This window comes from Ambystoma mexicanum, chromosome 1q (genome assembly GCF_040938575.1).
Source record: "Ambystoma mexicanum isolate Mex_15411 chromosome 1q, UKY_AmexF1_1, whole genome shotgun sequence".
NCBI classification, from domain to species: Eukaryota; Metazoa; Chordata; class Amphibia; order Caudata; family Ambystomatidae; genus Ambystoma; species Ambystoma mexicanum.
In genome coordinates this window covers 8,403,106-8,475,194 of record NC_090922.1, presented here as the reverse complement: position 1 = coordinate 8,475,194, position 72,089 = coordinate 8,403,106, and positions in this window count along the sequence as shown.

Sequence of the window (72,089 nt, the reverse complement as noted above, 5' to 3'; positions counted from 1 at the left end):
CCTTCCCATTCCAATCCTTAGACCCTTCCTACAGCATGCAATATGATATCTCAATGATTCTAATAACAAACCTGAGACCCGTCCTATAGCATGAGATATGATATCCAAGTCCTTCCCATTCCAATCCTGAGACCCTTCCTATAACATGAAATGTGATATCCAACTCCTTCCCATTCCAACCTGAGACCCTTCCTATAGCATGAGATGGGATATCCAACTTCTTCCAAATCCAATACTGATACCCTTCCGATAGCATGAGATGTGATATCCCAATGCGTCTACCAAACCTGAGACCCATACTATGGCATGAGATGTGATATCAAACTCCTTCCCATTCCAATCCTGAGACCCTTCCTAAAGCTTGTGGTGTGATATCCAACTCCTTCCCATTCCAATTCTGAGACCCTTCGTATACCATGAGACTTGATATCTCAATGCTTCTAATACCAAACCTGAGACCCGTCCTATAACATGAGATGTGATATCCAAATCCTTCCCCTTCCAAACCTTAGACCCTTCCTTTATCATGAGATGTGATATCCAACTCCTTCCCATTCCAATCCTGAGACCCTTCCGATATCATGAGATTTGTTATCTCAATGCTTCTAATATCAAACTTGAGACCCTCCCTATAGCATGAGATGTGACATCCAAGTCCTTCCCATTCCAATCCTGAGACCCTTCCTATAGCATGAGATGTGATATCTCTATGCTTCTAATACCAAACCTGAGACCCTTCCTATAACATGAGATGGGATATCCAACTCCTTCCCATTCCAATCCTGAGACCTTTCCGATAGCAGAGATGTGATATCTCAATGCTTATACCAAACCTGAGAACCTTCCTATGGCCTGAGATGTCATATACAACTCCTTCCCATTCCAATCCTGAGACCCTTCCTTTAGCATGAGATGTGATATCTCAATGCTTATACCAAATCTGAGACCCTTCCTATAGCATGAGATGTGATATCCAATTCCTTCCCATTCCAATCCTGAGACCCTTCCTATAGCATGAGATGTGATATCTCAATGCTTATACCAAACCTGAGACCCTTCCTATAACATGAGATGTGATATCCAAATCCTTCCCGTTCCAAACCTGAGACCCTTCCTTTAGCATGAGATGTGATATCCAGAACCTTCCCATTCCAATCCTGAGACACTTCCTATAGCATGAGATGTGATATCTCAATGCTTCTAATATCAAAACTGAGACCCTCCCTATAGCATGATATGTGATATCTAAGTCCTTCCCATTCCAATCCTGAGACCCTCCCTATAGCATGAGATGTGATATCCAACTCCTTCCCATTCCAATCCTGAGACCCTTCCTATAGCATGAGATATGATATCTCAATACTTCTAATACCAAACGTGAGATCCTTCCGATAACATGAGATGTGATATCCAAATCCTTCCCCTTCCAATCCTGAGACCCTCCCTTTAGCATGAGATGTGATATCCAACTCCTTCCTATTCCAATCCTGAGACTCTTCTGATAGCATGAGATGTGATATCTCAATGCTTCTAATACCAAACCTGAGATCCTTCCGATAGCATGAGATGTGATATCTCAATGCTTCTAATACCAAACCTGAGATCCTTCCTATAACATGAGATTATTTATTTATTTATTTATTCATATTTTTAAGGCGCACGCTCAGCCCGTGGGCATCGTGGCGCTGTTACATATAAGCAATTGGCTGGTTACAGAAGGAAGGTTGTTAAAGTTTACAGGCATTTTGAGTTACGGTATATGTATTAGAAATATACGTTTACAAGGCATTAGATTTACAGTAACATGTTTTAGTTACAAACTTAGCAGTGCAGACATCATGGCGTTTAAAAATATGTCAATCATGTCGGAGAGGAGGGTAGGAGGTGATTATGTGAAGAGCAGGGTTTTGAGGGATTTCCGAAAGGAAAGCAGTGAAGGTTCGGCTCTAAGAGAGTTAGGGAGGTTGTTCCAGAGCTTAGGTGCTATGTGTGGGAAGCCAATGCCTCCAGCTTTAGCTCTTCTTATGGTGGGGACTCGGAGTTGGTTGTCATGGGGGGTTCTTATAGGACGAAGGAGGATTTCCTGGTGATGGTTTCTGCTAGGTAGGAGGGAGCGGTATGATTGATACATTTGTGTGTGAGGGAGAGTGCTTTGAAGTTAATTCTTTCTTTAACTGGGAGCCAGTGAGCATTTCTTCTGGCCTGCGACACATGGTCGAATTTGGGGATGTGCAGGGCAGCGCGGAGAGCATTGTTTTGCACTGTTTGGAGTTTATTCAGGTTTGTGGTTGAAGTGCCAGCTAGGAGGGCGTTGCAATAGTCTAGCCTGGCTCCTATGGTGGCTCTAGCAATGGAGAGGCAGTTGGGAGTGGTAAGATAGGGTTTTATTGCGAGGATGAGTTTGGTGGTCAGTGCGGAGGAGGAGGAGATGGCGTTGACCTGTCTTGTCATGGAGAGAGTAGCGTCTAGATATACTCCTAGGGTCTTCACAGCAGTGGAGACGGGTATGTTGGTGTTGTCGATGGTTATGTGTGAATAGTCTTGGCTGAGCTTGGAGAGGATTTCGCTGGGGGCCAGGATGATGATCTCTGTTTTGTCTCCGTTAAGACAGAGGCCATTGATCGCCATCCATGCCTGTATCGTGGAGTAAATGGTAAGGAGGGCTTCTGTGTCTTGGGCATAGTCTCCAGTGAGGGGGAGGAGGACTTGTGTGTCATCGGCATAGTTGGTATAAGCTATGTCGAGAGAGTCCAGTAGGTCGAAGAGGGGTTTAGTGAAGAGGTTGTATAGGGTCGGTGCGGTGCATGACCCTTGTGGGACTCCACAATTTATGGTAGTCGGAGGAGCATTGGCCTGATCAGAGTACACCTTCATGGCTCGGCCTTCTAGAAAGGAGGTGATCCAAGAGGTTGCTTTAAGGGAGAAGTGGGCTGCATTAAATAGGTGAGATGTGAGGATGTCATGGTCCACTAAGTCAAATGCCGCAGAGAGGTCGAGTAGCAGGAGGAGAGCAGGTTTGCCTGTGTCCATTATTTTGGTGATTTGATTTTTTAAATCTAGTAGGGCAGTTTCGGTCCCATGGCCTTTGCAAAAGCCCGATTGTCTTCTGCCTAGGATAGAGTGGGTCTCTATGTATTGCTGAATTTGGTTGAGATGTGATATCCAAATCCTTCCCCTTCCAAACCTGAGACCCTCCCTTTAGCATGAGATGTGATATCCAACTCCTTCCCATTCCATTCCTGAGACCCTTCTGATAGCATGAGATGTGATATCTCAATGCCTCTAATACAAAACCTGAGATCCTACCTCTAACATGAAATGTGATATCCAACTCTTTCCCCTTCCAAACCTGAGAGCCTTCCTATAGCATGAGATGTGATATCCAAGTCCTTCCCATTCCAATCCTGAGACCCTTCCTATAGCTTGAGATGTGATATCCAACTCCTTCCCATTCCAATTCTGAGACCCTTCCTATACTATGAGACTTGATATCTCAATGCTTCTAATACAAACGTGAGACCCGTAATATAACATGAGATGTGATATCCAAATCCTTCCCCTTCCAAACCTTAGACCCTTCCTTTATCATGAGATGGGATATCCAACTCCTTCCCATTCCAATCCTGAGACCCTTCCGATATCATGAGATGTGATATCTCAAAGCTTCTAATATCAAACTTGAGACCCTCCCTATAGCATGAGATGTGATATCCAAGTCCTTCCCATTCCAATCCTGAGACCCTTCCTATAGCATGAGATGTGATATCTCAATGCTTCTAATACCAAACCTGAGACCCTTCCTATAACATGAGATGGGAATATCCAACTCCTTCCCATTCCAATCCTGAGACCCTTCCGGTAGCAGAGATGTGATATCTCAATGCTTATACCAAACCTGAGATCCTTCCTATAACATGAGATGTGATATCCAACTCCTTCCCATTCCAATCCTGAGACACTTCCTATAGCATGAGATGTGATATCTCACTGCTTATACCAAACCTGAGACCCTTCCCATAGCATGAGATGTGATATCCAACTCCTTCCCATTCCAATCCTCAGACCCTTCCTATAGCATGAGATGTGATATCTCAATGCTTCTAATATCAAACTTGAGACCCTACCTATAGCATGAGATGTGATATCCAAGTCCTTCCCATTACAATCCTGAGACACTTCCTATAACATGAGATGTGATATCATACTCCTTCCCATTCCAATCCTGAGACCCTTCCTATAGCATGAGATATGATATCTCAATACTTCTAATACCAAACGTGAGATCCTTCCGATAACATGAGATGTGATATCCAAATCCTTCCCCTTCCAAACCTGATACCCTCCCTTTAGCATGAGATGTGATATCCAACTCCTTCCCATTCCAATCCTGAGACCCTTCTGATAGCATGAGATGTGATATCTCAATGCTTCTAATACCAAACCTGAGATCCTTCCTATAACATGAGATGTGATATCCAAATCCTTTCCCTTCCAAACCTGAGACCGTCCCTTTAGCATGAGATGTGATATCCAACTCCTTCCCATTCCATTCCCGAGACCCTTCTGATAGCATGAGATGTGATATCTCAATGCCTCTAATACCAAACCTGAGATCCTACCTCTAACATGAAATGTGATATCCAACTCTTTCCCCTTCCAAACCTGAGAGCCTTCCTATAGCATGAGATGTGATATCCAAGTCCTTCCCATTCCAATCCTGAGACCCTTCCTATAGCTTGAGATGTGATATCCAACTCCTTCCCATTCCAATTCTGAGACCCTTCCTATACTCTGAGACTTGATATCTCAATGCTTCTAATACCAAACCTGAGACCCGTAATATAACATGAGATGTGATATCCAAATCCTTCCCCTTCCAAACCTTAGACCCTTCCTTTATCATGAGATGTGATATCCAACTCCTTCCCATTCCAATCCTGAGACCCTTCCGATATCATGAGATGTGATATCTCAAAGCTTCTAATATCAAACTTGAGACCCTCCCTATAGCATGAGATGTGATATCCAACTCCTTCCCATTCCAATCCTGAGACCCTTCCGATATCATGAGATGTGATATCTCAAAGCTTCTAATATCAAACTTGAGACCCTTCCTATAGCATGAGATGTGATATCTCAATGCTTCTAATACCAAACCTGAGACCCTTCCTATTACATGAGATGGGAATATCCAACTCCTTCCCATTCCAATCCTGAGACCCTTCCGATAGCAGAGATGTGATATCTCAATGCTTATACCAAACCTGAGACCCTTCGTATGGCATGAGATGTGAAATCCAACTCCTTGCCATTCAAATCCTGAGACCCTTCCTATAGCATGAGAAGGGATATCCAACTCCTTCCCAATCCAATCCTGAGACCCTTCCGATAGCAGAGACGTGATATCTCAATGCTTCTACCAAACCTGAGACCCTTCCTTTAGCATGAGATGTGATATCCAAATCCTTCACATTCCAATCCTGAGACCCTTCCTATAGCATGAGATGTGATATCTCAATGCTTCTAATACCACACCTGAGATCCTTCCTATAACATGAGATGTGATATCCAATTCCTTCCCATTCCAAACCTGAGACCCTTCCTATTGGATGAGTTGTGATATCCAACTCCTTCCCATTCCAACCCTGAGACCCTTCCTATAGCATGAGATGTGATGTCTCAATGATTCTAATACCAAACCTGAGATCCTTCCTATAACATGATATGTGATATCCAACTCCTTCCATTCCAATCCTGAGACCCGTCCTATAGCATGAGATGTGATATCTCAATGCTTATACCAAACCTGAGACCCTTCCTATAGCATGAGATGTGATATCCAACTACTTCCCATTCCAATCCTGAGACCCTTCCTATAGCATGAGATGTGATATCTCAGTGCTTCTAATACCAAACCTGAGATCCTTCCTCTAACATGAAATGTGATATCCAACTCCTTCCCTTTCCAAACCTAAGAGCCTATCTATAGCATGAGATGTGATATCCAGGTACTTCCTATTCCAATCCTTAGACCCTTCCTACAGCATGCAATATGATATCTCAATGATTCTAATAACAAACCTGAGACCCGTCCTATAGCATGAGATATGATATCCAAGTCCTTCACATTCCAATCCTGAGACCCTTCCTATAACATGAAATGTGATATCCAACTCCTTCCCATTCCAACCTGAGACCCTTCCTATAGCATGAGATGGGATATCCAACTTCTTCGAAATCCAATACTGATACCCTTCCGATAGCATGAGATGTGATATCCCAATGCTTCTACCAAACCTGAGACCCATACTATGGCATGAGATGTGATATCAAACTCCTTCCCATTCCAATCCTGAGACCCTTCCTATAGCTTGAGGTGTGATATCCAACTCCTTCCCATTCCAATTCTGAGACCCTTCTTATACCATGAGACTTGATATCTCAATGCTTCTAATACCAAACCTGAGACCCGTCCTATAACATGAGATGTGATATCCAAATCCTTCCCCTTCCAAACCTTAGACCCTTCCTTTATCATGAGATGTGATATCCAACTCCTTCCCATTCCAATCCTGAGACCCTTCCGATATCATGAGATTTGTTATCTCAATGCTTCTAATATCAAACTTGAGACCCTCCCTATAGCATGAGATGTGACATCCAAGTCCTTCCCATTCCAATCCTGAGACCCTTCCTATAGCATGAGATGTGATATCTCTATGCTTCTAATACCAAACCTGAGATCCTTCCAATAACATGAGATGGGATATCCAACTCCTTCCCATTCCAATCCTGAGACCTTTCCGATAGCAGAGATGTGATATCTCAATGCTTATACCAAACCTGAGAACCTTCCTATGGCCTGAGATGTCATATACAACTCCTTCCCATTCCAATCCTGAGACCCTTCCTTTAGCATGATATGTGATATCTCAATGCTTATACCAAATCTGAGACCCTTCCTATAGCATGAGATGTGATATCCAATTCCTTCCCATTCCAATCCTGAGACCCTTCCTATAGCATGAGATGTGATATCTCAATGCTTATACCAAACCTGAGAGCCTACCTATAGCATGAGATGTGATATCCAAGTCCATCCCATTCCAATCCTTAGACCCTTCCTACAACATGCAATGTGATATCTCAATTATTCTAATACCAAACCAGAGACTCTTCCTATAACATGAGATGGGATATCCAACTCCTTCCCATTCCAATCCTGAGCCGCTTCCGATAGCAGAGATGTGATATCTCAATGCTTATACCAAACCTGAGACCCTTCCTATAACATGAGATGTGATATCCAACTCCTTCCCGTTCCAAACCTGAGACACTAACTATAGCATATGTGATATCCAACTCCTTCCCATTCCAAACATGAGACCCTTCCTATAGCAAGAAAGTAATATCCAACTCCTACCCATTCCAATCCTGAGACCCTTCCTATAGCAAGAGATGTGATATCCAAATCCTTCCCATTCCAATCCTGAGACCCTTCCTATAACATGAGATGTGATATCCAACTCCTTCCCATTCCAACCTGAGACACTTCCTATAGCATGAGAAGGGATATCCAACTCCTTCCCAATCCAATCCTGAGACCCTTCCGATAGCAGAGATGTGATATCTCAATGCTTATACCAAACCTGAGACCCTTCCTATAGCATGAAAAGGGATATCCAACTCCTTCCAAATCCAATCCTGAGACCCTTCCGATAGCAGAGACGTGATATCTCAATGCTTCTACCAAACCTGAGACCCTTCCTTTAGCATGAGATGTGATATCCAAATCCTTCACATTCCAATCCTGAGACCCTTCCTATAGCATGAGATTTGATATCTCAATGCTTCTAACACCAAACCTGAGATCCTTCCTATAACATGAGATGTGATATCCAATTACTTCCCATTCCAAACCTGAGACCCTTCCTATTGGATGAGATGTGATATCCAACTCCTTCCCATTCCAACCCTGAGACCCTTCCTATAGCATGAGATGTGATGTCTCAATGCTTCTAATACCAAACCTGAGATCCTTCCTATAACATGAGATGTGATATCCAACTCCTTCCATTCCAATCCTGAGACCCGTCCTATAGCATGAGATGTGATATCTCAATGCTTATACCAAACCTGAGACCCTTCCTATAGCATGAGATGTGATATCCAACTCCTTCCCATTCCAATCCTGAGACCCTTCCTATAGCATGAGATGTGATATCTCAATGCTTCTAATACCAAACCTGAGATCCTTCCTCTAACATGAAATGTGATATCCAACTCCTTCCCTTTCCAAACCTAAGAGCCTATCTATAGCATGAGATGTGATATCCAAGTCCTTCACATTCCAACCCTTAGACCCTTCCTACAGCATGCAATATGATATCTCAATGATTCTAATAACAAACCTGAGACCCGTCCTATAACATGAGATGGGATATCCAACTCCTTCCCATGCCAATCCTGAGACACTTCCGATAGCAGAGATGTGATATCTCAATGTTTATACCAAACCTGAGACCCTTCCTATAACATGAGATGTGAAATTTAACTCCTTCCCGTTCCAAACCTGAGACCCTTCCTTTAGCATGAGATGTGATATCCTTCCCATTCCAATCCTGAGACACTTCCGATAGCATGAGATGTGATATCTCAATGCTTCTAATATCAAAACTGAGACCCTCCCTATAGCATGATATGTGATATCTAAGTCCTTCCCATTCCAATCCTGAGACCCTTCCTATAGCATGAGATGTGATATCTCAATGCTTCTACCAAACCTGAGACCCTTCCTTTAGCATGAGATGTGCTATCCAACTCCTTCCCATTCCAATCCTGAGACCCTTCCTATAGCATGAGATGTGATATCTCAATACTTCTAATACCAAACCTGAGATCCTTCCGATAACATGAGATGTGATATCTCAATACTTCTAATACCAAACCTGAGATCCATCCTATAACATGAGATGTGATATCCAACTCCTTCCCTTTCCAAACCTAAGAGCCTATCTATAGCATGAGATGTGATATCCAGGTCCTTCCCATTCCAATCCTTAGACCCTTCCTACAGCATGCAATATGATATCTCAATGATTCTAATAACAAACCTGAGACCCGTCCTATAGCATGAGATATGAAATCCAAGTCCTTCCCATTCCAATCCTGAGACCCTTCCTATAACATGAAATGTGATATCCAACTCCTTCCCATTCCAACCTGAGACCCTTCCTATAGCATGAGATGGGATATCCAACTTCTTCCAAATCCAATACTGATACCCTTCCGATAGCATGAGATGTGATATCCCAATGCTTCTACCAAACCTGAGACCCATACTATGGCATGAGATGTGATATCAAACTCCTTCCCATTCCAATCCTGAGACCCTTCCTATAGCTTGAGGTGTGATATCCAACTCCTTCCCATTCCAATTCTGAGACCCTTCGTATACCATGAGACTTGATATCTCAATGCTTCTAATACCAAACCTGAGACCCGTCCTATAACATGAGATGTGATATCCAAATCCTTCCCCTTCCAAACCTTAGACCCTTCCTTTATCATGAGATGTGATATCCAACTCCTTCCCATTCCAATCCTGAGACCCTTCCGATATCATGAGATTTGTTATCTCAATGCTTCTAATATCAAACTTGAGACCCTCCCTATAGCATGAGATGTGACATCCAAGTCCTTCCCATTCCAATCCTGAGACCCTTCCTATAGCATGAGATGTGATATCTCTATGCTTCTAATACCAAACCTGAGACCCTTCCTATAACATGAGATGGGATATCCAACTCCTTCCCATTCCAATCCTGAGACCTTTCCGATAGCAGAGATGTGATATCTCAATGCTTATACCAAACCTGAGAACCTTCCTATGGCCTGAGATGTCATATACAACTCCTTCCCATTCCAATCCTGAGACCCTTCCTTTAGCATGAGATGTGATATCTCAATGCTTATACCAAATCTGAGACCCTTCCTATAGCATGAGATGTGATATCCAATTCCTTCCCATTCCAATCCTGAGACCCTTCCTATAGCATGAGATGTGATATCTCAATGCTTATACCAAAACTGAGAGCCTACCTATAGCATGAGATGTGATATCCAAGTCCACCCCATTCCAATCCTTAGACCCTTCCTACAGCATGCGATGTGATATCTCAATGATTCTAATACCAAACCAGAGACTCTTCCTATAACATGAGATGGGATATCCAACTCCTTCCCATTCAAATCCTGAGCCGCTTCCGATAGCAGAGATGTGATATCTCAATGCTTATACCAAACCTGAGACCCTTCCTATAACATGAGATGTGATATCCAACTCCTTCCCGTTCCGAACCTGAGACACTAACTATAGCATATGTGATATCCAACTCCTTCCCATTCCAAACATGAGACCCTTCCTATAGCAAGAAAGTAATATCCAACTCCTACCCATTCCAATCCTGAGACCCTTCCTATAGCAAGAGATGTGATATCCAAATCCTTCCCATTCCAATCCTGAGACCCTTCCTATAACATGAGATGTGATATCCAACTCCTTCCCATTCCAACCTGAGACACTTCCTATAGCATGAGAAGGGATATCCAACTCCTTCCCAATCCAATCCTGAGACCCTTCCGATAGCAGAGATATGATATCTCAATGCTTAAACAAAACCTGAGACCCTTCCTGTGGCATGAGATGTGATATCCAACTCCTTGCCATTCAAATCCTGAGACCCTTCCTATAGCATGAAAAGGGATATCCAACTCCTTCCCAATCCAATCCTGAGACCCTTCCGATAGCAGAGACGTGATATCTCAATGCTTCTACCAAACCTGAGACCCTTCCTTTAGCATGAGATGTGATATCCAAATCCTTCACATTCCAATCCTGAGACCCTTCCTATAGCATGAGATGTGATATCTCAATGCTTCTAATACCAAACCTGAGATCCTTCCTATAACATGAGATGTGATATCCAATTCCTTCCCATTCCAAACCTGAGACCCTTCCTATTGGATGAGTTGTGATATCCAACTCCTTCCCATTCCAACCCTGAGACCCTTCCTATAGCATGAGATGTGATGTCTCAATGATTCTAATACCAAACCTGAGATCCTTCCTATAACATGAGATGTGATATCCAACTCCTTCCATTACAATCCTGAGACCCGTCCTATAGCATGAGATGTGATATCTCAATGCTTATACCAAACCTGAGACCCTTCCTATAGCATGAGATGTGATATCCAACTCCTTCCCATTCCAACCTGAGACACTTCCTATAGCATGAGAAGGGATATCCAACTCCTTCCCAATCCAATCCTGAGACCCTTCCGATAGCAGAGATGTGATATCTCAATGCTTATACCAAACCTGAGACCCTTCCTATGGCATGAGATGTGATATCCAACTCCTTGCCATTCAAATCGTGAGACCCTTCCTATAGCATGAGAAGGGATATCCAACTCCTTCCCAATCCAATCCTGAGACCCTTCCGATAGCAGCGACGTGATATCTCAATGCTTCTACCAAACCTGAGACCCTTCCTTTAGCATGAGATGTGATATCCAAATCCTTCACATTCCAATCCTGAGACTCTTCCTTTAGCATGAGATGTGATATCTCAATGCTTATACCAAATCTGAGACCCTTCCTATAGCATGAGATGTGATATCCAATTCCTTCCCATTCCAATCCTGAGACCCTTCCTATAGCATGAGATGTGATATCTCAATGCTTATACCAAACCTGAGGACCTACCTATAGCATGAGATGTGATATCCAAGTCCATCCCATTCCAATCCTTTGACCCTTCCTACAGCATGCGATGTGATATCTCAATGATTCTACCAAACCAGAGACTCTTCCTATAACATGAGATGGGATATCCAACTCCTTCCCATTCCAATCCTGAGCCGCTTCCGATAGCAGAGATGTGATATCTCAATGCTTATACCAAGCCTGAGACCCTTCCTATAACATGAGATGTGATATCCAACTCCTTCCCGTTCCAAACCTGAGACACCAACTATAGCATATGTGATATCCAACTCCTTCCCATTCCAAACATGAGACCCTTCCTATAGCAAGAAAGTAATATCCAACTCCTACCCATTCCAATCCTGAGACCCTTCCTATAGCAAGAGATGTGATATCCAAATCCTTCCCATTCCAATCCTGAGACCCTTCCTATAACATGAGATGTGATATCCAACTCCTTCCCATTCCAACCTGAGACACTTCCTATAGCATGAGAAGGGATATCCAACTCCTTCCCAATCCAATCCTGAGACCCTTCCGATAGCAGAGATGTGATATCTCAATGCTTATACCAAACCTGAGACCCTTCCTATGGCATGAGATGTGATATCCAACTCCTTCCCAATCCTGAGACCCTTCCGATAGCAGAGACGTGATATCTCAATGCTTCTACCAAACCTGAGACCCTTCCTTTAGCATGAGATGTGATATCCAAATCCTTCACATTCCAATCCTGAGACCCTTCCTATAGCATGAGATGTGATATCTCAATGCTTCTAATACCAAACCTGAGATCCTTCCTATAACATGAGATGTGATATCCAATTCCTTCCCATTCCAAACCTGAGACCCTTCCTATTGGATGAGATGTGATATCCAACTCCTTCCCATTCCAACCCTGAGACCCTTCCTATAGCATGAGATGTGATGTCTCAATGCTTCTAATACCAAACCTGAGATCCTTCCTATAACATGAGATGTGATATCCAACTCCTTCCATTCCAATCCTGAGACCCGTCCTATAGCATGAGATGTGATATCTCAATGCTTATACCAAACCTGAGACCCTTCCTATAGCATGAGATGTGATATCCAACTGCTTCCCATTCCAATCCTGAGACCCTTCCTATAGCATGAGATGTGATATCTCAATGCTTCTAATACCAAACCTGAGATCCTTCCTCTAACATGAAATGTGATATCCAACTCCTTCCCTTTCCAAACCTAAGAGCCTATCTATAGCATGAGATGTGATATCCAAGTCCTTCCCATTCCAACCCTTAGACCCTTCCTACAACATGCAATATGATATCTCAATGATTCTAATAACAAACCTGAGACCCGTCCTATAACATGAGATGGGATATCCAACTCCTTCCCATTCCAATCCTGAGACACTTCCGATAGCAGAGATGTGATATCTCAATGCTTATACCAAACCTGAGACCCTTCCTATAACATGAGATGTGATATCCAAATCCTTCCCGTTCCAAACCTGAGACCCTTCCTTTAGCATGAGATGTGATATCCAGCACCTTCCCATTCCAATCCTGAGACACTTCCTATAGCATGAGATGTGATATCTCAATGCTTCTAATATCAAAACTGAGACCCTCCCTATAGCATGATATGTGATATCTAAGTCCTTCCCATTCCAATCCTGAGACCCTCCCTATAGCATGAGATGTGATATCCAACTCCTTCCCATTCCAATCCTGAGACCCTTCCTATAGCATGAGATATGATATCTCAATACTTCTAATACCAAACGTGAGATCCTTCCGATAACATGAGATGTGATATCCAAATCCTTCCCCTTCCAATCCTGAGACCCTCCCTTTAGCATGAGATGTGATATCCAACTCCTTCCTATTCCAATCCTGAGTCTCTTCTGATAGCATGAGATGTGATATCTCAATGCTTCTAATACCAAACCTGAGATCCTTCCGATAGCATGAGATGTGATATCCAAATCCTTCCCCTTCCAAACCTGAGACCCTCCCTTTAGCATGAGATGTGATATCCAACTCCTTCCCATTCCATTCCTAAGACCCTTCTGATAGCATGAGATGTGATATCTCAATGCCTCTAATACCAAACCTGAGATCCTACCTCTAACATGAAATGTGATATCCAACTATTTCCCCTTCCAAACCTGAGAGCCTTCCTATAGCATGATATGTGATATCCAAGTCCTTCCCATTCCAATCCTGAGACCCTTCCTATAGCTTGAGATGTGATATCCAACTCCTTCCCATTCCAATTCTGAGACCCTTCCTATACTATGAGACTTGATATCTCAATGCTTCTAATACAAACGTGAGACCCGTAATATAACATGAGATGTGATATCCAAATCCTTCCCCTTCCAAACCTTAGACCCTTCCTTTATCATGAGATGTGATATCCAACTCCTTCCCATTCCAATCCTGAGACCCTTCCGATATCATGAGATGTGATATCTCAAAGCTTCTAATATCAAACTTGAGACCCTCCCTATAGCATGAGATGTGATATCCAAGTCCTTCCCATTCCAATCCTGAGACCCTTCCTATAGCTTGAGGTGTGATATCCAACTCCTTCCCATTCCAATTCTGAGACCCTTCTTATACCATGAGACTTGATATCTCAATGCTTCTAATACCAAACCTGAGACCCGTCCTATAACATGAGATGTGATATCCAAATCCTTCCCCTTCCAAACCTTAGACCCTTCCTTTATCATGAGATGTGATATCCAACTCCTTCCCATTCCAATCCTGAGACCCTTCCGATATCATGAGATTTGTTATCTCAATGCTTCTAATATCAAACTTGAGACCCTCCCTAAAGCATGAGATGTGACATCCAAGTCCTTCCCATTCCAATCCCGAGACCCTTCCTATAACATGAGATGTGATATCCAACTCCTTCCCATTCCAACCTGAGACACTTCCTATAGCATGAGAAGGGATATCTAACTCCTTCCCAATCCAATCCTGAGACCCTTCCGATAGCAGAGATGTGATATCTGAATGCTTATACCAAACCTGAGACCCTTCCTATGGCATGAGATGTGATATCCAACTCCTTGCCATTCAAATCCTGAGACCCTTCCTATAGCATGAGATGTGATATCTCTATGCTTCTAATACCAAACCTGAGACCCTTCCTATAACATGAGATGGGATATCCAACTCCTTCCCATTCCAATCCTGAGACCCTTCCGATAGCAGAGATGTGATATCTCAATGCTTATACCAAACCTGAGAACCTTCCTATGGCCTGAGATGTCATATACAACTCCTTCCCATTCCAATCCTGAGACCCTTCCTTTAGCATGAGATGTGATATCTCAATGCTTATACCAAATCTGAGACCCTTCCTATAGCATGAGATGTGATATCCAATTCCTTCCCATTCCAATCCTGAGACCCTTCCTATAGCATGAGATGTGATATCTCAATGCTTATACCAAACCTGAGAGCCTACCTATAGCATGAGATGTGATATCCAAGTCCATCCCATTCCAATCCTTAGACCCTTCCTACAGCATGCAATGTGATATCTCAATGATTCTAATACCAAACCAGAGACTCTTCCTATAACATGAGATGGGATATCCAACTCCTTCCCATTCCAATCCTGAGCCGCTTCCGATAGCAGAGATGTGATATCTCAATGCTTATACCAAACCTGAGACCCTTCCTATAACATGAGATGTGATATCCAACTCCTTCCGTTCCAAACCTGAGACACTAACTATAGCATATGTGATATCCAACTCCTTCCCATTCCAAACATGAGACCCTTCCTATAGCAAGAAAGTAATATCCAACTCCTACCCATTCCAATCCTGAGACCCTTCCTATAGCAAGAGATGTGATATCCAAATCCTTCCCATTCCAATCCTGAGACCCTTCCTATAACATGAGATGTGATATCCAACTCCTTCCCATTCCAACCTGAGACACTTCCTATAGCATGAGAAGGGATATCCAACTCCTTCCCAATCCAATCCTGAGACCCTCCCGATAGCAGAGATGTGATATCTCAATGCTTATACCAAACCTGAGACCCTTCCTATGGCATGAGATGTGATATCCAACTCCTTCCCAATCCAATCCTGAGACCCTTCCGATAGCAGAGACGTGATATCTCAATGCTTCTACCAAACCTGAGACCCTTCCTTTAGCATGAGATGTGATATCCAAATCCTTCACATTCCAATCCTGAGACCCTTCCTATAGCATGAGATGTGATATCTCAATGCTTCTAATACCAAACCTGAGATCCTTCCTATAACATGAGATGTGATATCCAATTCCTTCCCATTCCAAACCTGAGACCCTTCCTATTGGATGCGATGTGATATCCAACTCCTTCCCATTCCAACCCTGAGACCCTTCCTATAGCATGAGATGTGATGTCTCAATGCTTCTAATACCAAACCTGAGATCCTTCCTATAACATGAGATGTGATATCCAACTCCTTCCATTCAAATCCTGAGACCCGTCCTATAGCATGAGATGTGATATCTCAATGCTTATACCAAACCTGAGACCCTTCCTATAGCATGAGATGTGATATCCAACTGCTTCCCATTCCAATCCTGAGACCCTTCCTATAGCATGAGATGTGATATCTCAATGCTTCTAATACCAAACCTGAGATCCTTCCTCTAACATGAAATGTGATATCCAACTCCTTCCCTTTCCAAACCTAAGAGCCTATCTATAGCATGAGATGTGATATCCAAGTCCTTCCCATTCCAACCCTTAGACCCTTCCTACAGCATGCAATATGATATCTCAATGATTCTAATAACAAACCTGAGACCCGTCCTATAACATGAGATGGGATATCCAACTCCTTCCCATTCCAATCCTGAGACACTTCCGATAGCAGAGATGTGATATCTCAATGCTTATACCAAACCTGAGACCCTTCCTATAACATGAGATGTGATATCCAAATCCTTCCCGTTCCAAACCTGAGACCCTTCCTTTAGCATGAGATGTGATATCCAGCACCTTCCCATTCCAATCCTGAGACACTTCCTATAGCATGAGATGTGATATCTCAATGCTTCTAATATCAAAACTGAGACCCTCCCTATAGCATGATATGTGATATCTAAGTCCTTCCCATTCCAATCCTGAGACCCTCCCTATAGCATGAGATGTGATATCCAACTCCTTCCCATTCCAATCCTGAGACCCTTCCTATAGCATGAGATATGATATCTCAATACTTCTAATACCAAACGTGAGATCCTTCCGATAACATGAGATGTGATATCCAAATCCTTCCCCTTCCAATCCTGAGACCCTCCCTTTAGCATGAGATGTGATATCGAACTCCTTCCTATTCCAATCCTGAGACTCTTCTGATAGCATGAGATGTGATATCTCAATGCTTCTAATACCAAACCTGAGATCCTTCCGATAGCATGAGATGTGATATCTCAATGCTTCTAATACCAAACCTGAGATCCTTCCTATAACATGAGATGTGATATCCAAATCCTTCCCCTTCCAAACCTGAGACCCTCCCTTTAGCATGAGATGTGATATCCAACTCCTTCCCATTCCAATCCTGAGACCCTTCTGATAGCATGAGATGTGATATCTCAATGCTTCTAATACCAAACCTGAGATCCTTCCGATAGCATGAGATGTGATATCTCAATGCTTCTAATACCAAACCTGAGATCCTTCCTATAACATGAGATGTGATATCCAAATCCTTCCCCTTCCAAACCTGAGACCCTCCCTTTAGCATGAGATGTGATATCCAACTCCTTCCCATTCCAATCCTGAGACCCTTCTGATAGCATGAGATGTGATATCTCAATGCTTCTAATACCAAACCTGAGATCCTTCCGATAGCATGAGATGTGATATCTCAATGCTTCTAATACCAAACCTGAGATCCTTCCTATAACATGAGATGTGATATCCAAATCCTTCCCCTTCCAAACCTGAGACCCTCCCTTTAGCATGAGATCTGATATCCAACTCCTTCCCATTCCATTCCCGAGACCCTTCTGATAGCATGAGATGTGATATCTCAATGCCTCTAATACCAAACCTGAGATGCTACCTCTAACATGAAATGTGATATCCAACTCTTTCCCCTTCCAAACCTGAGAGCCTTCCTATAGCATGAGATGTGATATCCAAGTCCTTCCCATTCCAATCCTGAGACCCTTCCTATAGCTTGAGATGTGATATCCAACTCCTTCCCATTCCAATTCTGAGACCCTTCCTATACTCTGAGACTTGATATCTCAATGCTTCTAATACCAAACCTGAGACCCGTAATATAACATGAGATGTGATATCCAAATCCTTCCCCTTCCAAACCTTAGACCCTTCCTTTATCATGAGATGTGATATCCAACTCCTTCCCATTCCAATCCTGAGACCCTTCCGATATCATGAGATGTGATATCTCAAAGCTTCTAATATCAAACTTGAGACCCTCCCTATAGCATGAGATGTGATATCCAAGTCCTTCCCATTCCAATCCTGAGACCCTTCCGATAGCAGAGATGTGATATCTCAATGCTTATACCAAACCTGAGACCCTTCGTATGGCATGAGATATGATATCCAACTTCTTGCCATTCAAATCCTGAGACCCTTCCTATAGCATGAGAAGGGATATCCAACTCCTTCCCAATCCAATCCTGAGACCCTTCCGATAGTAGAGACGTGATATCTCAATGCTTCTACCAAACCTGAGACCCTTCCTTTAGCATGAGATGTGATATCCAAATCCTTCACATTCCAATCCTGAGACCCTTCCTATAGCATGAGATGTGATATCTCAATGCTTCTAATACCAAACCTGAGATCCTTCCTATAACATGAGATGTGATATCCAATTCCTTCCCATTCCAAACCTGAGACCCTTCCTATTGGATGAGTTGTGATATCCAACTCCTTCCCATTCCAACCCTGAGACCCTTCCTATAGCATGAGATGTGATGTCTCAATGATTCCAATACCAAACCTGAGATCCTTCCTATAACATGAGATGTGATATCCAACTCCTTCCATTCCAATCCTGAGACCCGTCCTATAGCATGAGATGTGATATCGCAATGCTTATACCAAACCTGAGACCCTTCCTATAGCATGAGATGTGATATCCAACTACTTCCCATTCCAATCCTGAGACCCTTCCTATAGCATGAGATGTGATATCTCAATGCTTCTAATACCAAACCTGAGATCCTTCCTCTAACATGAAATGTGATATCCAACTCCTTCCCTTTCCAAACCTAAGAGCCTATCTATAGCATGAGATGTGATATCCAGGTCCTTCCTATTCCAATCCTTAGACCCTTCCTACAGCATGCAATATGATATCTCAATGATTCTAATAACAAACCTGAGACCCGTCCTATAGCATGAGATATGATATCCAAGTCCTTCCCATTCCAATCCTGAGACCCTTCCTATAACATGAAATGTGATATCCAACTCCTTCCCATTCCAACCTGAGACCCTTCCTATAGCATGAGATGGGATATCCAACTTCTTCAAAATCCAATACTGATACCCTTCCGATAGCATGAGATGTGATATCCCAATGCTTCTACCAAACCTGAGACCCATACTATGGCATGAGATGTGATATCAAACTCCTTCCCATTCCAATTCTGAGACCCTTCTTATACCATGAGACTTGATATCTCAATGCTTCTAATACCAAACCTGAGACCCGTCCTATAACATGAGATGTGATATCCAAATCCTTCCCCTTCCAAACCTTAGACCCTTCCTTTATCATGAGATGTGGTATCCAACTCCTTCCCATTCCAATCCTGAGACCCTTCCGATATCATGAGATTTGTTATCTCAATGCTTCTAATATCAAACTTGAGATCCTCCCTATAGCATGAGATGTGACATCCAAGTCCTTCCCATTCCAATCCTGAGACCCTTCCTATAGCATGAGATGTGATATCTCTATGCTTCTAATACCAAACCTGAGACCCTTCCTATAACATGAGATGGGATATCCAACTCCTTCCCATTCCAATCCTGAGACCCTTCCGATAGCAGAGATGTGATATCTCAATGCTTATACCAAACCTGAGACCCTTCCTATGGCCTGAGATGTCATATACAACTCCTTCCCATTCCAATCCTGAGACCCTTCCTTTAGCATGAGATGTGATATCTCAATGCTTATACCAAATCTGAGACCCTTCCTATAGCATGAGATGTGATATCCAAATCCTTCCCATTCCAATCCTGAGACCCTTCCTATAGCATGAGATGTGATATCTCAATGCTTATACCAAACCTGAGAGCCTACCTATAGCATGAGATGTGATATCCAAGTCCATCCCATTCCAATCCTTAGACCCTTCCTACAGCATGCGATGTGATATCTCAATGATTCTAATACCAAACCAGAGACTCTTACTATAACATGAGATGTGATATCCAACTCCTTCCCATTCCAATCCTGAGCCGCTTCCGATAGCAGAGATGTGATATCTCAATGCTTATACCAAACCTGAGACCCTTCCTATAACATGAGATGTGATATCCAACTCCTTCCCGTTCCAAACCTGAGACACTAACTATAGCATATGTGATATCCAACTCCTTCCCATTCCAAACATGAGACCCTTCCTATAGCAAGAAAGTAATATCTAACTCCTACCCATTCCAATCCTGAGACCCTTCCTATAGCAAGAGATGTGATATCCAAATCCTTCCCATTCCAATCCTGAGACCCTTCCTATAACATGATATGTGATATCCAACTCCTTCCCATTCCAACCTGAGACACTTCCTATAGCATGAGAAGGGATATCCAACTCCTTCCCAATCCAATCCTGAGACCCTTCCGATAGCAGAGATGTGATATCTCAATGTTTATACCAAACCTGAGACCCTTCCTATGGCATGAGATGTGATATCCAACTCCTTGCCATTCAAATCCTGAGACCCTTCCTATAGCATGAGAAGGGATATCCAACTCCTTCCCAATCCAATCCTGCGACCCTTCCGATAGCAGAGACGTGATATCTCAATGCTTCTACCAAACCTGAGACCCTTCCTTTAGCATGAGATGTGATATCCAAATCCTTCACATTCCAATCCTGAGACCCTTCCTATAGCATGAGATGTGATATCTCAATGCTTCTAATACCAAACCTGAGATCCTTCCTATAACATGAGATGTGATATCCAATTCCTTCCCATTCCAAACCTAAGACCCTTCCTATTGGATGAGATGTGATATCCAACTCCTTCCCATTCCAACCCTGAGACCCTTCCTATAGCATGAGATGTGATGTCTCAATGCTTCTAATACCAAACCTGAGATCCTTCCTATAACATGAGATGTGATATCCAACTCCTTCCATTCCAATCCTGAGACCCGTCCTATAGCATGAGATGTGATATCTCAATGCTTATACTAAACCTGAGACCCTTCCTATAGCATGAGATGTGATATCCAACTACTTCCCATTCCAATCCTGAGACCCTTCCTATAGCATGAGATGTGATATCTCAATGCTTCTAATACCAAACCTGAGATCCTTCCTCTAACATGAAATGTGATATTCAACTCCTTCCCTTTCCAAACCTAAGAGCCTATCTATAGCATGAGATGTGATATCCAAGTCCTTCCCATTCCAACCCTTAGACCCTTCCTACAGCATGCAATATGATATCTCAATGATTCTAATAACAAACCTGAGACCCGTCCTATAACATGAGATGTGATATCCAACTCCTTCCCATTCCAATCCTGAGACACTTCCGATAGCAGAGATGTGATATCTCAATGCTTATACCAAACCTGAGACCTTTCCTATAACATGAGATGTGATATCCAAATCCTTCCCGTTCCAAACCTGAGACTCTTCCTTTAGCATGAGATGTGATATCCAGCTCCTTCCCATTCCAATCCTGAGACACTTCCGATAGCATGAGATGTGATATCTCAATGCTTCTAATATCAAAACTGAGACCCTCCCTATAGCATGATATGTGATATCTAAGTCCTTCCCATTCCAATCCTGAGACACTCCCTATAGCATGAGATGTGATATCCAACTCTTTCCCATTCCAATCCTGAGACCCTTCCTATAGCATGAGATAGGATATCTCAATACTTCTAATACCAAACGTGAGATCCTTCCGATAACATGAGATGTGATATCCAAATCCTTCCCCTTCCAAACCTGAGACCCTCCCTTTAGCGTGAGATGTGATATCCAACTCCTTCCCATTCCAATCCTTAGACCCTTCTGATAGCATGAGATGTGATATCTCAATGCTTCTAATACCAAACCTGAGATCCTTCCGATAGCATGAGATGTGATATCTCAATGCTTCTAATACCAAACCTGAGATCCTTCCTATAACATGAGATGTGATATCCAAATCCTTCCCCTTCCAAACCTGAGACCCTCCCTTTAGCATGAGATGTGATATCCAACTCCTTCCCATTCCATTCCTGAGACCCTTCTGATAGCATGAGATGTGATATCTCAATGCCTCTAATACCAAACCTGAGATCCTACCTCTAACATGAAATGTGATATCCAACTCTTTCCCCTTCCAAACCTGAGAGCCTTCCTATAGCATGAGATGTGATATCCAAGTCCTTCCCATTCCAATCCTGAGACCCTTCCTATAGCTTGAGATGTGATATCCAACTCCTTCCCATTCCAATTCTGAGACCCTTCCTATACTCTGAGACTTGATATCTCAATGCTTCTAATACCAAACCTGAGACCCGTAATATAACATGAGATGTGATATCCAAATCCTTCCCCTTCCAAACCTTAGACCCTTCCTTTATCATGAGATGTGATATCCAACTCCTTCCCATTCCAATCCTGAGACCCTTCCGATATCATGAGATGTGATATCTCAAAGCTTCTAATATCAAACTTGAGACCCTCCCTATAGCAGGGGATGTGATATCCAAGTCCTTCCCATTCCAATCCTGAGACCCTTCCTATAGCATGAGATGTGATATCTCAATGCTTCTAATACCAAACCAATGACCCTTCCTATAACATGAGATGGGAATATCCAACTCCTTCCCATTCCAATCCTGAGACCCTTCCGATAGCAGAGATGTGATATCTCAATGCTTATACCAAACCTGAGACCCTTCCTATGGCATGAGATGTGATATCCAACTCCTTGCCATTCTAATCCTGAGACCCTTCCTATAGCATGAGAAGGGATATCCAACTCCTTCCCAATCCAATCCTGAGACCCTTCCGATAGCAGAGACGTGATATCTCAATGCTTCTACCAAACCTGAGACCCTTCCTTTAGCATGAGATGTGATATCCAAATCCTTCACATTCCAATCCTGAGACCCTTCCTATAGCATGAGATGTGATATCTCAATGCTTCTAATACCAAACCTGAGATCCTTCCTATAACATGAGATGTGATATCCAATTCCTTCCCATTCCAAACCTGAGACCCTTCCTATTGGATGAGATGTGATATCCAACTCCTTCCCATTCCAACCCTGAGACCCTTCCTATAGCATGAGATGTGATGTCTCAATGCTTCTAATACCAAACCTGAGATCCCTCCTATAACATGATATGTGATATCCAACTCCTTCCATTCCAATCCTGAGACCTGTCCTATAGCATGAGATGTGATATCTCAATGCTTATACCAAACCTGAGACCCTTCCTATAGCATGAGATGTGATATCCAACTACTTCCCATTCCAATCCTGAGACCCTTCATATAGCATGAGATGCGATATCTCAATGCTTCTAATACCAAACCTGAGATCCTTCCTCTAACATGAAATGTGATATCCAACTCCTTCCCTTTCCAAACCTAAGAGCCTATCTATAGCACGAGATGTGATATCCAAGTCCTTCCCATTCCAATCCTTAGACCCTTCCTACAGCATGCAATATGATATCTCAATGATTCTAATAACAAACCTGAGACCCGTCCTATAGCATGAGATATGATATCCAAGTCCTTCCCATTCCAATCCTGAGACCCTTCCTATAACATGAAATGTGATATCCAACTCCTTCCCATTCCAACCTGAGACCCTTCCTATAGCATGAGATGGGATATCCAACTTCTTCCAAATCCAATACTGATACCCTTCCGATAGCATGAGATGTGATATCCCAATGCTTCTACCAAACCTGAGACCCATACTATGGCATGAGATGTGATATCAAACTCCTTCCCATTCCAATCCTGAGACCCTTCCTATAGCTTGAGGTGTGATATCCAACTCCTTCCCATTCCAATTCTGAGACCCTTCTTATACCATGAGACTTGATATCTCAATGCATCTAATACCAAACCTGAGACCCGTCCTATAACATGAGATGTGATATCCAAATCCTTCCCCTTCCAAACCTTAGACCCTTCCTTTATCATGAGATGTGATATCCAACTCCTTCCCATTCCAATCCTGAGACCCTTCCGATATCATGAGATTTGTTATCTCAATGCTTCTAATATCAAACCTGAGACCCTCCCTATAGCATGAGATGTGACATCCAAGTCCTTCCCATTCCAATCCTGAGACCCTTCCTATAACATGAGATGTGATATCCAACTCCTTCCCATTCCAACCTGAGACACTTCCTATAGCATGAGAAGGGATATCTAACTCCTTCCCAATCCAATCCTGAGACCCTTCCGATAGCAGAGATGTGATATCTCAATGCTTATACCAAACCTGAGACCCTTCCTATGGCATGAGATGTGATATCCAACTCCTTGCCATTCAAATCCTGAGATCCTTCCTATAGCATGAGATGTGATATCTCTATGCTTCTAATACCAAACCTGAGACCCTTCCTATAACATGAGATGGGATATCCAACTCCTTCCCATTCCAATCCTGAGACCCTTCCGATAGCAGAGATGTGATATCTCAATGCTTATACCAAACCTGAGAACCTTCCTATGGCCTGAGATGTCATATACAACTCCTTCCCATTCCAATCCTGAGACCCTTCCTTTAGCATGAGATTTGATATCTCAATGCTTATACCAAATCTGAGACCCTTCCTATAGCATGAAATGTGATATCCTCCTGAGACCCTTCCTATAGCATGAGATGTGATATCTCAATGCTTCTACCAAACCTGAGACCCTTCCTTTAGCATGAGATGTGATATCCAACTACTTCCCATATTCCAATCCTGAGACCCTTCCTATAGCATGAGATGTGATATCTCAATACTTCTAATACCAAACCTGAGATCCTTCCGATAACATGAGATGTGATATCCAAATCCTTCCCCTTCCAAACCTGAGACCCTCCCTTTAGCATGAGATGGGATATCCAACTCCTTCCCATTCCAATCCTTAGAACCTTCTGATAGCATGAGATGTGATATCTCAATGCTTCTAATACCAAACCTGAGATCCTTCCGATAGCATGAGATGTGATATCTCAATGCTTCTAATACCAAACCTGAGATCCTTCCTATAACATGAGATGTGATATCCAAATCCTTCCCCTTCCAAACCTGAGACCCTCCCTTTAGCATGAGATGTGATATCCAACTCCTTCCCATTCTAAATCTGAGACCCTTCTGATAGCATGACATGTGATATCTCATTGCCTCTAATACCAAACCTGAGATCCTACCTCTAACATGAAATGTGATATCCAACTCTTTCCCCTTCCAAACCTGAGAGCCTTCCTATAGCATGAGATGTGATATCCAAGTCCTTCCCATTCCAATCCTGAGACCCTTCCTATAACATGAGATGTGATATCCAACTCCTTCCAATTCCAACCTGAGACCCTTCCTATAGCATGAGATGTGATATCTCAATGCCTCTAATACCAAACCTGAGATCCTTCCTCTAACATGAAATGTGATATCCAACTCCTTCCCTTTCCAAACCTGAGAGCCTATCTATAGCATGAGATGTGATATCCAAGTCCTTCCCATTCCAATCCTTAGACCCTTCCTACAGCATGCAATATGATATCTCAATGATTCTAATAACAAACCTGAGACCCGTCCTATAACATGAGATGGGATATCCAACTCCTTCCCATTCCAATCCTGAGACACTTCCGATAGCAGAGATGTGATATATCAATGCTTATACCAACCTGAGACCCTTCCTATAACATGAGATGTGATATCCAACTCCTTCCCGTTCCAAACCTGAGACCCTTCCTTTAGCATGAGATGTGATATCCAGCTCCTTCCCATTCCAATCCTGAGACACTTCCGATAGCATGAGATGTGATATCTCAATGCTTCTAATATCAAAGCTGAGACCCTCCCTATAGCATGATATGTGATATCTAAGTCCTTCCCATTCCAATCCTGAGACCCTTCCTATAGCATAAGATGTGATATCTCAATGCTTCTACCAAACCTGAGACCCTTCCTTTAGCATGAGATGTGATATCCAACTCGTTCCCATTCCAATCCTGAGACCCTTCCTATAGCATGAGATGTGATATCTCAATACTTCTAATACCAAACCTGAGATCCTTCCGATAACATGAGATGTGATATCCAAATCCTTCCCCTTCCAAACCTGAGACCCTCCCTTTAGCATGAGATGTGATATCCAAATCCTTCCCATTCCTATCCTGAGACCCTTCTGATAGCATGAGATGTGATATCTCAATGCTTCTAATACCAAACTTGAGATCCTTCCTATAACATGAGATGTGATATCCAAATCCTTCCCCTTCCAAACCTGAGACCCTCCCTTTAGCATTAGATGTGATATCCAACTCCTTCCCATTCCAATCCTGAGACGCTTCTGATAGCATGAGATGTGATATCTCAATGCCTCTAATACCAAACCTGAGATCCTACCTCTAACATGAAATGTGATATCCAACTCTTTCCCCTTCCAAACCTAAGAGCCTTCCTATAGCATGAGATGTGATATCCAAGTCCTTCCCATTCCAATCATGAGACCCTTCCTATAACATGAGATGGGATATCCAACTCCTTCCCATTCCAATCCTGAGACCCTTCCGATAGCAGAGATGTGATATCTCAATGCTTATACCAAACCTGAGACCCTTCCTACGGCATGCGATGTCATATACAACTCCTTCCCATTCCAATCCTGAGACCCTTCCTATAGCATGATATGTGATATCTCAATGCTTCTACCAAACCTGAGACCCTTCCTTTAGCATGAGATGTGATATCCAACTCGTTCCCATTCCAATCCTGAGACCCTTCCTATAGCATGAGATGTGATATCTCAATACTTCTAATACCAAACCTGAGATCCTTCCAATAACATGAGATGTGATATCCAAATCCTTCCCCTTTCAAACCTAAGACCCTCCCTTTAGCATGAGATGTGATATCCAACTCCTTCCCATTCCTATCCTGAGACCCTTCTGATAGCATGAGATGTGATATCTCAATGCTTCTAATACCAAACTTGAGATCCTTCCTATAACATGAGATGTGATATCCAAATCCTTCCCCTTCCAAACCTGAGACCCTCCCTTTAGCATGAGATGTGATATCCAACTCCTTCCCATTCCAATCCTGAGACGCTTCTGATAGCATGAGATGTGATATCTCAATGCCTCTAATACCAAACCTGAGATCCTACCTCTAACATGAAATGTGATATCCAACTCTTTCCCCTTCCAAACCTAAGAGCCTTCCTATAGCATGAGATGTGATATCCAAGTCCTTCCCATTCCAATCATGAGACCCTTCCTATAACATGAGATGGGATATCCAACTCCTTCCCATTCCAATCCTGAGACCCTTCCGATAGCAGAGATGTGATATCTCAATGCTTATACCAAACCTGAGACCCTTCCTACGGCATGAGATGTCATATACAACTCCTTCCCATTCCAATCCTGAGACCCTTCCTATAGCATGAGATGTGATATCTCAATGCTTCTACCAAACCTGAGACCCTTCCTTTAGCATGAGATGTGATATCCAACTCGTTCCCATTCCAATCCTGAGACCCTTCCTATAGCATGAGATGTGATATCTCAATACTTCTAATACCAAACCTGAGATCCTTCCGATAACATGAGATGTGATATCCAAATCCTTCCCCTTCCAAACCTGAGACCCTCCCTTTAGCATGAGATGTGATATCCAACTCCTTCCCATTCCTATCCTGAGACCCTTCTGATAGCATGAGATGTGATATCTCAATGCTTCTAATACCAAACTTGAGATCCTTCCTATAACATGAGATGTGATATCCAAATCCTTCCCCTTCCAAACCTGAGACCCTCCCTTTAGCATGAGATGTGATATCCAACTCCTTCCCATTCCAATCCTGAGACCCTTCTGATAGCATGAGATGTGATATCTCAATGCCTCTAATACCAAACCTGAGATCCTACCTCTAACATGAAATGTGATATCCAACTCTTTCCCCTTCCAAATCTAAGAGCCTTCCTATAGCATGAGATGCGATATCCAAGTCCTTCCCATTCCAATCATGAGACCCCTCCTATAACATGAGATGGGATATCCAACTCCTTCCCATTCCAATCCTGAGACCCTTCCGATAGCAGAGATGTGATATCTCAATGCTTATACCAAACCTGAGACCCTTCCTACGGCATGAGATGTCATATACAACTCCTTCCCATTCCAATCCTGAGACCCTTCCTATAGCATGAGATGTGATGTCTCAATGCTTCTAATACCAAACCTGAGATCCTTCCTATAACATGAGATGTGATATCCAACTCCTTCCCATTCCAATCCTGAGACCCTTCCTATAGCTTGAGATGTGATATCTCAATGCTTATACCAAACCTGAGACCCTTCCTATAGCATGAGATGTGATATCCAACAGCTTCCCATTCCAATCCTGAGACCCTTCCTATAGCATGAGATGTGATATCTCAATGCTTCTAATACCAAACCTGAGACTCTTCCTATAACATGAGATGGGATATCCAACTCCTTCCCATTCCAATCCTGAGACCCTTACGATAGCAGAGATGTGATATCTCAATGCTTATACCAAACCTGAGTCCCTTCCTACGGCATGAGATGTCATATACAACTCCTTCCCATTCCAATCCTGAGACCCTTCCTATAGCATGAGATGTGATATCTCAATGCTTATACCAAACCTGAGACCCTTCATATAGCATGAGATGTGATATCCAACTCCTTCCCATTCCAATCCTGAGACCCTTCCTATAGCATGAGATGTGATGTCTCAATGCTTCTAATACCAAACCTGAGATCCTTCCTAAAACATGAGATGTGGTATCCAACTCCTTCCATTCCAATCCTGAGACCCTTCCTATAGCATGAGATGTGATATCTCAATGCTTCTAATATCAAACTTGAGACCCTCCCTATAGCATGAGATGTGATATCCAAGTCCTTCCCATTCCAATCCTGAGACACTTCCTATAGCATGAGATGTGATATCTCAATGCTTCTAATACCAAACCTGAGACTCTTCCTATAACATGAGATGGGATATCCAACTCCTTCCCATTCCAATCCTGAGACCCTTCCAAAAGCATAGATGTGATATCTCAATGCTTATACCAAACCTGAGACCCTTCCTATGGCATGAAATGTCATATACATATCCTTCCCATTCCAATCCTGAGACCCTTCCTATAGCATGAGATGTGATATCTCAATGCTTATACCAAACCTGAGACCCTTCCTATAGCATGAGATGTGATATCTAACTCCTTCCCATTCCAATCCTGAGACCCTTCCTATAGCATGAGATGTGATATCTCAATGCCTCTAATACCAAACCTGAGATCCTTCCTCTAACATGAAATGTGATATCCAACTCCTTCCCTTTCCAAACCTGAGAGCCTACCTATAGCATGAGATGTGATATCCAAGTCCTTCCAATTCCAATCCTTAGACCCTTCCTATAGCATGCAATATGATATCTCAATGATTCTAATAATAAACCTGAGACCCGTCCTATAACATGAGATGGGATATCCAACTCCTTCCCATTCCAATCCTGAGACCCTTCCGATAGCAGAGATGTGATATCTCAATGCTTATACCAAACCTGAGACCCTTCCTACGGCATGAGATGTCATATACAACTCCTTCCCATTCCAATCCTGAGACCCTTCCTATAGCATGAGATGTGATATCTGAATGCTTATACCAAACCTGAGACCCTTCATATAGCATGAGATGTGATATCCAACTCCTTCCCATTACAATCCTGAGACCCTTCCTATAGCATGAGATGTGATGTCTCAATGCTTCTAATACCAAACCTGAGATCCTTCCTATAACATGAGATGTGATATCCAACTCCTTCCATTCCAATCCTGAGACCCTTCCTATAGCATGAGATGTGATATCTCAATGCTTCTAATATCAAACTTGGGACCCTCCCTATAGCATGAGATGTGATATCCAATTCCTTCCCATTCCAATCCTGAGACCCTTCCGATAGCAGAGATGTGATATCTCAATGCTTATACCAAACCTGAGACCCTTCCTATGGCATGAGATGTCATATACATATCCTTCCCATTCCAATCCTGAGACCCTTCCTATAGCATGAGATGTGATATCTCAATGCTTATACCAAACCTGAGACCCTTCCTATAGCATGAGATGTGATATCCAAGTCCTTCCCATTTTAATCCTGAGACCCTTCCTATAGCATGAGATGTGATATCTCAATGCTTCTAATACCAAACCTGAGACCCTTCCTATAACATGAATTCTGATATCCAAGTCCTTCCCATTCCAATCCTGAGACCCTTCCAATAGCAGAGATGTGATATCTAATGCTTCTAATATCAAACCTGAGACCTGTCCTATAACATGAGATGGGATATCCAACTCCTTCCCGTTCCAAACCTGATACCCTTCCTATAGCATGAGATGTGATATCCAATTCCTTCCCATCCCAATCCTGAGACACCTCCGATAGCAGAGATGTGATATCTCAATGCTTATAACAAACCTGAGACTCTTCCTATAACATGAGATGTGATATCTAACTCCTTCCCGTTCCAAACCTGAGACCCTTCCTATAGCATGAGATGTGATATCCAACTCCTTCCCATTCCAATCCTGAGACCCTTCCTATAGCATGAGATGTGATATCTCAATGCTTATACCAAATCTGAGACCCTTCCTATAGCATGAGATGTGATATCCAACTCCTTCCCATTCCAATCCTGAGACCCTTCCTATAGCATGAGATGTGATATCTCAATGCTTCTAATACCAAACCTGAGATCCTTCCTATAACAAGAGATGTGATATCCAACTCCTTCCCATTCCAATCCTGAGACCCTTATGATAGCATGAGATGTGATATCTCAATGCCTCTAATACCAAACCTGAGATACTTCCGATAGCATGAGATGTGATATCTCAATGCTTCTAATACCAAACCTGAGATCCTTCCTATAACATGAGATGTGATTTCCAAATCCTTCTCCTTCCAAACCTGAGACCCTCCCTTTAGCATGAGATGTCATATACAACTCCTTCCCATTCCAATCCTGAGACCCTTCCTATTGCATGAGATGTGATATCTCAATGCTTATACCAAATCTGAGACCCTTCCTATAGCATGAGATGTGATATCCAACTCCTTCCCATTCCAATCCTGAGACCCTTCCTATAGCATGAGATGTGATGTCTCAATGCTTCTAATACCAAACCTGAGATCCTTCCTATAACATGAGATGTGATATCCAACTCCTTCCCATTCCAATCCTGAGACCCTTATGATAGCATGAGATGTGATATCTCAATGCTTCTAATACCAAACCTGAGATCCTTCCTATAATATGAGATGTGATTTCCAAATCCTTCCCCTTCCAAACCTGAGACCCTCCCTTTAGCATGAGATGTGATATCCAACTCCTTCCCATTCCAATCCTGAGACCCTTCTGATAGCATGAGATGTGATATCTCAATGCCTCTAATGCCAAACCTGAGATCCTACCTCTAACATGAAATGTGATATCCATCTCCTTCCCTTTCCAAACCTGAGACCCTGCCTATAGCATGAGATGTGATATCTAAGTCCTTCCCATTCCAATCCTGAGACCCTTCCTATACCATGTGATGTGATATCTCAATGCTTATACCAAACCTGAGACCCTTCCTATGGCATGAGATGTCATATACAACTCCTTCCCATTCCAATCCTGAGACCCTTCCTATAGCATGAGATGTGATATCTCAATGCTTATACCAAACCTGAGACCCTTCCTATAGCATGAGATGTGATATCCAACTTCTTCCCATTCCAATCCAGAGAACCTTCCTATAGCCTGAGATGTGATATCTCAATGCTTATACCAAACCTGAGACCCTTCCTATAGCTTGAGATGTGATATCCAACTCCTTCCCATTCCAATCCTGAGACCCTTCCGATAGCATGAGATGTGATATCTCAAGGCCTCTAATACCAAACCTGAGATCCTTCCTCTAACATGAAATGTGATATCCAACTCCTTCCCCTTCCAAACCTGAGAACCTTCCTATAGCATGAGATATGATATCCAACTCCTTCCCATTCCAACCTGAGACCCTTCCTATAGCATGAGATGGGATATCCAACTCCTTCCAAATCCAATACTGATACCCTTCCAATAGCATGGGATGTGATATCCCAATGCTTCTACCAAACCTGAGAACCATACTATGGCATGAGATGTGATATCAAACTCCTTCCCATTCCAATCCTGAGACGCTTCCTATAGCTTGAGGTGTGATATCCAACTCCTTCCCATTCCAATTCTGAGACCCTTCTTATACCATGAGACTTGATATCTCAATGCTTCTAATACCAAACCTGAGACCCGTCCTATAACATGAGATGTGATATCCAAATCCTTCCCCTTCCAAACCTTAGACCTTTCCTTTATCATGAGATGTGATATCCAACTCCTTCCCATTCCAATCCTGAGACCCTTCCGATATCATGAGATTTGTTATCTCAATGATTCTAATATCAAACTTGAGACCCTCCCTATAGCATGAGATGTGACATCCAAGTCCTTCCCATTCCAATCCTGAGACCCTTCCTATAGCATGAGATGTGATATCTCAATGCTTCTAATACCAAACCTGAGGCCTCATGCTAAAGGGAGGGTCTCAGGTTTGGAAGGGGAAGGATTTGGATATCACATCTCATGTTATAGGAAGGATCTCAGGATTGGTATTAGAAGCATTGAGATATCACATCTCATGCTATCGGAAGGATCTCAAGTTTGGTATTAGAAGCATTGAGATATCACATCTCATGCTATCGGAAGGATCTCAGGTTTGGCATTAGAAGCATTGAGATATCACATCTCATGCTATAGGAAGGGTCTCAGGTTTGGAACGGGAAGGAGTTGGATATCCCATCTCATGTTATAGGACTGGTCTCAGGTTTGGTATTAGAGGCATTGAGATATCACATTGCATGTTGTAGGAAGGGTCTCAGGTTTGGAATGGGAAGGAATTGGATATCACATCTCATGTCATAGGAAACATGAGATGTGACATCCAAGTCCTTCCCATTCCAATCCTGAGACCCTTCCTATAGCATGAGATGTGATATCTCTATGCTTCTAATACCAAACCTGAGACCCTTCCTATAACATGAGATGGGATATCCAACTCCTTCCCATTCCAATCCTGAGACCCTTCCGATAGCAGAGATGTGATATCTCAATGCTTATACCAAACCTGAGACCCTTCCTATGGCCTGAGATGTCATATACAACTCCTTCCCATTCCAATCCTGAGACCCTTCCTTTAGCAGGAGATGTGATATCTCAATGCTTATACCAAATCTGAGACCCGTCCTATAGCATGAGATGTGATATCCAAATCCTTCCCATTCCAATCCTGAGACCCTTCCTATAGCATGAGATGTGATATCTCAATGCTTATACCAAACCTGAGAGCCTACCTATAGCATGAGATGTGATATCCAAGTCCATCCCATTCCAATTCTTAGACCCTTCCTACAGCATGCGATGTGATATCTCAATGATTCTAATACCAAACCAGAGACTCTTACTATAACATGAGATGGGATATCCAACTCCTTCCCATTCCAATCCTGAGCCGCTTCCGATAGCAGAGATGTGATATCTCAATGCTTATACCAAACCTGAGACCCTTCCTATAACATGAGATGTGATATCCAACTCCTTCCCGTTCCAAACCTGAGACACTAACTATAGCATATGTGATATCCAACTCCTTCCCATTCCAAACATGAGACCCTTCCTATCGCAAGTAAGTAATATCCAACTCCTACCCATTCCAATCCTGAGACCCTTCCTATAGCAAGAGATGTGATATCCAAATCCTTCCCATTCCAATCCTGAGACCCTTCCTATAACATGAGATGTGATATCCAACTCCTTCCCATTCCAACCTGAGACACTTCCTATAGCATGAGAAGGGATATCCAACTCCTTCCCAATCCAATCCTGAGACCCTTCCGATAGCAGAGATGTGATATCTCAATGCTTATACCAAACCTGAGACCCTTCCTATGGCATGAGATGTGATATCCAACTCCTTGCCATTCAAATCCTGAGACCCTTCCTATAGCATGAGAAGGGATATCCAACTCCTTCCCAATCCAATCCTGCGACCCTTCCGATAGCAGAGACGTGATATCTCAATGCTTCTACCAAACCTGAGACCCTTCCTTTAGCATGAGATGTGATATCCAAATCCTTCACATTCCAATCCTGAGACCCTTCCTATAGCATGAGATGTGATATCTCAATGCTTCTAATACCAAACCTGAGATCCTTCCTATAACATGAGATGTGATATCCAATTCCTTCCCATTCCAAACCTGAGACCCTTCCTATTGGATGAGATGTGATATCCAACTCCTTCCCATTCCAACCCTGAGACCCTTCCTATAGCATGAGATGTGATGTCTCAATGCTTCTAATACCAAACCTGAGATCCTTCCTATAACATGAGATGTGATATCCAACTCCTTCCATTCCAATCCTGAGACCCGTCCTATAGCATGAGATGTGATATCTCAATGCTTATACTAAACCTGAGACCCTTCCTATAGCATGAGATGTGATATCCAACTACTTCCCATTCCAATCCTGAGACCCTTCCTATAGCATGAGATGTGATATCTCAATGCTTCTAATACCAAACCTGAGATCCTTCCTCTAACATGAAATGTGATATCCAACTCCTTCCCTTTCCAAACCTAAGAGCCTATCTATAGCATGAGATGTGATATCCAAGTCCTTCCCATTCCAACCCTTAGACCCTTCCTACAGCATGCAATATGATATCTCAATGATTCTAATAACAAACCTGAGACCCATCCTATAACATGAGATGTGATATCCAACTCCTTCCCATTCCAATCCTGAGACACTTCCGATAGCAGAGATGTGATATCTCAATGCTTATACCAAACCTGAGACCCTTCCTATAACATGAGATGTGATATCCAAATCCTTCCCGTTCCAAACCTGAGACCCTTCCTTTAGCATGAGATGTGATATCCAGCTCCTTCCCATTCCAATCCTGAGACACTTCCGATAGCATGAGATGTGATATCTCAATGCTTCTATCAAAACTGAGACCCTCCCTATAGCATGATATGTGATATCTAAGTCCTTCCCATTCCAATCCTGAGACACTCCCTATAGCATGAGATGTGATATCCAACTCTTTCCCATTCCAATCCTGAGACCCTTCCTATAGCATGAGATATGATATCTCAATACTTCTAATACCAAACGTGAGATCCTTCCGATAACATGAGATGTGATATCCAAATCCTTCCCCTTCCAAACCTGAGACCCTCCCTTTAGCATGAGATGTGATATCCAACTCCTTCCCATTCCAATCCTGAGACCCTTCTGATAGCATGAGATGTGATATCTCAATGCTTCTAATACCAAACCTGAGATCCTTCCGATAGCATGAGATGTGATATCTCAATGCTTCTAATACCAAACCTGATATCCTTCCTATAACATGAGATGTGATATCCAAATCCTTCCCCTTCCAAACCTGAGACCCTCCCTTTAGCATGAGATGTGATATCCAACTCCTTCCCATTCCATTCCTGAGACCCTTCTGATAGCATGAGATGTGATATCTCAATGCCTCTAATACCAAACCTGAGATCCTACCTCTAACATGAAATGTGATATCCAACTCTTTCCCCTTCCAAACCTGAGAGCCTTCCTATAGCATGAGATGTGATATCCAAGTCCTTCCCATTCCAATCCTGAGACCCTTCCTATAGCTTGAGATGTGATATCCAACTCCTTCCCATTCCAATTCTGAGACCCTTCCTATACTCTGAGACTTGATATCTCAATGCTTCTAATACCAAACCTGAGACCCGTAATATAACATGATATGTGATATCCAAATCCTTCCCCTTCCAAACCTTAGACCCGTCCTTTATCATGAGATGTGATATCCAACTCCTTCCCATTCCAATCCTGAGACCCTTCCGATATCATGAGATGTGATATCTCAAAGCTTCTAATATCAAACTTGAGACCCTCCCTATAGCATGAGATGTGATATCCAAGTCCTTCCCATTCCAATCCTGAGACCCTTCCTATAGCATGAGATGTGATATCTCAATGCTTCTAATACCAAACCTGAGACCCTTCCTATAACATGAGATGGGAATATCCAACTCCTTCCCATTCCAATCCTGAGACCCTTCCGAAAGCAGAGATGTGATATCTCAATGCTTATACCAAACCTGAGACCCTTCCTATGGCATGAGATGTGATATCCAACTCCTTGCCATTCAAATCCTGAGACCCTTCCTATAGCATGAGAAGGGATATCCAACTCCTTCCCAATCCAATCCTGAGACCCTTCCGATAGCAGAGACGTGATATCTCAATGCTTCTACCAAACCTGAGACCCTTCCTTTAGCATGAGATGTGATATCCAAATCCTTCACATTCCAATCCTTAGACCCTTCCTATAGCATAAGATGTGATATCTCAATGCTTCTAATACCAAACCTGAGATCCTTCCTATAACATGAGATGTGATATCCAATTCCTTCCCATTCCAAACCTGAGACCCTTCCTATTGGATGAGATGTGATATCCAACTCCTTCCCATTCCAACCCTGAGACCCTTCCTATAGCATGAGATGTGATGTCTCAATGCTTCTAATACCAAACCTGAGATCCTTCCTATAACATGAGATGTGATATCCAACTCCTTCCATTCCAATCCTGAGACCTGTCCTATAGCATGAGATGTGATATCTCAATGCTTATACCAAACCTGAGACCCTTCCTATAGCATGAGATGTGATATCCAACTCCTTCCCATTCCAATCCTGAGACCCTTCATATAGCATGAGATGTGATATCTCAATGCTTCTAATACCAAACCTGAGATCCTTCCTCTACCATGAAATGTGATATCCAACTCCTTCCCTTTCCAAACCTAAGAGCCTATCTATAGCATGAGATTTGATATCCAAGTCCTTCCCATTCCAATCCTTAGACCCTTCCTACAGCATGCAAAATGATATCTCAATGATTCTAATAACAAACCTGAGACCCGTCCTATAGCATGAGATATGATATCCAAGTCCTTCCCATTCCAATCCTGAGACCCTTCCTATAACATGAAATATGATATCCAACTCCTTCCCATTCCAACCTGAGACCCTTCCTATAGCATGAGATGGGATATCCAACTTCTTCCAAATCCAATACTGATACCCTTCCGATAGCATGAGATGTGATATCCCAATGCTTCTACCAAACCTGAGACCCATACTATGGCATGAGATGTGATATCAAACTACTTCCCATTCCAATCCTGAGACCCTTCCTATAGCTTGAGGTGTGATATCCAACTCCTTCCCATTCCAATTCTGAGACCCTTCTTATACCATGAGACTTGATATCTCAATGCTTCTAATACCAAACCTGAGACCCGTCCTATAACATGAGATGTGATATCCAAATCCTTCCCCTTCCAAACCTTAGACCCTTCCTTTATCATGAGATGTGATATCCAACTCCTTCCCATTCCAATCCTGAGACCCTTCCGATATCATGAGATTTGTTATCTCAATGCTTCTAATATCAAACTTGAGACCCTCCCTATAGCATGAGATGTGACATCCAAGTCCTTCCCATTCCAATCCTGAGACCCTTCCTATAACATGAGATGTGATATCCAACTCCTTCCCATTCCAACCTGAGACACTTCCTATAGCATGAGAAGGGATATCTAACTCCTTCCCAATCCAATCCTGAGACCCTTCCGATAGCAGAGATGTGATATCTCAATGCTTATACCAAACCTGAGACCCTTCCTATGGCATGAGATGTGATATCCAACTCCTTGCCATTCAAATCCTGAGACCCTTCCTATAGCATGAGATGTGATATCTCTATGCTTCTAATACCAAACCTGAGACCCTTCCTATAACATGAGATGGGATATCCAACTCCTTCCTATTCCAATCCTGAGACCCTTCCGATAGCAGAGATGTGATATCTCAATGTTTATACTAAACCTGAGAACCTTCCTATGGCCTGAGATGTCATATACAACTCCTTCCCATTCCAAACCTGAGACCCTTCCTTTAGCATGAGATGTGATATCTCAATGCTTATACCAAATCTGAGACCCTTCCTATAGCATGAGATGTGATATCCAATTCCTTCCCATTCCAATCCTGAGACCCTTCCTATAGCATGAGATGTGATATCTCAATGCTTATACCAAACCTGAGAGCCTACCTATAGCATGAGATGTGATATCCAAGTCCATCCCATTCCAATCCTTAGACCCTTCCTACAGCATGCGATGTGATATCTCAATGATTCTAATACCAAACCAGAGACTCTTCCTATAACATGAGATGGGATATCCAACTCCTTCCCATTCCAATCCTGAGCGCTTCCGATAGCAGAGATGTGATATCTCAATGCTTATACCAAACCTGAGACCCTTCCTATAACATGAAATGTGATATCCAATTCCTTCCCGTTCCAAACCTGAGACACTAACTATAGCATATGTGATATCCAACTCCTTCCCATTCCAAACATGAGACCCTTCCTATAGCAAGAAAGTAATATCCAACTCCTACCCATTCCAATCCTGAGACCCTTCCTATAGCAAGAGATGTGGTATCCAAATCCTTCCCATTCCAATCCTGAGACCCTTCCTATAACATGAGATGTGATATCCAACTCCTTCCCATTCCAACCTGAGACACTTCCTATAGCATGAGAAGGGATATCCAACTCCTTCCCAATCCAATCCTGAGACCCTTCCGATAGCAGAGATGTGATATCTCAATGCTTATACCAATCCTGAGACCCTTCCTATGGCATGAGATGTGATATCCAACTCCTTCCCAATCCAATCCTGAGACCCTTCCGATAGCAGAGACGTGATATCTCAATGCTTCTACCAAACCTGAGACCCTTCCTTTACCATGAGATGTGATATCCAAATCCTTCACATTCCAATCCTGAGACCCTTCCTATAGCATGAGATGTGATATCTCAATGCTTCTAATACCAAACCTGAGATCCTTCCTATAACATGAGATGTGATATCCAATTCCTTCCCATTTCAAACCTGAGACCCTTCCTATTGGATGAGATGTGATATCCAACTCCTTCCCATTCCAACCCTGAGACCCTTCCTATAGCATGAGATGTGATGTCTCAATGCTTCTAATACCAAACCTGAGATCCTTCCTATAACATGAGATGTGATATCCAACTCCTTCCATTCCAATCCTGAGACCCGTCCTATAGCATGAGATGTGATATCTCAATGCTTATACCAAACCTGAGACCCTTCCTATAGCATGAGATGTGATATCCAACTGCTTCCCATTCCAATCCTGAGACCCTTCCTATAGCATGAGATGTGATATCTCAATGTTTCTAATACCAAACCTGAGATCCTTCCTCTAACATGAAATGTGATATCCAACTCCTTCCCTTTCCAAACCTAAGAGCCTATCTATAGCATGAGATGTGATATCCAAGTCCTTCCCATCCCAACCCTTAGACCCTTCCTACAGCATGCAATATGATATCTCAATGATTCTAATAACAAACCTGAGACCCGTCCTATAACATGAGATGGGATATCCAACTCCTTCCCATTCCAATCCTGAGACACTTCCGATAGCAGAGATGTGATATCTCAATGCTTATACCAAACCTGAGACCCTTCCTATAACATGAGATGTGATATCCAAATCCTTCCCCTTCCAATCCTGAGACCCTCCCTTTAGCATGAGATGTGATATCCAACTCCTTCCTATTCCAATCCTGAGACTCTTCTGATAGCATGAGATGTGATATCTCAATGCTTCTAATACCAAACCTGAGATCCTTCCGATAGCATGAGATGTGATATCTCAATGCTTCTAATACCAAACCTGAGATCCTTCCTATAACATGAGATGTGATATCCAAATCCTTCCCCTTCCAAACCTGAGACCCTCCCTATAGCATGATATGTGATATCTAAGTCCTTCCCATTCCAATCCTGAGACCCTCCCTATAGCATGAGATGTGATATCCAACTCCTTCCCATTCCAATCCTGAGACCCTTCCTATAGCATGAGATATGATATCTCAATACTTCTAATACCAAACGTGAGATCCTTCCGATAACATGAGATGTGATATCCAAATCCTTCCCCTTCCAATCCTGAGACCCTCCCTTTAGCATGAGATGTGATATCCAACTCCTTCCTATTCCAATCCTGAGACTCTTCTGATAGCATGAGATGTGATATCTCAATGCTTCTAATACCAAACCTGAGATCCTTCCGATAGCATGAGATGTGATATCTCAATGCTTCTAATACCAAACCTGAGATCCTTCCTATAACATGAGATGTGATATCCAAATCCTTCCCCTTCCAAACCTGAGACCCTCCCTTTAGCATGAGATGTGATATCCAACTCCTTCCCATTCCATTCCTGAGACCCTTCTGATAGCATGAGATGTGATATCTCAATGCCTCTAATACCAAACCTGAGATCCTACCTCTAACATGAAATGTGATATCCAACTCTTTCCCCTTCCAAACCTGAGAGCCTTCCTATAGCATGAGATGTGATATCCAAGTCCTTCCCATTCCAATCCTGAGACCCTTCCTATAGCTTGAGATGTGATATCCAACTCCTTCCCATTCCAATTCTGAGACCCTTCCTATACTATGAGACTTGATATCTCAATGCTTCTAATACAAACGTGAGACCCGTAATATAACATGAGATGTGATATCCAAATCCTTCCCCTTCCAAACCTTAGACCCTTCCTATAACATGAAATATGATATCCAACTCCTTCCCATTCCAACCTGAGACCCTTCCTATAGCATGAGATGGGATATCCAACTTCTTCCAAATCCAATACTGATACCCTTCCGATAGCATGAGATGTGATATCCCAATGCTTCTACCAAACCTGAGACCCATACTATGGCATGAGATGTGATATCAAACTACTTCCCATTCCAATCCTGAGACCCTTCCTATAGCTTGAGGTGTGATATCCAACTCCTTCCCATTCCAATTCTGAGACCCTTCTTATACCATGAGACTTGATATCTCAATGCTTCTAATACCAAACCTGAGACCCGTCCTATAACATGAGATGTGATATCCAAATCCTTCCCCTTCCAAACCTTAGACCCTTCCTTTATCATGAGATGTGATATCCAACTCCTTCCCATTCCAATCCTGAGACCCTTCCGATATCATGAGATTTGTTATCTCAATGCTTCTAATATCAAACTTGAGACCCTCCCTATAGCATGAGATGTGACATCCAAGTCCTTCCCATTCCAATCCTGAGACCCTTCCTATAACATGAGATGTGATATCCAACTCCTTCCCATTCCAACCTGAGACACTTCCTATAGCATGAGAAGGGATATCTAACTCCTTCCCAATCCAATCCTGAGACCCTTCCGATAGCAGAGATGTGATATCTCAATGCTTATACCAAACCTGAGACCCTTCCTATGGCATGAGATGTGATATCCAACTCCTTGCCATTCAAATCCTGAGACCCTTCCTATAGCATGAGATGTGATATCTCTATGCTTCTAATACCAAACCTGAGACCCTTCCTATAACATGAGATGGGATATCCAACTTCTTCCCATTCCAATCCTGAGACCCTTCCGATAGCAGAGATGTGATATCTCAATGTTTATACTAAACCTGAGAACCTTCCTATGGCCTGAGATGTCATATACAACTCCTTCCCATTCCAAACCTGAGACCCTTCCTTTAGCATGAGATGTGATATCTCAATGCTTATACCAAATCTGAGACCCTTCCTATAGCATGAGATGTGATATCCAATTCCTTCCCATTCCAATCCTGAGACCCTTCCTATAGCATGAGATGTGATATCTCAATGCTTATACCAAACCTGAGAGCCTACCTATAGCATGAGATGTGATATCCAAGTCCATCCCATTCCAATCCTTAGACCCTTCCTACAGCATGCGATGTGATATCTCAATGATTCTAATACCAAACCAGAGACTCTTCCTATAACATGAGATGGGATATCCAACTCCTTCCCATTCCAATCCTGAGCGCTTCCGATAGCAGAGATGTGATATCTCAATGCTTATACCAAACCTGAGACCCTTCCTATAACATGAGATGTGATATCCAACTCCTTCCCGTTCCAAACCTGAGACACTAACTATAGCATATGTGATATCCAACTCCTTCCCATTCCAAACATGAGACCCTTCCTATAGCAAGAAAGTAATATCCAACTCCTACCCATTCCAATCCTGAGACCCTTCCTATAGCAAGAGATGTGGTATCCAAATCCTTCCCATTCCAATCCTGAGACCCTTCCTATAACATGAGATGTGATATCCAACTCCTTCCCATTCCAACCTGAGACACTTCCTATAGCATGAGAAGGGATATCCAACTCCTTCCCAATCCAATCCTGAGACCCTTCCGATAGCAGAGATGTGATATCTCAATGCTTATACCAATCCTGAGACCCTTCCTATGGCATGAGATGTGATATCCAACTCCTTCCCAATCCAATCCTGAGACCCTTCCGATAGCAGAGACGTGATATCTCAATGCTTCTACCAAACCTGAGACCCTTCCTTTACCATGAGATGTGATATCCAAATCCTTCACATTCCAATCCTGAGACCCTTCCTATAGCATGAGATGTGATATCTCAATGCTTCTAATACCAAACCTGAGATCCTTCCTATAACATGAGATGTGATATCCAATTCCTTCCCATTTCAAACCTGAGACCCTTCCTATTGGATGAGATGTGATATCCAACTCCTTCCCATTCCAACCCTGAGACCCTTCCTATAGCATGAGATGTGATGTCTCAATGCTTCTAATACCAAACCTGAGATCCTTCCTATAACATGAGATGTGATATCCAACTCCTTCCATTCCAATCCTGAGACCCGTCCTATAGCATGAGATGTGATATCTCAATGCTTATACCAAACCTGAGACCCTTCCTATAGCATGAGATGTGATATCCAACTGCTTCCCATTCCAATCCTGAGACCCTTCCTATAGCATGAGATGTGATATCTCAATGTTTCTAATACCAAACCTGAGATCCTTCCTCTAACATGAAATGTGATATCCAACTCCTTCCCTTTCCAAACCTAAGAGCCTATCTATAGCATGAGATGTGATATCCAAGTCCTTCCCATCCCAACCCTTAGACCCTTCCTACAGCATGCAATATGATATCTCAATGATTCTAATAACAAACCTGAGACCCGTCCTATAACATGAGATGGGATATCCAACTCCTTCCCATTCCAATCCTGAGACACTTCCGATAGCATGAGATGTGATATCTCAATGCTTCTAATACCAAACCTGAGATCCTTCCTATAACATGAGATGTGATATCCAAATCCTTCCCCTTCCAAACCTGAGACCCTCCCTATAGCATGATATGTGATATCTAAGTCCTTCCCATTCCAATCCTGAGACCCTCCCTATAGCATGAGATGTGATATCCAACTCCTTCCCATTCCAATCCTGAGACCCTTCCTATAGCATGAGATATGATATCTCAATACTTCTAATACCAAACGTGAGATCCTTCCGATAACATGAGATGTGATATCCAAATCCTTCCCCTTCCAATCCTGAGACCCTCCCTTTAGCATGAGATGTGATATCCAACTCCTTCCTATTCCAATCCTGAGACTCTTCTGATAGCATGAGATGTGATATCTCAATGCTTCTAATACCAAACCTGAGATCCTTCCGATAGCATGAGATGTGATATCTCAATGCTTCTAATACCAAACGTGAGATCCTTCCTATAACATGAGATGTGATATCCAAATCCTTCCCCTTCCAAACCTGAGACCCTCCCTTTAGCATGAGATGTGATATCCAACTCCTTCCCATTCCATTCCTGAGACCCTTCTGATAGCATGAGATGTGATATCTCAATGCCTCTAATACCAAACCTGAGATCCTACCTCTAACATGAAATGTGATATCCAACTCTTTCCCCTTCCAAACCTGAGAGCCTTCCTATAGCATGAGATGTGATATCCAAGTCCTTCCCATTCCAATCCTGAGACCCTTCCTATAGCTTGAGATGTGATATCCAACTCCTTCCCATTCCAATTCTGAGACCCTTCCTATACTATGAGACTTGATATCTCAATGCTTCTAATACAAACGTGAGACCCGTAATATAACATGAGATGTGATATCCAAATCCTTCCCCTTCCAAACCTTAGACCCTTCCTTTATCATGAGATGTGATATCCAACTCCTTCCCATTCCAATCCTGAGACCCTTCCGATATCATGAGATGTGATATCTCAAAGCTTCTAATATCAAACTTGAGACCCTCCTTATAGCATGAGATGTGATATCCAAGTCCTTCCCATTCCAATCCTGAGACCCTTCCTATAGCATGAGATGTGATATCTCAATGCTTCTAATACCAAACCTGAGAACCTTCCTATAACATGAGATGGGAATATCCAACTGCTTCCCATTCCAATCCTGAGACCCTTCCGATAGCAGAGATGTGATATCTCAATGCTTATACCAAACCTGAGATCCTTCCTATAACATGAGATGTGATATCCAACTCCTTCCCATTCCAATCCTGAGACACTTCCTATAGCATGAGATGTGATATCTCACTGCTTATACCAAACCTGAGACCCTTCCCATAGCATGAGATGTGATATCCAACTCCTTCCCATTCCAATCCTCAGACCCTTCCTATAGCATGAGATGTGATATCTCAATGCTTCTAATATCAAACTTGAGACCCTACCTATAGCATGAGATGTGATATCCAAGTCCTTCCCATTACAATCCTGAGACACTTCCTATAGCATGAGATCTGATATCCAACTCCTTCCCATTCCAATCCTGAGACCCTTCCTATAGCATGAGATATGATATCTCAATACTTCTAATACCAAACGTGAGATCCTTCCGATAACATGAGATGTGATATCCAAATCCTTCCCCTTCCAAACCTGAGACGCTCCCTTTAGCATGAGATGTGATATCCAACTGCTTCCCATTCCAATCCTGAGACCCTTCTGATAGCATGAGATGTGATATCTCAATGCTTCTAATACCAAACCTGAGATCCTTCCGATAGCATGAGATGTGATATCCCAATGCTTCTACCAAACCTGAGACCCATACTATGGCATGAGATGTGATATCAAACTACTTCCCATTCCAATCCTAAGACCCTTCCTATAGCTTGAGGTGTGATATCCAACTCCTTCCCATTCCAATTCTGAGACCCTTCTTATACAATGAGACTTGATATCTCAATGCTTCTAATACCAAACCTGAGACCCGTCCTATAACATGAGATGTGATATCCAAATCCTTCCCCTTCCAAACCTTAGACCCTTCCTTTATCATGAGATGTGATATCCAACTCCTTCCCATTCCAATCCTGAGACCCTTCCGATATCATGAGATTTGTTATCTCAATGCTTCTAATATCAAACTTGAGACCCTCCCTATAGCATGAGATGTGACATCCAAGTCCTTCCCATTCCAATCCTGAGACCCTTCCTATAACATGAGATGTGATATCCAACTCCTTCCCATTCCAACCTGAGACACTTCCTTTAGCATGAGAAGGGATATCTAACTCCTTCCCAATCCAATCCTGAGACCCTTCCGATATCAGAGATGTGATATCTCAATGCTTATACCAAACCTGAGACCCTTCCTATGGCATGAGATGTGATATCCAACTCCTTGCCATTCAAATCCTGAGACCCTTCCTATAGCATGAGATGTGATATCTCTATGCTTCTAATACCAAACCTGAGACCCTTCCTATAACATGAGATGGGATATCCAACTCCTTCCCATTCCAATCCTGAGACCCTTCCGATAGCAGAGATGTGATATCTCAATGTTTATACTAAACCTGAGAACCTTCCTATGGCCTGAGATGTCATATACAACTCCTTCCCATTCCAATCCTGATACCCTTCCTTTAGCATGAGATGTGATATCCAATTCCTTCCCATTCCAATCCTGAGACCCTTCCTATAGCATGAGATGTGATATCTCAATGCTTATACCAAACCTGAGAGCCTACCTATAGCATGAGATGTGATATCCAAGTCCATCCCATTCCAATCCTTAGACCCTTCCTACAGCATGCGATGTGATATCTCAATGATTCTAATACCAAACCAGAGACTCTTCCTATAACATGAGATGGGATATCCAACTCCTTCCCATTCCAATCCTGAGCGCTTCCGATAGCAGAGATGTGATATCTCAATGCTTATACCAAACCTGAGACCCTTCCTATAACATGAGATGTGATATCCAACTCCTTCCCGTTCCAAACCTGAGACACTAACTATAGCATATGTGATATCCAACTCCTTCCCATTCCAAACATGAGACCCTTCCTATAGCAAGAAAGTAATATCCAACTCCTACCCATTCCAATCCTGAGACCCTTCCTATAGCAAGAGATGTGGTATCCAAATCCTTCCCATTCCAATCCTGAGACCCTTCCTATAACATGAGATGTGATATCCAACTCCTTCCCATTCCAACCTGAGACACTTCCTATAGCATGAGAAGGGATATCCAACTCCTTCCCAATCCAATCCTGAGACCCTTCCGATAGCAGAGATGTGATATCTCAATGCTTATACCAATCCTGAGACCCTTCCTATGGCATGAGATGTGATATCCAACTCCTTCCCAATCCAATCCTGAGACCCTTCCGATAGCAGAGATGTGATATCTCAATGCTTATACCAATCCTGAGACCCTTCCTATAGCATGAGATGTGATATCCAACTGCTTCCCATTCCAATCCTGAGACCCTTCCTATAGCATGAGATGTGATATCTCAATGTTTCTAATACCAAACCTGAGATCCTTCCTCTAACATGAAATGTGATATCCAACTCCTTCCCTTTCCAAACCTAAGAGCCTATCTATAGCATGAGATGTGATATCCAAGTCCTTCCCATCCCAACCCTTAGACCCTTCCTACAGCATGCAATATGATATCTCAATGATTCTAATAACAAACCTGAGACCCGTCCTATAACATGAGATGGGATATCCAACTCCTTCCCATTCCAATCCTGAGACACTTCCGATAGCAGAGATGTGATATCTCAATGCTTATACCAAACCTGAGACCCTTCCTATAACATGAGATGTGATATCCAAATCCTTCCCCTTCCAATCCTGAGACCCTCCCTTTAGCATGAGATGTGATATCCAACTCCTTCCTATTCCAATCCTGAGACTCTTCTGATAGCATGAGATGTGATATCTCAATGCTTCTAATACCAAACCTGAGATCCTTCCGATAGCATGAGATGTGATATCTCAATGCTTCTAATACCAAACCTGAGATCCTTCCTATAACATGAGATGTGATATCCAAATCCTTCCCCTTCCAAACCTGAGACCCTCCCTATAGCATGATATGTGATATCTAAGTCCTTCCCATTCCAATCCTGAGACCCTCCCTATAGCATGAGATGTGATATCCAACTCCTTCCCATTCCAATCCTGAGACCCTTCCTATAGCATGAGATATGATATCTCAATACTTCTAATACCAAACGTGAGATCCTTCCGATAACATGAGATGTGATATCCAAATCCTTCCCCTTCCAATCCTGAGACCCTCCCTTTAGCATGAGATGTGATATCCAACTCCTTCCTATTCCAATCCTGAGACTCTTCTGATAGCATGAGATGTGATATCTCAATGCTTCTAATACCAAACCTGAGATCCTTCCGATAGCATGAGATGTGATATCTCAATGCTTCTAATACCAAACCTGAGATCCTTCCTATAACATGAGATGTGATATCCAAATCCTTCCCCTTCCAAACCTGAGACCCTCCCTTTAGCATGAGATGTGATATCCAACTCCTTCCCATTCCATTCCTGAGACCCTTCTGATAGCATGAGATGTGATATCTCAATGCCTCTAATACCAAACCTGAGATCCTACCTCTAACATGAAATGTGATATCCAACTCTTTCCCCTTCCAAACCTGAGAGCCTTCCTATAGCATGAGATGTGATATCCAAGTCCTTCCCATTCCAATCCTGAGACCCTTCCTATAGCTTGAGATGTGATATCCAACTCCTTCCCATTCCAATTCTGAGACCCTTCCTATACTATGAGACTTGATATCTCAATGCTTCTAATACAAACGTGAGACCCGTAATATAACATGAGATGTGATATCCAAATCCTTCCCCTTCCAAACCTTAGACCCTTCCTTTATCATGAGATGTGATATCCAACTCCTTCCCATTCCAATCCTGAGACCCTTCCGATATCATGAGATGTGATATCTCAAAGCTTCTAATATCAAACTTGAGACCCTCCCTATAGCATGAGATGTGATATCCAAGTCCTTCCCATTCCAATCCTGAGACCCTTCCTATAGCATGAGATGTGATATCTCAATGCTTCTAATACCAAACCTGAGAACCTTCCTATAACATGAGATGGGAATATCCAACTGCTTCCCATTCCAATCCTGAGACCCTTCCGATAGCAGAGATGTGATATCTCAATGCTTATACCAAACCTGAGATCCTTCCTATAACATGAGATGTGATATCCAACTCCTTCCCATTCCAATCCTGAGACACTTCCTATAGCATGAGATGTGATATCTCACTGCTTATACCAAACCTGAGACCCTTCCCATAGCATGAGATGTGATATCCAACTCCTTCCCATTCCAATCCTCAGACCCTTCCTATAGCATGAGATGTGATATCTCAATGCTTCTAATATCAAACTTGAGACCCTACCTATAGCATGAGATGTGATATCCAAGTCCTTCCCATTACAATCCTGAGACACTTCCTATAGCATGAGATCTGATATCCAACTCCTTCCCATTCCAATCCTGAGACCCTTCCTATAGCATGAGATATGATATCTCAATACTTCTAATACCAAACGTGAGATCCTTCCGATAACATGAGATGTGATATCCAAATCCTTCCCCTTCCAAACCTGAGACGCTCCCTTTAGCATGAGATGTGATATCCAACTGCTTCCCATTCCAATCCTGAGACCCTTCTGATAGCATGAGATGTGATATCTCAATGCTTCTAATACCAAACCTGAGATCCTTCCGATAGCATGAGATGTGATATCCCAATGCTTCTACCAAACCTGAGACCCATACTATGGCATGAGATGTGATATCAAACTACTTCCCATTCCAATCCTAAGACCCTTCCTATAGCTTGAGGTGTGATATCCAACTCCTTCCCATTCCAATTCTGAGACCCTTCTTATACAATGAGACTTGATATCTCAATGCTTCTAATACCAAACCTGAGACCCGTCCTATAACATGAGATGTGATATCCAAATCCTTCCCCTTCCAAACCTTAGACCCTTCCTTTATCATGAGATGTGATATCCAACTCCTTCCCATTCCAATCCTGAGACCCTTCCGATATCATGAGATTTGTTATCTCAATGCTTCTAATATCAAACTTGAGACCCTCCCTATAGCATGAGATGTGACATCCAAGTCCTTCCCATTCCAATCCTGAGACCCTTCCTATAACATGAGATGTGATATCCAACTCCTTCCCATTCCAACCTGAGACACTTCCTTTAGCATGAGAAGGGATATCTAACTCCTTCCCAATCCAATCCTGAGACCCTTCCGATATCAGAGATGTGATATCTCAATGCTTATACCAAACCTGAGACCCTTCCTATGGCATGAGATGTGATATCCAACTCCTTGCCATTCAAATCCTGAGACCCTTCCTATAGCATGAGATGTGATATCTCTATGCTTCTAATACCAAACCTGAGACCCTTCCTATAACATGAGATGGGATATCCAACTCCTTCCCATTCCAATCCTGAGACCCTTCCGATAGCAGAGATGTGATATCTCAATGTTTATACTAAACCTGAGAACCTTCCTATGGCCTGAGATGTCATATACAACTCCTTCCCATTCCAATCCTGATACCCTTCCTTTAGCATGAGATGTGATATCCAATTCCTTCCCATTCCAATCCTGAGACCCTTCCTATAGCATGAGATGTGATATCTCAATGCTTATACCAAACCTGAGAGCCTACCTATAGCATGAGATGTGATATCCAAGTCCATTCCATTCCAATCCTTAGACCCTTCCTACAGCATGCGATGTGATATCTCAATGATTCTAATACCAAACCAGAGACTCTTCCTATAACATGAGATGGGATATCCAACTCCTTCCCATTCCAATCCTGAGCGCTTCCGATAGCAGAGATGTGATATCTCAATGCTTATACCAAACCTGAGACCCTTCCTATAACATGAGATGTGATATCCAACTCCTTCCCGTTCCAAACCTGAGACACTAACTATAGCATATGTGATATCCAACTCCTTCCCATTCCAAACATGAGACCCTTCCTATAGCAAGAAAGTAATATCCAACTCCTACCCATTCCAATCCTGAGACCCTTCCTATAGCAAGAGATGTGGTATCCAAATCCTTCCCATTCCAATCCTGAGACCCTTCCTATAACATGAGATGTGATATCCAACTCCTTCCCATTCCAACCTGAGACACTTCCTATAGCATGAGAAGGGATATCCAACTCCTTCCCAATCCAATCCTGAGACCCTTCCGATAGCAGAGATGTGATATCTCAATGCTTATACCAATCCTGAGACCCTTCCTATGGCATGAGATGTGATATCCAACTCCTTCCCAATCCAATCCTGAGACCCTTCCGATAGCAGAGACGTGATATCTCAATGCTTCTACCAAACCTGAGACCCTTCCTTTAGCATGAGATGTGATATCCAAATCCTTCACATTCCAATCCTGAGACCCTTCCTATAGCATGAGATGTGATATCTCAATGCTTCTAATACCAAACCTGAGATCCTTCCTATAACATGAGATGTGATATCCAATTCCTTCCCATTCCAAACCTGAGACCCTTCCTATTGGATGAGATGTGATATCCAACTCCTTCCCATTCCAACCCTGAGACCCTTCCTATAGCATGAGATGTGATGTCTCAATGCTTCTAATACCAAACCTGAGATCCTTCCTATAACATGAGATGTGATATCCAACTCCTTCCATTCCAATCCTGAGACCCGTCCTATAGCATGAGATGTGATATCTCAATGCTTATACCAAACCTGAGACCCTTCCTATAGCATGAGATGTGATATCCAACTGCTTCCCATTCCAATCCTGAGACCCTTCCTATAGCATGAGATGTGATATCTCAATGTTTCTAATACCAAACCTGAGATCCTTCCTCTAACATGAAATGTGATATCCAACTCCTTCCCTTTCCAAACCTAAGAGCCTATCTATAGCATGAGATGTGATATCCAAGTCCTTCCCATCCCAACCCTTAGACCCTTCCTACAGCATGCAATATGATATCTCAATGATTCTAATAACAAACCTGAGACGTGTCCTATAACATGAGATGGGATATCCAACTCCTTCCCATTCCAATCCTGAGACACTTCCGATAGCAGAGATGTGATATCTCAATGCTTATACCAAACCTGAGACCCTTCCTATAACATGAGATGTGATATCCAAATCCTTCCCGTTCCAAACCTGAGTCCCTTCCTTTAGCATGAGATGTGATATCCAGAACCTTCCCATTCCAATCCTGAGACACTTCCTATAGCATGAGATGTGATATCTCAATGCTTCTAATATCAAAACTGAGACCCTCCCTATAGCATGATATGTGATATCTAAGTCCTTCCCATTCCAATCCTGAGACCCTCCCTATAGCATGAGATGTGATATCCAACTCCTTCCCATTCCAATCCTGAGACCCTTCCTATAGCATGAGATATGATATCTCAATACTTCTAATACCAAACGTGAGATCCTTCCGATAACATGAGATGTGATATCCAAATCCTTCCCCTTCCAATCCTGAGACCCTCCCTTTAGCATGAGATGTGATATCCAACTCTTTCCTATTCCAATCCTGAGACGCTTCTGATAGCATGAGATGTGATATCTCAATGCTTCTAATACCAAACCTGAGATCCTTCCGATAGCATGAGATGTGATATCTCAATGCTTCTAATACCAAACCTGAGATCCTTCCTATAACATGAGATGTGATATCCAAATCCTTCCCCTTCCAAACCTGAGACCCTCCCTTTAGCATGAGATGTGATATCCAACTCCTTCCCATTCCATTCCTGAGACCCTTCTGATAGCATGAGATGTGATATCTCAATGCCTCTAATACCAAACCTGAGATCCTACCTCTAACATGAAATGTGATATCCAACTCTTTCCCCTTCCAAACCTGAGAGCCTTCCTATAGCATGAGATGTGATATCCAAGTCCTTCCCATTCCAATCCTGAGACCCTTCCTATAGCTTGAGATGTGATATCCAACTCCTTCCCATTCCAATTCTGAGACCCTTCCTATACTATGAGACTTGATATCTCAATGCTTCTAATACAAACGTGAGACCCGTAATATAACATGAGATGTGATATCCAAATCCTTCCCCTTCCAAACCTTAGACCCTTCCTTTATCATGAGATGTGATATCCAACTCCTTCCCATTCCAATCCTGAGACCCTTCGGATATCATGAGATGTGATATCTCAAAGCTTCTAATATCAAACTTGAGACCCTCCCTATAGCATGAGATGTGATATCCAAGTCCTTCCCATTCCAATCCTGAGACCCTTCCTATAGCATGAGATGTGATATCTCAATGCTTCTAATACCAAACCTGAGAACCTTCCTATAACATGAGATGGGAATATCCAACTCCTTCCCATTCCAATCCTGAGACCCTTCCGATAGCAGAGATGTGATATCTCAATGCTTATACCAAACCTGAGATCCTTCCTATAACATGAGATGTGATATCCAACTCCTTCCCATTCCAATCCTGAGACACTTCCTATAGCATGAGATGTGATATCTCACTGCTTATACCAAACCTGAGACCCTTCCCATAGCATGAGATGTGATATCCAACTCCTTCCCATTCCAATCCTCAGACCCTTCCTATAGCATGAGATGTGATATCTCAATGCTTCTAATATCAAACTTGAGACCCTACCTATAGCATGAGATGTGATATCCAAGTCCTTCCCATTACAATCCTGAGACACTTCCTATAGCATGAGATGTGATATCCAACTCCTTCCCATTCCAATCCTGAGACCCTTCCTATAGCATGAGATATGATATCTCAATACTTCTAATACCAAACGTGAGATCCTTCCGATAACATGAGATGTGATATCTAAATCCTTCCCCTTCCAAACCTGAGACGCTCCCTTTAGCATGAGATGTGATATCCAACTCCTTCCCATTCCAATCCTGAGACCCTTCTGATAGCATGAGATGTGATATCTCAATGCTTCTAATACCAAACCTGAGATCCTTCCGATAGCATGAGATGTGATATCTCAATGCTTCTAATACCAAACCTGAGACCCTTCCTATAACATGAGATGTGATATCCAACTCCTTCCCGTTCCAAACCTGAGACACTAACTATAGCATATGTGATATCCAACTCCTTCCCATTCCAAACATGAGACCCTTCCTATAGCAAGAAAGTAATATCCAACTCCTACCCATTCCAATCCTGAGACCCTTCCTATAGCAAGAGATGTGGTATCCAAATCCTTCCCATTCCAATCCTGAGACCCTTCCTATAACATGAGATGTGATATCCAACTCCTTCCCATTCCAACCTGAGACACTTCCTATAGCATGAGAAGGGATATCCAACTCCTTCCCAATCCAATCCTGAGACCCTTCCGATAGCAGAGATGTGATATCTCAATGCTTATACCAATCCTGAGACCCTTCCTATGGCATGAGATGTGATATCCAACTCCTTCCCAATCCAATCCTGAGACCCTTCCGATAGCAGAGATGTGATATCTCAATGCTTATACCAATCCTGAGACCCTTCCTATAGCATGAGATGTGATATCCAACTGCTTCCCATTCCAATCCTGAGACCCTTCCTATAGCATGAGATGTGATATCTCAATGTTTCTAATACCAAACCTGAGATCCTTCCTCTAACATGAAATGTGATATCCAACTCCTTCCCTTTCCAAACCTAAGAGCCTATCTATAGCATGAGATGTGATATCCAAGTCCTTCCCATCCCAACCCTTAGACCCTTCCTACAGCATGCAATATGATATCTCAATGATTCTAATAACAAACCTGAGACCCGTCCTATAACATGAGATGGGATATCCAACTCCTTCCCATTCCAATCCTGAGACACTTCCGATAGCAGAGATGTGATATCTCAATGCTTATACCAAACCTGAGACCCTTCCTATAACATGAGATGTGATATCCAAATCCTTCCCCTTCCAATCCTGAGACCCTCCCTTTAGCATGAGATGTGATATCCAACTCCTTCCTATTCCAATCCTGAGACTCTTCTGATAGCATGAGATGTGATATCTCAATGCTTCTAATACCAAACCTGAGATCCTTCCGATAGCATGAGATGTGATATCTCAATGCTTCTAATACCAAACCTGAGATCCTTCCTATAACATGAGATGTGATATCCAAATCCTTCCCCTTCCAAACCTGAGACCCTCCCTATAGCATGATATGTGATATCTAAGTCCTTCCCATTCCAATCCTGAGACCCTCCCTATAGCATGAGATGTGATATCCAACTCCTTCCCATTCCAATCCTGAGACCCTTCCTATAGCATGAGATATGATATCTCAATACTTCTAATACCAAACGTGAGATCCTTCCGATAACATGAGATGTGATATCCAAATCCTTCCCCTTCCAATCCTGAGACCCTCCCTTTAGCATGAGATGTGATATCCAACTCCTTCCTATTCCAATCCTGAGACTCTTCTGATAGCATGAGATGTGATATCTCAATGCTTCTAATACCAAACCTGAGATCCTTCCGATAGCATGAGATGTGATATCTCAATGCTTCTAATACCAAACCTGAGATCCTTCCTATAACATGAGATGTGATATCCAAATCCTTCCCCTTCCAAACCTGAGACCCTCCCTTTAGCATGAGATGTGATATCCAACTCCTTCCCATTCCATTCCTGAGACCCTTCTGATAGCATGAGATGTGATATCTCAATGCCTCTAATACCAAACCTGAGATCCTACCTCTAACATGAAATGTGATATCCAACTCTTTCCCCTTCCAAACCTGAGAGCCTTCCTATAGCATGAGATGTGATATCCAAGTCCTTCCCATTCCAATCCTGAGACCCTTCCTATAGCTTGAGATGTGATATCCAACTCCTTCCCATTCCAATTCTGAGACCCTTCCTATACTATGAGACTTGATATCTCAATGCTTCTAATACAAACGTGAGACCCGTAATATAACATGAGATGTGATATCCAAATCCTTCCCCTTCCAAACCTTAGACCCTTCCTTTATCATGAGATGTGATATCCAACTCCTTCCCATTCCAATCCTGAGACCCTTCCGATATCATGAGATGTGATATCTCAAAGCTTCTAATATCAAACTTGAGACCCTCCCTATAGCATGAGATGTGATATCCAAGTCCTTCCCATTCCAATCCTGAGACCCTTCCTATAGCATGAGATGTGATATCTCAATGCTTCTAATACCAAACCTGAGAACCTTCCTATAACATGAGATGGGAATATCCAACTGCTTCCCATTCCAATCCTGAGACCCTTCCGATAGCAGAGATGTGATATCTCAATGCTTATACCAAACCTGAGATCCTTCCTATAACATGAGATGTGATATCCAACTCCTTCCCATTCCAATCCTGAGACACTTCCTATAGCATGAGATGTGATATCTCACTGCTTATACCAAACCTGAGACCCTTCCCATAGCATGAGATGTGATATCCAACTCCTTCCCATTCCAATCCTCAGACCCTTCCTATAGCATGAGATGTGATATCTCAATGCTTCTAATATCAAACTTGAGACCCTACCTATAGCATGAGATGTGATATCCAAGTCCTTCCCATTACAATCCTGAGACACTTCCTATAGCATGAGATCTGATATCCAACTCCTTCCCATTCCAATCCTGAGACCCTTCCTATAGCATGAGATATGATATCTCAATACTTCTAATACCAAACGTGAGATCCTTCCGATAACATGAGATGTGATATCCAAATCCTTCCCCTTCCAAACCTGAGACGCTCCCTTTAGCATGAGATGTGATATCCAACTGCTTCCCATTCCAATCCTGAGACCCTTCTGATAGCATGAGATGTGATATCTCAATGCTTCTAATACCAAACCTGAGATCCTTCCGATAGCATGAGATGTGATATCCCAATGCTTCTACCAAACCTGAGACCCATACTATGGCATGAGATGTGATATCAAACTACTTCCCATTCCAATCCTAAGACCCTTCCTATAGCTTGAGGTGTGATATCCAACTCCTTCCCATTCCAATTCTGAGACCCTTCTTATACAATGAGACTTGATATCTCAATGCTTCTAATACCAAACCTGAGACCCGTCCTATAACATGAGATGTGATATCCAAATCCTTCCCCTTCCAAACCTTAGACCCTTCCTTTATCATGAGATGTGATATCCAACTCCTTCCCATTCCAACCTGAGACACTTCCTTTAGCATGAGAAGGGATATCTAACTCCTTCCCAATCCAATCCTGAGACCCTTCCGATATCAGAGATGTGATATCTCAATGCTTATACCAAACCTGAGACCCTTCCTATGGCATGAGATGTGATATCCAACTCCTTGCCATTCAAATCCTGAGACCCTTCCTATAGCATGAGATGTGATATCTCTATGCTTCTAATACCAAACCTGAGACCCTTCCTATAACATGAGATGGGATATCCAACTCCTTCCCATTCCAATCCTGAGACCCTTCCGATAGCAGAGATGTGATATCTCAATGTTTATACTAAACCTGAGAACCTTCCTATGGCCTGAGATGTCATATACAACTCCTTCCCATTCCAATCCTGATACCCTTCCTTTAGCATGAGATGTGATATCCAATTCCTTCCCATTCCAATCCTGAGACCCTTCCTATAGCATGAGATGTGATATCTCAATGCTTATACCAAACCTGAGAGCCTACCTATAGCATGAGATGTGATATCCAAGTCCATCCCATTCCAATCCTTAGACCCTTCCTACAGCATGCGATGTGATATCTCAATGATTCTAATACCAAACCAGAGACTCTTCCTATAACATGAGATGGGATATCCAACTCCTTCCCATTCCAATCCTGAGCGCTTCCGATAGCAGAGATGTGATATCTCAATGCTTATACCAAACCTGAGACCCTTCCTATAACATGAGATGTGATATCCAACTCCTTCCCGTTCCAAACCTGAGACACTAACTATAGCATATGTGATATCCAACTCCTTCCCATTCCAAACATGAGACCCTTCCTATAGCAAGAAAGTAATATCCAACTCCTACCCATTCCAATCCTGAGACCCTTCCTATAGCAAGAGATGTGGTATCCAAATCCTTCCCATTCCAATCCTGAGACCCTTCCTATAACATGAGATGTGATATCCAACTCCTTCCCATTCCAACCTGAGACACTTCCTATAGCATGAGAAGGGATATCCAACTCCTTCCCAATCCAATCCTGAGACCCTTCCGATAGCAGAGATGTGATATCTCAATGCTTATACCAATCCTGAGACCCTTCCTATGGCATGAGATGTGATATCCAACTCCTTCCCAATCCAATCCTGAGACCCTTCCGATAGCAGAGACGTGATATCTCAATGCTTCTACCAAACCTGAGACCCTTCCTTTAGCATGAGATGTGATATCCAAATCCTTCACATTCCAATCCTGAGACCCTTCCTATAGCATGAGATGTGATATCTCAATGCTTCTAATACCAAACCTGAGATCCTTCCTATAACATGAGATGTGATATCCAATTCCTTCCCATTCCAAACCTGAGACCCTTCCTATTGGATGAGATGTGATATCCAACTCCTTCCCATTCCAACCCTGAGACCCTTCCTATAGCATGAGATGTGATGTCTCAATGCTTCTAATACCAAACCTGAGATCCTTCCTATAACATGAGATGTGATATCCAACTCCTTCCATTCCAATCCTGAGACCCGTCCTATAGCATGAGATGTGATATCTCAATGCTTATACCAAACCTGAGACCCTTCCTATAGCATGAGATGTGATATCCAACTGCTTCCCATTCCAATCCTGAGACCCTTCCTATAGCATGAGATGTGATATCTCAATGTTTCTAATACCAAACCTGAGATCCTTCCTCTAACATGAAATGTGATATCCAACTCCTTCCCTTTCCAAACCTAAGAGCCTATCTATAGCATGAGATGTGATATCCAAGTCCTTCCCATCCCAACCCTTAGACCCTTCCTACAGCATGCAATATGATATCTCAATGATTCTAATAACAAACCTGAGACGTGTCCTATAACATGAGATGGGATATCCAACTCCTTCCCATTCCAATCCTGAGACACTTCCGATAGCAGAGATGTGATATCTCAATGCTTATACCAAACCTGAGACCCTTCCTATAACATGAGATGTGATATCCAAATCCTTCCCGTTCCAAACCTGAGTCCCTTCCTTTAGCATGAGATGTGATATCCAGAACCTTCCCATTCCAATCCTGAGACACTTCCTATAGCATGAGATGTGATATCTCAATGCTTCTAATATCAAAACTGAGACCCTCCCTATAGCATGATATGTGATATCTAAGTCCTTCCCATTCCAATCCTGAGACCCTCCCTATAGCATGAGATGTGATATCCAACTCCTTCCCATTCCAATCCTGAGACCCTTCCTATAGCATGAGATATGATATCTCAATACTTCTAATACCAAACGTGAGATCCTTCCGATAACATGAGATGTGATATCCAAATCCTTCCCCTTCCAATCCTGAGACCCTCCCTTTAGCATGAGATGTGATATCCAACTCTTTCCTATTCCAATCCTGAGACGCTTCTGATAGCATGAGATGTGATATCTCAATGCTTCTAATACCAAACCTGAGATCCTTCCGATAGCATGAGATGTGATATCTCAATGCTTCTAATACCAAACCTGAGATCCTTCCTATAACATGAGATGTGATATCCAAATCCTTCCCCTTCCAAACCTGAGACCCTCCCTTTAGCATGAGATGTGATATCCAACTCCTTCCCATTCCATTCCTGAGACCCTTCTGATAGCATGAGATGTGATATCTCAATGCCTCTAATACCAAACCTGAGATCCTACCTCTAACATGAAATGTGATATCCAACTCTTTCCCCTTCCAAACCTGAGAGCCTTCCTATAGCATGAGATGTGATATCCAAGTCCTTCCCATTCCAATCCTGAGACCCTTCCTATAGCTTGAGATGTGATATCCAACTCCTTCCCATTCCAATTCTGAGACCCTTCCTATACTATGAGACTTGATATCTCAATGCTTCTAATACAAACGTGAGACCCGTAATATAACATGAGATGTGATATCCAAATCCTTCCCCTTCCAAACCTTAGACCCTTCCTTTATCATGAGATGTGATATCCAACTCCTTCCCATTCCAATCCTGAGACCCTTCGGATATCATGAGATGTGATATCTCAAAGCTTCTAATATCAAACTTGAGACCCTCCCTATAGCATGAGATGTGATATCCAAGTCCTTCCCATTCCAATCCTGAGACCCTTCCTATAGCATGAGATGTGATATCTCAATGCTTCTAATACCAAACCTGAGAACCTTCCTATAACATGAGATGGGAATATCCAACTCCTTCCCATTCCAATCCTGAGACCCTTCCGATAGCAGAGATGTGATATCTCAATGCTTATACCAAACCTGAGATCCTTCCTATAACATGAGATGTGATATCCAACTCCTTCCCATTCCAATCCTGAGACACTTCCTATAGCATGAGATGTGATATCTCACTGCTTATACCAAACCTGAGACCCTTCCCATAGCATGAGATGTGATATCCAACTCCTTCCCATTCCAATCCTCAGACCCTTCCTATAGCATGAGATGTGATATCTCAATGCTTCTAATATCAAACTTGAGACCCTACCTATAGCATGAGATGTGATATCCAAGTCCTTCCCATTACAATCCTGAGACACTTCCTATAGCATGAGATGTGATATCCAACTCCTTCCCATTCCAATCCTGAGACCCTTCCTATAGCATGAGATATGATATCTCAATACTTCTAATACCAAACGTGAGATCCTTCCGATAACATGAGATGTGATATCTAAATCCTTCCCCTTCCAAACCTGAGACGCTCCCTTTAGCATGAGATGTGATATCCAACTCCTTCCCATTCCAATCCTGAGACCCTTCTGATAGCATGAGATGTGATATCTCAATGCTTCTAATACCAAACCTGAGATCCTTCCGATAGCATGAGATGTGATATCTCAATGCTTCTAATACCAAACCTGAGATCCTTCCTATAACATGAGATGTGATATCCAAATCCTTCCCCTTCCAAACCTGAGACCCTCCCTTTAGCATGAGATGTGATATCCAACTCCTTCCCATTCCATTCCCGAGACCCTTCTGATAGCATGAGATGTGATATCTCAATGCCTCTAATACCAAACCTGAGATCCTACCTCTAACATGAAATGTGATATCCAACTCTTTCCCCTTCCAAACCTGAGAGCCTTCCTATAGCATGAGATGTGATATCCAAGTCCTTCCCATTCCAATCCTGAGACCCTTCCTATAGCTTGAGATGTGATATCCAACTCCTTCCCATTCCAATTCTGAGACCCTTCCTATACTCTGAGACTTGATATCTCAATGCTTCTAATACCAAACCTGAGACCCGTAATATAACATGAGATGTGATATCCAAATCCTTCCCCTTCCAAACCTTAGACCCTTCCTTTATCATGAGATGTGATATCCAACTCCTTCCCATTCCAATCCTGAGACCCTTCCGATATCATGAGATGTGATATCTCAAAGCTTCTAATATCAAACTTGAGACCCTCCCTATAGCATGAGATGTGATATCCAAGTCCTTCCCATTCCAATCCTGAGACCCTTCCTATAGCATGAGATGTGATATCTCAATGCTTCTAATACCAAACCCGAGACCCTTCCTATTACATGAGATGGGAACATCCAACTCCTTCCCATTCCAATCCTGAGACCCTTCCGATAGCAGAGATGTGATATCTCAATGCTTATACCAAACCTGAGACCCTTCGTATGGCATGAGATGTGATATCCAACTCCTTGCCATTCAAATCCTGAGACCCTTCCTATAGCATGAGAAGGGATATCCAACTCCTTCCCAATCCAATCCTGAGACCCTTCCGATAGCAGAGACGTGATATCTCAATGCTTCTACCAAACCTGAGACCCTTCCTTTAGCATGAGATGTGATATCCAAATCCTTCACATTCCAATCCTGAGACCCTTCCTATAGCATGAGATGTGATATCTCAATGCTTCTAATACCAAACCTGAGATCCTTCCTATAACATGAGATGTGATATCCAATTCCTTCCCATTCCAAACCTGAGACCCTTCCTATTGGATGAGTTGTGATATCCAACTCCTTCCCATTCCAACCCTGAGACCCTTCCTATAGCATGAGATGTGATGTCTCAATGATTCTAATACCAAACCTGAGATCCTTCCTATAACATAAGATGTGATATCCAACTCCTTCCATTCCAATCCTGAGACCCGTCCTATAGCATGAGATGTGATATCTCAATGCTTATACCAAACCTGAGACCCTTCCTATAGCATGAGATGTGATATCCAACTACTTCCCATTCCAATCCTGAGACCCTTCCTATAGCATGAGATGTGATATCTCAATGCTTCTAATACCAAACCTGAGATCCTTCCTCTAACATGAAATGTGATATCCAACTCCTTCCCTTTCCAAACCTAAGAGCCTATCTATAGCATGAGATGTGATATCCAGGTCCTTCCTATTCCAATCCTTAGACCCTTCCTACAGCATGCAATATGATATCTCAATGATTCTAATAACAAACCTGAGACCCGTCCTATAGCATGAGATATGATATCCAAGTCCTTCCCATTCCAATCCTGAGACCCTTCCTATAACATGAAATGTGATATCCAACTCCTTCCCATTCCAACCTGAGACCCTTCCTATAGCATGAGATGGGATATCCAACTTCTTCAAAATCCAATACTGATACCCTTCCGATAGCATGAGATGTGATATCCCAATGCTTCTACCAAACCTGAGACCCATACTATGGCATGAGATGTGATATCAAACTCCTTCCCATTCCAATCCTGAGACCCTTCCTATAGCTTGAGGTGTGATATCCAACTCCTTCCCATTCCAATTCTGAGACCCTTCTTATACCATGAGAATTGATATCTCAATGCTTCTAATACCAAACCTGAGACCAGTCCTATAACATGAGATGTGATATCCAAATCCTTCCCCTTCCAAACCTTAGACCCTTCCTTTATCATGAGATGTGATATCCAACTCCTTCCCATTCCAATCCTGAGACCCTTCCGATATCATGAGATTTGTTATCTCAATGCTTCTAATATCAAACTTGAGACCCTCCCTATAGCATGAGATGTGACATCCAAGTCCTTCCCATTGCAATCCTGAGACCCTTCCTATGGCATGAGATGTGATATCTCTATGCTTCTAATACCAAACCTGAGACCCTTCCTATAACATGAGATGGGAGATCCAACTCCTTCCCATTCCAATCCTGAGACCTTTCCGATAGCAGAGATGTGATATCTCAATGCTTATACCAAACCTGAGACCCTTCCTATGGCCTGAGATGTCATATACAACTCCTTCCCATTCCAATCCTGAGACCCTTCCTTTAGCATGAGATGTGATATCTCAATGCTTATACCAAATCTGAGACCCTTCCTATAGCATGAGATGTGATATCCAATTCCTTCCCATTCCAATCATGAGACCCTTCCTATAGCATGAGATGTGATATCTCAATGCTTATACCAAACCTGAGAGCCTACCTATAGCATGAGATGTGATATCCAAGTCCATCCCATTCCAATCCTTAGACCCTTCCTACAGCAAGCGATGTGATATCTCAATGATTCTAATACCAAACCAGAGACTCTTCCTATAACATGAGATGGGATATCCAACTCCTTCCCATTCCAATCCTGAGCCGCTTCAGATAGCAGAGATGTGATATCTCAATGCTTATACCAAACCTGAGACCCTTCCTATAACATGAGATGTGATATCCAACTCCTTCCCGCTCCAAACCTGAGACACTAACTATAGCATATGTGATATCCAACTCCTTCCCATTCCAAACATGAGACCCTTCCTATAGCAAGAAAGTAATATCCAACTCCTACCCATTCCAATCCTGAGACCCTTCCTATAGCAAGAGATGTGATATCCAAATCCTTCCCATTCCAATCCTGAGACCCTTCCTATAACATGAGATGTGATATCCAACTCCTTCCCATTCCAACCTGAGACACTTCCTATAGCATGAGAAGGGATATCCAACTCCTTCCCAATCCAATCCTGAGACCCTTCCGATAGCAGAGATGTGATATCTCAATGCTTATACCAAACCTGAGACCCTTCCTATGGCATGAGATGTGATATCCAACTCCTTGCCATTCAAATCCTGAGACCCTTCCTATAGCATGAGAAGGGATATCCAACTCCTTCCCAATCCAATCCTGAGACCCTTCCGATAGCAGCGACGTGATATCTCAATGCTTCTACCAAACCTGAGACCCTTCCTTTAGCATGAGATGTGATATCCAAATCCTTCACATTCCAATCCTGAGACCCTTCCTTTAGCATGAGATGTGATATCCAACTCCTTCCCATTCCAACCTGAGACACTTCCTATAGCATGAGAAGGGATATCCAACTCCTTCCCAATCCAATCCTGAGACCCTTCCGATAGCAGAGATGTGATATCTCAATGCTTATACCAAACCTGAGACCCTTCCTATGGCATGAAATGTGATATCCAACTCCTTGCCATTCAAATCCTGAGACCCTTCCTATAGCATGAAAAGGAATATCCAACTCCTTCCCAATCCAATCCTGAGACCCTTCCGATAGCAGAGACGTGAAATCTCAATGCTTCTACCAAACCTGAGACCCTTCCTTTAGCATGAGATGTGATATCCAAATCCTTCACATTCCAATCCTGAGACCCTTCCTATAGCATGAGATTTGATATCTCAATGCTTCTAATACCAAACGTGAGATCCTTCCTATAACATGAGATGTGATATCCAAATCCTTCCCCTTCCAAACCTGAGACCCTCCCTTTAGCATGAAATGTGATATCCAACTCCTTCCTATTCCAATCCTGAGACTCTTCTGATAGCATGAGATGTGATATCTCAATGCTTCTAATACCAAACCTGAGATCCTTCCGATAGCATGAGATGTGATATCTCAATGCTTCTACTACCAAACCTGAGATCCTTCCTATAACATGAGATGTGATATCCAAATCCTTCCCCTTCCAAACCTGAGACCCTCCCTTTAGCATTAGATGTGATATCTAACTCCTTCCCATTCCATTCCTGAGACCCTTCTGATAGCATGAGATGTGATATCTCAATGCCTCTAATACCAAACCTGAGATCCTACCTCTAACATGAAATGAGATATCCAACTCTTTCCCCTTCCAAACCTGAGAGCCTTCCTATAACATGAGATGTGATATCCAAGTCCATCCCATTCCAATCCTTAGACCCTTCCTACAGCATGCGATGTGATATCTCAATGATTCTAATACCAAACCAGAGACTCTTCCTATAACATGAGATGGGATATCCAACTCCTTCCCATTCCAATTCTGAGACCCTTCCTATACTATGAGACTTGATATCTCAATGCTTCTAATACCAAACCTGAGACCCGTAATATAACATGAGATGTGATATCCAAATCCTTCCCCTTCGAAACCTTAGACCCTTCCTTTATCATGAGATGTGATATCCAACTCCTTCCCATTCCAATCCTGAGACCCTTCCGATATCATGAGATGTGATATCTCAAAGCTTCTAATATCAAACTTGAGACCCTCCCTATAGCATAAGATGTGATATCCAAGTCCTTCCCATTCCAATCCTGAGACCCTTCCTATAGCGTGAGATGTGATATCTCAATGCTTCTAATACCAAACCTGAGACCCTTCCTATAACATGAGATGGGAATATCCAACTCCTTCCCATTCCAATCTTGAGACCCTTCCGATAGCAGAGATGTGATATCTCAATGCTTATACCAAACCTGAGATCCTTCCTATAACATGAGATGTGATATCCAACTCCTTCCCATTCCAATCCTGAGACACTTCCTATAGCATGAGATGTGATATCTCACTGCTTATACCAAACCTGAGACCCTTCCCATAGCAGGAGATGTGATATCCAACTCCTTCCCATTCCAATCCTCAGACCCTTCCTATAGCATGAGATGTGATATCTCAATGCTTCTAATGTCAAACTTGAGACCCTACCTATAGCATGAGATGTGATATCCAAGTCCTTCCCATTCCAATCCTGAGACACTTCCTATAGCATGAGATGTGATATCTCAATGCTTCTAATACCAAACCTGAGACTCTTCCTATAACATGAGATGGGATATCCAACTCCTTCCCATTCCAATCCTGAGACCCTTTTGATAGCAGAGATGTGATATCTCAATGTTTATACCAAACCTGAGACCCTTCCTACGGCATGAGATGTCATATTCAACTCCTTCCCATTCCAATCCTGAGACCCTTCCTATAGCATGAGATTTGATATCCAACTCCTTCCCATTCCAATCCTGAGACCCTTCCTATAGCATGAGATGTGATGTCTCAATGCTTCTAATACCAAACCTGAGACCCTTCCTATAGCATGAGATGTGATATCCAACTCCTTCCCATTCCAATCATGAGACCCTTCCTATAGCATGAGATGTGATATCTCAATGCTTCTAATACCAAACCTGAGATCCTTCCTCTAACATGAAATGTGAGATCCAACTCCTTCCCTTTCCAAACCTAAGAGCCTATCTATAGCATGAGATGTGATATCCAAGTCCTTCACATTCCAACCCTTAGACCCTTCCTACAGCATGCAATATGATATCTCAATGATTCTAATAACAAACCTGAGACCCGTCCTATAACATGAGATGGGATATCCAACTCCTTCCCATTCCAATCCTGAGACACTTCCGATAGCAGAGATGTGATATCTCAATGTTTATACCAAACCTGAGACCCTTCCTATAACATGAGATGTGATATCCAACTCCTTCCCGTTCCAAACCTGAGACCCTTCCTTTAGCATGAGATGTGATATCCAGCTCCTTCCCATTCCAATCCTGAGACACTTCCGATAGCATGAGATGTGATATCTCAATGCTTCTAATATCAAAACTGAGACCCTCCCTATAGCATGATATGTGATATCTAAGTCCTTCCCATTCCAATCCTGAGACCCTTCCTATAGCATGAGATGTGATATCTCAATGCTTCTACCAAACCTGAGACCCTTCCTTTAGCATGAGATGTGATATCCAACTCCTTCCCATTCCAATCCTGAGACCCTTCCTATAGCATGAGATGTGATATCTCAATACTTCTAATACCAAACCTGAGATCCATCCTATAACATGAGATGTGATATCCAACTCCTTCCCTTTCCAAACCTGAGAGCCGTTCTATAGCATGAGATGTGATATCCAGGTCCTTCCCATTCCAATCCTTAGACCCTTCCTACAGCATGCAATATGATATCTCAATGATTCTAATAACAAACCTGAGACCCGTCCTATAGCATGAGATATGATATCCAAGTCCTTCCCATTCCAATCCTGAGACCCTACCTATAACATGAAATGTGATATCCAACTCCTTCCCATTCCAACCTGAGACCCTTCCTATAGCATGAGATGGGATATCCAACTTCTTCCAAATCCAATACTGATACCCTTCCGATAGCATGAGATGTGATATCCCAATGCTTCTACCAAACCTGAGACCCATACTATGGCATGAGATGTGATATCAAACTCCTTCCCATTCCAATCCTGAGACCCTTCCTATAGCTTGAGGTGTGATATCCAACTCCTTCCCATTCCAATTCTGAGACCCTTCTTATACCATGAGACTTGATATCTCAATGCTTCTAATATTAAACCTGAGACCCGTCCTATAACATGAGATGTGATATCCAAATCCTTCCCCTTCCAAACCTTAGACCCTTCCTTTATCATGAGATGTGATATCCAACTCCTTCCCATTCCAATCCTGAGACCCTTCCGATATCATGAGATTTGTTATCTCAATGCTTCTAATATCAAACTTGAGACCCTCCCTATAGCATGAGATGTGACATCCAAGTCCTTCCCATTCCAATCCTGAGACCCTTCCTATAGCATGAGATGTGATATCTCTATGCTTCTAATACCAAACCTGAGACCCTTCCTATAACATGAGATGGGATATCCAACTCCTTCCCATTCCAATCCTGAGACCTTTCCGATAGCAGAGATGTGATATCTCAATGCTTATACCAAACCTGAGAACCTTCCTATGGCCTGAGATGTCATATACAACTCCTTCCCATTCCAATCCTGAGACCCTTCCTTTAGCATGAGATGTGATATCTCAATGCTTATACCAAATCTGAGACCCTTCCTATAGCATGAGATGTGATATCCAATTCCTTCCCATTCCAATCCTGAGACCCTTCCTATAGCATGAGATGTGATATCTCAATGCTTATACCAAATCTGAGACCCTTCCTATAGCATGAGATGTGATATCCAAGTCCATCCCATTCCCATCCTTAGACCCTTCCTACAGCATGCGATGTGATATCTCAATGATTCTAATACCAAACCAGAGACTCTTCCTATAACATGAGATGGGATATCCAACTCCTTCCCATTCCAATCCTGAGCCGCTTCCGATAGCAGAGATGTGATATCTCACTGCTTATACCAAACCTGAGACCCTTCCTATAACATGAGATGTGATATCCAACTCCTTCCCATTCCAAACATGAGACCCTTCCTATAGCAAGAAAGTAATATCCAACTCCTACCCATTCCAATCCTGAGACCCTTCCTATAGCAAGAGATGTGATATCCAAATCCTTCCCATTCCAATCCTGAGACCCTTCCTATAACATGAGATGTGATATCCAACTCCTTCCCATTCCAATCCTGAGACACTTCCTATAGCATGAGATGTGATATCTCAATGCTTCTAATACCAAACCTGAGACTCTTCCTATAACATGAGATGGGATATCCAACTCCTTCCCATTCCAATCCTGAGACCCTTTTGATAGCAGAGATGTGATATCTCAATGTTTATACCAAACCTGAGACCCTTCCTACGGCATGAGATGTCATATTCAACTCCTTCCCATTCCAATCCTGAGACGCTTCCTATAGCATGAGATTTGATATCCAACTCCTTCCCATTCCAATTCTGAGACCCTTCCTATAGCATGAGATGTGATGTCTCAATGCTTCTAATACCAAACCTGAGATCCTTCCTATAACATGAGATGTGATATCCAACTCCTTCCATTCCAATCCTGAGACCCTTCCTATAGCATGAGATGTGATATCTCAATGCTTATACCAAACCTGAGACCCTTCCTATAGCATGAGATGTGATATCCAACTCCTTCCCATTCCAATCCTGAGACCCTTCCTATAGCATGAGATGTGATATCTCAATGCTTCTAATACCAAACCTGAGATCCTTCCTCTAACATGAAAAGTTAGATCCAACTCCTTCCTGTTGGGTGTCCTGACCCACGTTTAAGCTATCATGCTGCAACATTTGGTGCTGTGGGCTTAGAAAATTCAAGATGGCGGAAAACCCACATGTGCGCTGAAATCCAGGAAAGCTGCGCAGTTTGTGCGCACACTAAAATGGTTGCCTCACTTGCCACCCACCAGTGCGAGAATGAAAGGCTGGGTTGCCATGAGGGAAATGGGTTGCCAAAGGAAAAACAGTAGCGCCGGTTAGCTTCAAAGCGCTTTAAAACCACCATTGGACTACCCGCACAGTAGTCTGAAACCATTGGGAGTGGCAATGCTGATTGCCAAAAGCAAACCCATAACTGTTGGGAATTCATTTTCTTAAATCCCAAAAATGGGTGCAGTACCAGTACTCACCACTATCCAAAAGCCGGCAGTTTAAAACCACCCTGTGTTTCTCTGAAGGCAGGCTCAAACTGTTTATTTTAAACATTGCAACACATCTAAAAACTCACTGGACACCAGCAGACATTTGGTAGAATGGAGTGTTGTGTGCCTACAAAATCTGGGAAATGAAGAGCCCAAAACAATGCTTATAACAAAACTAGCTGAGCTATGGAGTCAGCAGTTTAAGTTGCACTGGATTTAAAGACACTAAAATCTAAATGTTTAAATTGACTGAGTGACCTACTTTTGAGTGTCACATAGGTTGCAATTGTTTAAATGTCATAGTTTTGCACTTAGAATCAGCATTCTAGCTGCATGTGTAAAATTGCAAGTTAATTTAAAAAGCAACAAATAACATGACAGTAGCTGAAAGTCTGGCTTAAGGAACTTAATTCTGCCTGGCCACTACCCCCATCAGGAGTGAAATTTGAGTCACCAATGTGTTCCCAGGCCAACCTTCCTTTTGCTGCCCACACTAAGGATATGCCATCTATCTGATAATTGAATTATCTGTGCTCTGCAAGAGAGTGAACAAAGCCCTCTTCACTCAGGCAAAGGTTTTTATTACCGCAGTCGTAAAATGTAGCTTCCTCTTGGCAAGAGCTGGGAGGGGCACTGCCTGTGAGAGCAAGCTGGCTTGGCAGAAACTGGAAAGACTGGTTTCTATACCATGTGACCTGGGAAACCACACCCCTTTGGAGCCAGAACATAACTTTAAAAAGATGAATAACTCATAGAGCGGACATGTGAAAATTTTATAAATGATACCATAATTCTTGTGATTTTTCTGCCCACATTTTAAGAGGTTTTTCGACCCGGTGGCATGTTCAGGGGGTTGTCAGCGGAAAAGTGGATATTACTCTAAATGTATGCATGTTAAAAATCTGAAACTTCATCAGTTAATGTCCCTACTCCCTGCACACATGTATGTAAAGTTGGGTCCATGTCAGAAATTGAAAAATCAGTTAAAAAGTGAAATATGTGCCAGTTCTGAATGCAAGCTCCCAGGAAGAGCAGAGTTTGAACAGGGTATACCTCCTGTAATGCATGATGGGTGCATATGATTTTAAAACAATATGTACCTCTGCAAATATGTATTTGTTTCAAATCTAGATTTGTGTGTAAGTTGACAGGAGGAGTGGACTTTCTGCAGGCTGTAAAATGACATCATTCTGACTCACAGTTCATTCCCCAATCAAATGATAAATGGAAGTTTGACCAATTAGAAGCTGAGAGAGAGGTAGGGTCAGTGATGCTAGAACACACCCACATTCTAAACACATAAAAGCAGACAGACAGGACAGATAGGGACTTTCCAAATCCATCTGCAGCGGGACGCTCTGCCGGAAAAATCCATACTTACCTCCATCAACCTCCAGAAAGCCAAACTAGAGACTTCAATCTATCCAGAACTAAGAGAACCAGAGAGAAAGCAGTGCTGTACCCAGAGAGACCCAGACCAGCAGAGAGAGCTGACCCAGATCACTGTGAAGTGCAGAGGCCTGACCAGAGTCCAGTCTAAAACCCTGACCAGATCCGTGGCGAGGCCCATTTCACTCAAGAATATAGTGTGAGTACCTAGAAAACTGTGCAGAACCAATCTCTTAGTTAAAATAATATAATTCAATCCTATTTTAATCTAAGTAGAACTGTCTCCTAACTGTCACCTGTCACTTGTAAAGCTGTCACCTGTGATTTGCTAGTTGCAAGCTGCACTTGTCATTTTGAGCTTTTGAAATTTGCAAACCCAAAAACGACCTTTATTAAATCGCTCATATCTCCGCGACCGTTTGGGCTAGAGACTTGCAGTAACTTTCCTCTGATAGCTTAGAATCGTAGCTTTGAATCGCACCAAGAACCGCATTCCTACCCCTTATAGTTTTACCGCAATCGCGGAACACGCATCCGCGAATTTTACCGCGATTTGCAATTTCTTCACATGTAAAAACTGCTGCTGCTTGCCTTCCATTTGCCAGAAATTCGTTTAACCTGCTAACTATCCCTGCATCATTGCTAGTGTGAGCCTGGACTAATATTAACTAGATACCACTCACCCTGAACCTCTGAAAGGGAATTAAAAGCGTTTCCAGCATATTTCTCATTCATTGCCAGCACATATCAAAGCAAGTTGGGCCTGTGATTTCAAAACTCCTATCTGTTTTCTGTTGTCTAAGCTTGCTGGATTGAACTGATTACATTGATTGCATTTCTGAGAACTGTGTGCTTTCCTCCCATTTCCTTGCATTGCATAAAGAGGGGGGGAGTGAATAGCCAGAGAAAAGTGATTACATTGTTTGGTTGAAATCATATTGCGTATTTTCTGTACTGCATTCATTGAATATTGCATCCACCTGAGCTTACATAAAGCATCCTTTACCACATTATACTTTTGTTCCTATTTACCAGTGTGCTATCTTATCCATTTCATGTCAACTCATTAGTGATTATAAAGAAGTGTGCTAGTGCCAGATTCTCCATTGTTAATCTTTATCATATCAGATTA